The sequence below is a fragment of the Pinus tabuliformis genome, chromosome 5_2 (assembly GCF_031772625.1).
Source record: "Pinus tabuliformis cultivar Carrire ecotype Pingquan chromosome 5_2, CPIR1, whole genome shotgun sequence".
Taxonomy (NCBI): Eukaryota; Viridiplantae; Streptophyta; class Pinopsida; order Pinales; family Pinaceae; genus Pinus; species Pinus tabuliformis.
This window is the reverse complement of record NC_142306.1, coordinates 231520876-231592964: the sequence shown is the minus strand read 5'-3', so window position 1 is coordinate 231592964 and position 72089 is coordinate 231520876. Positions and strand designations below refer to the sequence as shown.

General features: G+C 34.6%; 2 pseudogenes; one reads left to right on the top strand and one right to left on the bottom strand.

Moving 5' to 3' along the window:
• Positions 1 to 13402: 13402 nt before the first annotated feature.
• On the top strand, positions 13403 to 37107 carry LOC149158384 (mannose-1-phosphate guanylyltransferase 1-like; annotated as a pseudogene).
• A 13425-nt stretch (positions 37108 to 50532) lies between these two features.
• On the bottom strand, positions 50533 to 51429 carry LOC149158383 (UDP-glycosyltransferase 72B1 pseudogene; annotated as a pseudogene).
• Between the last annotated feature and the right edge of the window lie 20660 nt (positions 51430 to 72089).

Here is a 72089-nt window from a genome sequence, read left to right as displayed (position 1 = left end):
CCTAATTGGGTGTATTGTTTCTCATGATGGAAAAGGAGCAGGGTTTTAGTGCAGCTTCCAGGGAGTTCAGTTCTAAGGTTATCATCTAGCATTCATAACCTTCAAATATAGGTTGTCCATAAGATTCCATAAGATCCTCTAAATATTGAGAATTTTTTTTTGCTCTTTGATGAGTTTTATCTGAGAAACCCTTAACAGGTTTTCCTCCATTACATTTGGGTATGGGCAGTTTTCACCGAATGTTGCCATATTTATTTTCTTTGTATCACTCAACGAAATAGTGAGTTTTACATGTTAATTCCATGATCCAAACTTAAACAGGAACGCAAAAAATTACAGAGATAACCATAAACACAGATATGCAGCAGAAATAATACTTCACTTCATTAATGTAAAATACTTAAATATGCTTACAATTAGTAATGGAAATAAACCAGCTAGGGCGATGGTAGCTTATCTCTGAGAAGAGATGTGGTGGCTACATGCCTCTAAATTGTCTTACAATGAGGCTAGAAGGCCTATTTATTGTTGAGAAACAATGGAAAACCCTTAACATTCCAAAACCTAACCCTAGAAGATGAAACGCCAAACTGTGGGCCCCGTTTGGGTAAATTGGTACATCAACTTCTCGGGGTCGTAACTTTGGCATACGATCTCCGTTTGATGCATACAATAGCTCGTTAGAAAGATATATCCGAGCACTACCACTTTGGGAGGAACCATCCATCCATGGACCCATGTTGCCCCATATTTCCCAAAAAACGTCGTTTAGGGCCTCAAAACGGCTCCGGAAGTTCAAGACCCGAAAAACTGCTAAAAATAGTAAGTTGTGCTACAATTAAGGAAACTGAAAATGTTGAGAGAAATAATGGTGGGGTACAGGTGGACTTGGCAGGTGGCCACCAAGATCCACCTGGATCATTCCTCGCCCCTTAGGAGGCAATGGTCCCCATTACGCTGAGTTCCTCCATGAGATGAGGAAACTTTTGCTGAACTTGGTCCCTGGTGAGCCACTTGCCCAGGTGAAGGAGTTGGCCTGCTTTGACAACTCGATACAGTTGGACATTCTGTTGGAGAGTGTGCTTAACCTGTGTGTCCATGATCCAATCAGTTGCAGCTTATTGCATGCAATTTGGATTTAATTCTGTGGGTGTGAGCTGTTTTGCAATGTCGAATGTGTCTAGCAATGGTGGAAAGTATGGCCGAAGGCGGTCCACATTGAACACTGGGTGTAGGCCAAGGAATGGGGGAATGTTGATCTCAAATGCATTGTCTCCCATAGCCTTAGTAATGGTGTAATGAACATATCCGTGTTGTCTCAGTTTCCGATAGGCTCTAGTAAGGCGTTCCTTTTTGCAAATGCAACCAGACTTTGTCGCCCACCTGAAACTTGTGTGGCACCCGATGTTGATCATGTCGCTACTTGTACTTGGCATTTGATTTCTCCAAAATGTCATGGACCTGCTGGTGAATATTTTGGATGTGCTCAATGAAGCTAGTTGCCTTATCTATTTCAGACTAGACATGCACCGAATCTGTGTGAGTAGTTGCAAGTGGCATGGCCACATCAATGGGCCATAGTGGCTAGAATCCCAAGCCCACTTGAAAAGGGCTGTGGCCAGTCGAGCTATGAAGAGATCGGTTGTAGCTGTGATGAACATAGGGGAGGCTCTCGTCCCATGTGCGTGGATGCTTTGAGTTGTACATGCGCAGAATGTGTACAATCATCCGATTGACAACCTTTGCCTGGCCATCAGTTTGAGGATGGAAGGCTGTGGACTTAGTGAGTTTGGTGTCCAGCATTGACCAGAGACTGGCCCAAATTGTACTGAGGAACCGACTGTCCCGGTCTGAGATGATAGACTGTGGGATCCCAAAGTGCACCCACACTCATTCAAATAAGAGTTTAGCAGTGGCTTCTGCTGTGATATTCTTCTTGCAAGCCACCATAATGGCCATCTTCAAGAACCTTTCGATGACCACAAAAACACAATCATTTCCATGCTTAGTGGAAGGAACGCCTGACATTTAATGCATGGAGAAGGATTCCCAAGGTCGACGACGGGTAAGTAGCGGGGTATAGAGGCCTTGATTCTTGATGGTTGGTTTGGCAATGGCACAGGCAGTACATGATCTGATGTATTTCCCGACATCCTGTCGAAGATTTGGCCAATAGAAATACTTTTGCAGTACTACCACTATTTTCTCGACCCCGAAATGCCTAGCAGCCCGACTGTAGTGTGCTTCCCAAATTATCTTGGCACGCTCGCTTGAAGGAACACAAAGGTGACCCAGGTGGCATAACAAGGCATCCTGGAGGTGAAAATCTGGAACATGCCGACCCCCGAAGAGTGTCTGGTATGTGTGGCCAAATTCTGGATCGCTTTTGTAGAGAAGTGGCCCATCCGAAGTCTCGTGCCCACAAGAGTTGAGCACGGTGGTTAACGCCATGATCGGTGGTCGACTGAGGCAATCTGCAATGTTATTGGTGCTACCCTTCTTATACTTGATATTCAAATGGAACTGTTGTAGATATGTAGACCACTTCTGATGGCGATCATTCTGCAATTTCACTTGGGTCTGTATGAACTGTAGGGGTCGGTTGTCTGTGTGGATGATCGTTTCCTTCCCCAAAATGTAATGCTTCCATTGTCGGCAGGCTTGCATAATGGAATACATCTCTTTATCATAAGTGGGGTACTTCCGGACTATGTCTAAAAGTGTTTCACTATGATATGCCACTGGATGCCCATGTTGAGTAAGGACAACCCCAATAGCATAGTCAGTGGCATCTGTGTCAACCTCAAATGGTTGTTGTAAATCTGGTAACGCGAGCACTGGTGCCATGCAAAGGCGATCTTTCAACTCTATGAATGACTTCTGTTGAGATTCAGACCAAAATAATTTCGCTTTCTCTCCTCCCTTGGTCACTTGACTCAAGGGCCAATTGATATGAGAAAACCCCAACACGAACCTGCGGTAGAAGTTGGCAAGACCTAGAAAGCTGCGGAGCTCTGTCAGAGTGGTTGGAGATGGCCAATCCCGAATGACTTGGATCTTGGCCAGATCCACATGCACCCCCTATTCATCAATAATGTATCCCAGATACTGAACCTGGGTCATGCCAAAAGTGCATTTCTCCAAATTGGCACATAGCTTGTGTTGCCACAGTGTTTGAAGAACCTGTTGGATGTGGTGGAGGTGCTCTTCCCAACTCTGGCTGAAGATCAGAATGTCATCCAAGTATACCACTACAAATGAGTTGGTGAATGGCTGCAAGATGTCATCCATTAGCCTCATGAAGGTTGCAGGAGCATTCGTCAATCCGAAAGGCATAACCAACCATTCGAAGAGGCCCTCCTTGGCTTTGAAGGCAATCTTCCACACATCAGAGGGTTTGATTGGTACCTGGTGATATCCTGACTTCAGATCGATCTTGCTGAAATATTTTGCCCCATTTAGTTGGTCCAAGAGGTCATCAATCTGTGCGATCAGGTACCTATTACAGACAGTGATCTTGTTCATCGCCCGATAGTCAATACAGAGTCTCCAAGTCCCATCCTTCTTCTGTACCAACACGATCGGGCTCGCACAATGTGATGAACTCGGACGGATGTGACCTTTCTGCAGCAGCTTCTAAATCTTCCTCTTGATTTCATCATTATCTAGAACAGAGCACCGATAAATTGGTCCATTTGGTAGCGTCACACCTGGGGTCAGATCGATGGAGTGCTTGACCTAACAGTGCAGAGGAACCCCTACGGGGGAGGTGAAGATGTCCTCGTACTCCCTCACGACCTTATCCATCTGTAGTTGTCGTGCGGAGGGGTCCTATCTGGAGGCCATGGCCACCATCTTCTTCTTTCCTTGAGGGCATATCATTAGGAAAACAAATTTCCCAGTCTTGGAAATGCGCTTACTGCATTTTTTTGCAGTAATCAAAGAGATGGCGGTAGGCGGTGCTACCTCTCGTATCCTGTACAACTTGTTCCCCAATGTAATAATAACAGCATGGGGCCTTCATTCATACACAGCATGTCGCTTCCACAAGTATGGTTTTCCTAATAATACATTACAAACTTCAAGGGGAGCAATGTCACACAATACCTCATCCGTGAAGGGCTTGATGTTGTACGGAAGGCGACACTGCTGGCTCACGGGAAGATCCTGTCCTTGGTGAAGCCACCCGATGGTGTATGGTTGTGGATGTGTTGTGGTCGGTAAGCCCAACCGCTTCATGACCTATGTCGAAATGAGGTTCTTTTGGCTCCCGATATCGACAATGAACTGTAGCGGGGAGCCCTTTACTCACATCTGGGAGTGGAAGAGACACTCCTCCTCCTCCGGATCTCCGGGTTCATTTTTCTGGATCTTGGCGGTAGCAACAGTGGCATTGGGATCCCCGTCAATGATCTGCTTCCCTTTGTCATTCCCCTGGTCGAGTTCTGACTCAGAGTCGGAACATGCATCTGATTCTGGAACCTTTAGCTCAACCACCAGTGACTGCTTGGCCCAACACTCACTGGTGTTGTGAGTGGAGCTCTTATGGAACTCACACCATTTTCCCGTGTCCTTTTTCATCTTCGTGGCGCTGTTCTTTGCCTGCAGCTTTGGCGGGTTGTCTTGGGCTGCCCTGCCTTGACTTTGTCCTTTGTTCTGTGTTTTAGGGGCACGTTTCCCTTGCTTCAGATTCGCAAATCCAACGTCTCACTTCTTTTGTTTAAACTTCTACTCGACCTTGACAGCATATCGGTATGCTACACCGAGCGAGGAGATGTTCAAGAATTGTATTTCTTCCTGGATGTACTTGTGCATGCAGCCGTGGTATTTGAGTATCAAATGCTGCTCCGTATCCTTGATACCCAACTTTGTGCAAAGGGTATGGAAAATATTGGTGAACTCTGGCACGCCTTAGTCCCTTCCCTGCCGCAGCGTGGTCCATTTTATGTATTCATCCTCATAGCTTCTGACAGGGTAGTACTGCTCCTTGATGGCATCCCGGAATGAATTCCAGGTGGGTGCAACTGAAAATAGTGAGCCGGTATTTTCATCCTTCTGCTCGTAGTAGGTTTCTCACCAGTCCTTGACGTGGGGGGCTACTTTGGGAAGAGTGAAAACAATCTTTTCCCGACTCGAAAATTCATGAACAGAAAAATAACCCTCCAGCAGACTTAACCATTTATCTATGGCATCTGCATCTATCTAACCCTCAAATATGGGGATTTCAAAATTAACTTGTACCTTAAAGGGCATGGCATTTCCAGAGTAGCTGCTGGAAGCCGATGCGTCACTTCTGGGTAGCCGCTAAAGGATTTGGGCAAAGTTGTCCATCATCGCGTTCCGTTGTCGCTCGAGGGCTTCTTCGAGGAAGATTTTGATAGGATCTCATGCCCCTTGTCTTTCTTCTCATCCGCCATAGGAGGCCGTCGAGATTTGTGAGGCCAGTCTCGCAAAGGTTCGACCAGTTCAAGCCCTAACTCCTTATATCCCGACCTCATTGGGGACATGCAAAGAAAAATAGAGAAAAAGCAGACCGCTCTGATACCACTAATCCAAACTTAAATAGGAATGCAACAAATTACAGAGATAACCATAAACACAGATATGCAGCATAAATAGTACTTCACTTCATTAATGGAAAATACTGAAATATGCCTACAAATAGTAATGGAAATAAACCAGCTAGGCGATGGTAGCTTATCTCTGAGAAGAGATGTGGTGGCTACATGCCTCTGAACTGTCTTACAATGAGGCTCGAAGGCCTATTTATTGTTGAGTAACAATGGAAAACCCTTAACATTCCAAAACCTAACCCTAGAAGATGAAACGCCAAACTGTGGGCCCCATTTGGGTAAATTGGTACATCAACTTCCCGGGGTCGTAACTTTGGCATACGATCTCTGTTTGATGCATACAATAGCTCATTAGAAAGATCTATCCAAGCACTACCACTTTGGGAGGCAACATCAATCCATGGGCCCATGTTGCCCAAGATTTCCCAAAAATTGTCGTTTAGGGCCTCAAAATGGCTCCGGAAGTTCAGGACCCGAAAAACTGATAAAAATAGTAAGTTGAGCTACAATTAAGGAAACTGAAAATGCTGAGAGAAACAATGGTGGGGGTCTAGGTGGACTTGGCAGGTGGCCACCAAGATCCACCTGGATCATTCCATGGCCTACATTGGACTGTAGTGGTTATTATTTGTTTTGTTAAGTTTTGTATAAAAGGTTTGCATTCCTTATGCTTGGTTGACCCTTCTCGACTTAATGCCATTACATCTTTGTATCGCGTGCTTGTTGTTAGTTTGAGTAAAAAATTGGGTTTTACCCTCGACATAGAGGCAGAAGTTTCGAAAGTTGTGACTGAATGATAAGTTCTCCTACCTTGGTTGACACTTCTTTCCGATTCTAGACTGTATAAAGAAAGGTTTTATTTTAGTTAAATATTGAGTTACGTTGACTTATTTTTAAGCTTGAGAGGTCCACAAAATTTTCTCATTCTTTACTTACTATGAGCACAGTATACCGACCTTTGGTGGTTTGTCTATGGATATGAATTAATTACCTTCATTTGAAATTTGTATCGTATTTAGAGTTTTTCTCTATTTGTGCTTTGGCTGTGTATTGGAAATATTGTTCTTAACCATTTTTTGTGTATACAATTAAGGCTTTTCCTAAAATCCATGTTTGATTCATTAACTTTTCTAGTGTGTGGAATGTAAACAATAGCTTCTGCTCTCAATATTTATGCTAGTTGTATTCAAGATATTCTTTTGTTAATAGGTCGGGCTGTCAACTTCAATGCTTTTCTACAGGCTCCAGGATTATGTACTCTACTTGGTGACAATCCCCGAAACACCAAGGCGGCAAATCTATGTCGTGGTTGGCCTGCGTTCAATTTTTCCTGCACTCGTATTTTCCTGGGGTTTTTGGTAAGGTTTTAATGGGAAATTAATTCTCCTCTGTGCCGAGGTGGTCTCGGTCTGTGTGACACGACTCTATGGCACAGTCTATTGTGGTTGAGTTGGTTATGCTTCCACCGGTTTTGGTTCTACTCTCCTGTGTTCTTACCTGGTTAGTTCTGCAAGGAAAGGATGGTGCTCTGCCACCCACTGTCTTTTGGGTCCTTCTTCGGCTCTGGTCCTCTGCCGTTTTGTTAATTGTGTGATGGTGTTTCATTGGACCTAGTGGTTTCTTCTTGCATGGTTTTTCGAGGAGGTTTTGGGCTCTGTGGTCACCCTAGGTACGCCTTGGCTTCTCTGTATTTGTTCACGGATATTTGATTTTACCAGGTTGACTGCATTGTTTTTAATTGTTTCAATTGTCGCATTGTTTTACCAGGCCCTCTGCCCGACTCTCTCGGCGATGGCTTGACGGCTTCTACTCAAGGTAATATCTCTACTTCAGTTTCAATTCTCTGTTTCCTTTTACTTTCGCTGACAACTTTGCTCCTGGTGAGCAGACAATGGTTTTGTGGCTCTGTGGCCTTGGTTTATTCTTTGTTGGGTCTCGACTTTCCTTGGCTCTGGTGCCATTGGCTATGCTCTATTGGTCTTAGTTTTGTGGCTCCGTTATGGAGCCTGGCCTCCTCTTCAAGTATCCACTGTGGGTATTCATCCTACCCTGGCTCTGTTCTTCATCATGGGTTTATGGTTATGCTGCCTCACTAATTCTCTGTTTTTCTGTGCAGGTACTTGGCCCTCATCACGGTGGTTGCAAGGGTTTGGTCTGTGGGGAAAATTCTAGGGTCTTCATCCTTCTGGTTCAGCTTTATGCAAACCGGGTAGGGGCCTTCCTATTTACGCTATGCGGTCATATATTTTGTTGGTAGCAGTTAGGCTATTCCTCTGTCCTTTCTCAGTCTTAGTTGGTCTGTCGATAGGTGGCCTCCTGTGCACCGTGTCCTCTGCTGTAACTTTTGTTTATGAATTTGGGAAAATGTTTATGTATCTCGTCTCTGGTGGTTAGTAATGCTTCGGTATCTGCTCAGTTTGGTTTGTTCTAGGTTGTGTGGAACCCTCCTTGGCTTGTGTCGATTGTATGAGGACTATTCTGGATGGTTTTTGAAGGCTCTGTGCCTCGGACCTCTGTGGGGTTACAGAATGCTATCTTTTTGTGCTACCGTGGACTTTGACAAATGTTTATACACTCACACACAAATATATATATATATATATATATATATATATATATATATATATATATATATATATATATATATATTGTAAATTTTCACTGTTAAGTCAATAACATGCTTTTGTGAAATACCTAGATGGTTCCTTCTTTTGTGTTTGGCTCCTTAATTTTGATGTGCAATTTGATTAACAATCATTCAATTATGTCATTAATTTCTATGCACAATACATAATTCTTGTCATTTATGGAAAACAATAATGGATACCTGTAAGCTTCAATTTAATTTTTAAAAATACATTTCAGAGCTACGCTCTCTAGTCTCTTTTCTTCTGGATGGTAGCAACCAACCCCACATTTATCTTTGGATTGCCTATTTAAGTTGTTATAGCCTCATTCTGTTGAGGAACTACCTATAGTTACATTCTAATTTCTGGCAGTTTGTTTCCTAACTTATTTAAAACTAATTTCTAATCCAACTACTGTTCAAATTAAAGGAAAACATTGGTTGTGACAGACTTCTTTTAAACATAAATTAAAATTAAACTAAAATTCAATTTAATTTTAACAGCTTCTCCAGCTGTCGCCTCCCTAATTGGATGGTCTTGCATCAGGCTTTCAGGGTGAATGAATCTCATGGCTCCTATCCATGAGCTATTCAATCGAATACCCGATGCTTTGAATCTATCCAACATCCAACCAAGAACTGTCCTCAATTGGACTATTCTTCCATTTAACCAAGTACTATAAGTACTCCTTCCTTCGTGTCCACCTAGCTACTTGAGTATCCAATATTTGTTCGATCTCTAGAGGCTTGGCTGGGGGCATCTGTCTGACCCATGTCTCTATCTCTCCTTCTCCCTGGGTGTCCCGTGTGTATTCTGTTGAACTTTCCTCCACATTAGCAATAATGTAAGGGTATAGGTCTGCCACATTGAAAATGGGCGAGATCCCGATACCTAGGGGCAGTTGTAGTTCATATGCATTGGCAAAGAACTTTCGCAGTATCTGACAAGGCCCTATTTTTTCAGTTTGAGCTTGTTATATTCCCCTTTAGGAAACCTCTCTTTCCATAGATGTGCCAATACCAAGTCTCCTACATTGAATTGCACTTCCCGTCATTTTAAGTCTACCTTCTGTTTATATCTTTGGTTGTTGTCTTGCAATTTGGTTTTCACCTGTTCATGAAGTTCGTTGATCACCTTTGCGAAATTTTCACCATCAACACTCCTTTGTTCTAACCGACCCAAATCCCTCAACTCATGCACACCATAAGTGTGCATTCCGTATAGGATCTGGAAAGGACTTATGCCCGTACTCTTGTTGGGTGAATCGTTATAAGTGAACTCTGCTTCTGCGAGTATGCAATCCCACTGTGATGAATTTTCACCAACCAGACTATGTAACAAATTCCCCAGAGTTCGGTTCACTACCTCAGTCTGCCCATCAGTCCGTGGATGATAAGTTGAGCTGAAATTTAATTTAATATCTAACTTCTTCAACGAAGTCCACCAAAAATGACCCATGAACTTCACATCGCTATCTGAAATAATAGACTTTGGCAAGCCATGTAGTCTGAAAATTTCTATGAAGAACAAGTGGGCTACATGCGTGGCATCACTGGTCCTTTTATAGGGAATAAAATGTGCCATCTTAGTAAAGCGATCCACTACTACCATGATTGAATCCTACCCCTTCTGTGTCCTTGGCAAGCCTAAGACAAAGTCCAAACTAACTAAGTCCCATGGTCTGTCCAGAATAGGTAGGCATATACAATCCCATATTTTGATTGTTTCCCTTTGCCAGTTGACACTTCTTACATCTAGCCACATATCTTTGTGCGTCTCTCTACATCTTCAAACAATAATAGAAGTGACTTACTTGGTCCAAAGTCTTGTCTATGCTAAAATGTCTAGCTAGACCCCCACTATGTTTCTCCTGAATTAAGTTTTCCCTCATTGAACATTCTGGGATACACAAATGTCCTCCCATGAACAACAATCCTTCCTGTATATTATAGTCTAGCCATGAACTGTTTTCCCTCAACAGTGGATTCTGGAAAGCTTCGTATGCTTCCTTAAAGTCTGCATCTGTTTCATATAGATCCTTGAGATGCTCAAAGCCTAACACCTACACTCTGCTTTCCTGTAAAATCAAACTCCTCTTGCTTAACACATCTGCCACTTTGTTGGCTTGTCCACTGATGTGTTTCAACACAAACGTAAAACTATGGAGGTATTCCACCCACTTCACATGTTTATGGTTCAGCTTATGTTGTTGCATGACATATTGCAAAGAGGAATTGTCTAAAAATAGAACAAATTCATTTCCCATTAAGTAATGTCTCTAATGTTTCAGTGCTTGTACCACTCCATAAAACTCCTTGTCGTTGGACGTATATTTTTGTCTACTATCATTCAAATTCTCGCTAAAATAGGCCATTGGTTTGTCCTCTTGGCCGAGTACTTCTCAAATTGCTGTCACATTGGCATCGCAATGAACTTGAAAAAGTTTGTTGAAATCTGGTAACCCCAAAATAGGTCTTTCGGTGATCTTGTTTTTTAGTAGTTGAAAACTCTTTTCAGTCGACTCCATCCAATGAAAAGGTTGATTTTCTTTTTTAATGGTATCCACCATGGGTGCACAAATCCCACTAAAATATTTTATAAATTTCCAATAAAAACTCGCCAACCCATGAAAACTTCGTACTTCAAACAAACTCTTGGGGGATGGCCAGCTAACTATGGCTGCAACCTTTTCCAAATCCATCTTTAATTCGTTTTCTGAAATCACGAATCCCAAATAAATTAACTCCTTCTTAAAAAATGTACACTTTTTCAAATTTAACAGTAACTTATTTTGCTGCAATTTTTCCAAGACACACCTGATGTGTCAGAAATGTTCTTCCCTTGTCTTACTGAAAATAAGGATATCATCTAAATACACAATCAAGAACTTTCCAATATATTCCTTCATCATCTCGTTCATCAAGTGCATGAATGTGCTGGGTGCGTTGCTCAATCCAAATGGCATGAGTAGCCATTCATGCAGGCCTTCATTGGTCTTGAAAGTAGTCTTCCACTCATCTCCTTCTCGAATCCGAATCTGATGATATCTGCTTTTTAAATCAATCTTAGAAAAATACATTGCTTCACTCAAACAATTCATCGTATCATCCATCCGTGGTAAGGGAAACCAGTACCTGATGGTAATCTTATTTATTGCTCGAGAATCAATACACATCCACCACTCTCCTCCTTTCTTGGGAGCTAATACAATTGGAACTACACAAGGACTTAAACTCTCTCAAATCAATCCTTTGTCCAACAACTCTTGTACTTGCTTCCTGATCTCCTCATTGTCCTTTGGACTCATTTGGTAAGAAACTTTGTTTGGTAAACTAGCTCCTGGAATGAAATCAATATGGTGAATGATACTCCTTCTTGGTGGTAATTTATCCTGTAAATCATCCACTACAATGTCGCTAAACTCCTGTAGCATATCCTGTATCTCCTCAGGCAAATCAATAATCTCTGTGTGGATTAACACTGCTCTTGGCCTTCGCACAATTGCAAACTTTATTTCATCATCTCCAATCTGCTGTAGGAACTATTTTCCTCCTAACAATAACTCTTTTGGTCCACTCTTTTTTGTTTTATCCTCCTCTTTCATGGGTACCAGCATATGCCTGATCCTCTCTTTCGCAAACTTATAACAATTTGTCTTCCCATCGTGGACTACTTTCCTATCATACTGCCATGGTCTACCCAGCAGTATATGGCACACATCCATCGGCACAATATCACAAGTTACCTTATCCTTATACCTAACAATATGAAACTCCACTTCGCACTGCTCATCAACCAACAGTTGATGTCCTTTTTGTAACCAAGACACCCAGCATGGGGTTGGGTGCTTCAATCTTTTTAAACACAGTTTCTCTACCATTTCAGTCGCTACCAGGTTGTCAATGCTTCCACTATAAATAATCAATTTACATCATTTCCCATGTGATTTACACAAAGTTCGGAACAGTGCTTTCCGCTGTGTCTGGTCAACTAATTCTTTAGTTGGTTTCAACAATACCTTGTTCAACACCAAGGCCTCTCCCATCTCAGGCATGTTCTCCACTTCTTGAGGTGGTGCCTCAGCTTCCTCCGATTGAGCAACATGTTCTCCTCTTTGTCCTTCTTGATCACTTTCATGACATTCAAAAGACTGGTGTCCCCACTTGTGACACTTGTAACACTGATAGGAATTTCCTCTACCTCTGCCATTACCTCTTCCTCGTTGGTAAGGCCTTCCTCCTCTAGTGTTACCTTCCTTATAAGTTGGTCCTGTATTTTTTGAACTGCTACCTTCTTCATTGTTGTTGGCAGTTTTGCCTCTACTAAAAGATTGTCCTCTTCCTTAGCCAGATCTACATCCTCTTCTAACATTCTGCTTCCTGGTGATCTTCTCTTCTGCTTTTAAAGCACTTTGATAGGCTTCCTCTATGGACTTGGGGGAGAGAATAATAATCTCATCCAATATCTCCATTCGTAATCCATTCACAAACCTCACTGTCTTTTTTGGGGTATCTTCGACATAACCCACTCGCAAATTCACTTTGTAGAATTCTTCTATATATTCCTTCACATTCATTGCCATTTGTTTCAGGTTCTATACTTATCTATATAGATCAATTTGATAGTCTTTTGGTAAAAACTTACTTTTCATCTTGGCAATCATCCTGTTCCATTTTTTAATGGGTGGCTTAATTCACCTTCTCCTTTCTGCTTGCAAACTGTCCCATAACAATGCTGCATGTCCCTTCAGTTTGGTGGCTGCAAACCTGACCTTCTTATCCTCACTGATTCCTTCACATTCGAAGTATTCATCCAACTCACTAATCCAGTCCAACAATACCTCTATAGATAAACTGCCATCATAATTTGAAAGCTTTGGCTTCAGTTTGGTACTTGCTAACAAAATAGACCTCAATAATTTTATCTCTGGCCCTTCCTCATCGGATCCATCCATCATAGCTGTAACTTCCTCTTCACTGTCATCACCACCTTCTAGATCCCTACGCCTCCCTGCTTCTACTGCTGCCAATCTGGCACTTAAGATCTTGATTTCTTCGTGCAATCCTTCATCGGCTACTCTCCAAATAGCTCTACCTTGACCTCTTCTTTCTACTTCCATATTTTTTCTGCCTTAAGGAAAGAGCTTGGCTCTGATACCAAAATTTGGTGACAATCCCCGAGACGCCGAGGTGGCAAGCCAACATGGAAGTTGGATTGCATTCAACTTTTCCCACGCTCATATTTGCTTGGGGTTTTAGGTAAGGTTTTAATGGGCAATTAATTCTCCTCCATTCCGAGGTGGTCTCGATCTGTGTGACACGGCTCTATGGTGTGGTCTGTTGTGGTTGGGTTGGTTACATTTCCACTGGTTTTGGTTCTGCTTCCCTGCATTCTTACCTAGTTTGTTCTGCAAGGAAAGGATGGTGCCCTGCCTCCCGTTGTCTTCTGGGTCCTTATTCAGCTCTAGTCCTCTGTTGTTTTGTTAACTGTGTGATGGTGTTTCGTTGGACCTGGTGGTTGCTTCTTGCATGGTTTTTCGAGGAGGTTTTGGGCTCTGTGGTCACCCTGGGTATGCCTTGGCTTCTCTATATTTGTTCACGGATATTTGATTTTACCAGGTTGACTGCACTGTTTTTAACTATTTTAGTGGTTGCATTGTTTTACCACGCCCTCTGTTCGACTCTCCCGGTGATGGCTTGATGGCTTCTGTCAACGTAATTCCTCTGCTCCAGTTTCAATTCTCTATCTCCTTTTACTTTTGCTGACAGCTTTGCTCCTGGTGAGCAGACAGTGGTCTTGTGGCTCTGTGGCCATGGTTATGCTCTGTTGGGTCTCGGTATTTGCTGGCCCTCTGTCTATTGGTTGTGCTCTGTTGTGTCTCAGCTTTCCTTAGATCTGGTGTCATTGGCTATGCTCTGTTGGTCTCAGTTTTGTGGCTCGGCTATGGAGCCCGGCCTCCTCCTCAGGTATTCGTTGTGGGTATTCATCCTACCCTCTCTCTATTCTTTATGATAGATTTACTGTTATGCTACCTCACTAATTCTATGTTTGTCTATGCAGGTACTCAACCCTCATCGCGGTGATTTCAAGGGTTTGGTGTTTGGGGAAAATGCTAAGGTCTTCGTCCTTCTGGTCCAGCTTTACGCAAACCGGGTAGGGTCCTTCCTGTTTACACTATGCTGTCATATATATTTTGTTGGTAGCAGTTAGGCTATGCTTCTGTCTGTTCTCGGTCTTAGTTGGTCTGTTGATAGGTGGTCTCCTGTGCATCGTGTCCTCTGCTATAACTTTTGTTTATGAACTTGGGAAAATTTTTATGTATTATGTCTCTGGCTGTTGGTAATGCTTCAGTCTCTGCTAAGTTTGGTTATTTCTGGGTTGTGTGGAACCCTCCTTGGCCTGTGTCGATTGTATGAGGACTGTTATGGATGGTTTTTGAAGGCTCTGTGCCTCGAACCTACGTGTGGTTACAGAATTTTATCTTTTTGTGCTACCGTGGACTTTGACAAATGTTTACACACACACACACACACACATATATATTGTAAATTTTCACTTTTAAATCAATAGCATTTTTTTGTGAAATACCTGGATGGGTAAGCTTCAATTTACTTTTTACAAATATGTTTCAAAGCTACGCTCTCTGGTCTCTTTTCCTCTGGATGGCAACAATCAACCCCACCTTTGTCTTTGGGTTGCCTATTTAAGTTGCTAGGAGCTTCATTCTGTTGAGGAACTACCTATAGTTACAATGTAGTTACATTCCAATTTCTAGTAGTTTGTTTCCTAACTTATTTAAAACCAATTTCTAATCTAACTACTGTTCAAATAAAAGGAAATCATTGGTTGTGATAGCCTTATTTTAAACATAAAATAAAATTAAACTAAGAGTGAATTTAATTTTAACCACTTGTCTAGTTGTGACCTCCCTAATTGGATGCTTCTGCATCACTACTCTTCTGCATATCTGAATTTTGAGATATATTTTATGCAATTTCCTTGAGGGTATCAACCGCTCCAAAATATTAAAGTAATATATATTTTTCTTTAAAATTTTCCTATAGTAACATAACATTAATATTGGCATACCTGAATATAGAATACTCTTACTCTTATAGTATGTCTCTTACAAGTTATGTACTTCAACCAACAAACCCTTTACATTTTCTGTCATAAAAGAACTTACTTGTGATTCTAATGACCTTGTTTAATCAAATCCGACAACATAATACGTTATTAACAAGTTCTACCAGTAAGTTTTGGTTACTTATCTGTGTTGTTCACAACTAGTCAAGAAGACAAACTCAAAATGGGACTATTCATCCCTTCCAATGGAACTGGAAATCACGTCCGCATTCCCCCCTAGTTGCCACTTCCACATAACTAGTCTCATGTACCTTTACAGATTATTCGCAGACCTCAAGGCCCTCTCAGCCCAGTATGGAGTATGGAGTATTCGATTCCCGATCTGATTTTCACTGTCTTCTAGCCAACTCTAAGACAACACTCCTGACAGTATTTACTTTCAATCTCTCTTTCATAAGGCGATTCTTCCTCCTCCTGGTGGCTAACCCCTTCTTTTCCCTCTTGAGATATTTTATCTCTAGGGTCAAGAATGAAAGGAGATAACTGCCCAAATGTATGGAAGTTATCAAATTTAGTTATTGAGCCCTCATGCATAGGCCATCTTCTCAACAAGTTTTTATTTATTTATTTTATTTATTAAACAAATAACAAGACTTTGTTATCAAGTTTAGCTTGCAGACTATTTTCCTCACGTTAACACTAAAAGTAAATAACAAAAATTACTTCAAAATCTGAGGGTGTTACATTGATCATTGTTTAAACTGCTATTTTAATTGACCTTTTTCGAATTTCTAGAAGGAAAGAAACGTTTTTCAAACAAAAATTTCATATATTAGATAATATAAATATAGCATTACAAGGTTGAACATAACATCCCAATACCAGCTTATCACCAAATGATCATCTTAACTTCTAAATCCAAAAAAACAAAAAAATAAGAAACCCTTGCAAAAAGGCAAACTTTTTTAATATTCTTGACAAGGAATTTCTCATATCATAACACCAACTTCCCAAATGAAAATATGGTAAGAAAGAAACTTGAAGTATAGAGAAAATAGTTTTTTGTTTTTGTTTTTTTACTTGACAAGGAATTCATCATATCAAAACACCAACTTCCCCAATTAAAATATGGAAATAAAGAAAATTGAAATATAGAGAAAAAAGACTTTTCTTTTTGTTTTTTTTAATAAACATAAATTTTTAAGAATTTTGTGAACATCAAAGACGTGCAAAAAAATCATAATAGGAAAAAATTATATATAATATGTTGAATATTTAAAAAATTTCTTTATTTTCCGCTTTGTTATTTTATTGCGTATAATATAAATTTAATAATTAATGTTTCATCATAATTTTTTATTATATAAATATTATTTAAATGTATTTTTTTTTTACCTCGTAAGTTATTTATTAAATATATTATTAGTTTAATGGTTTATTGTGATAGAACGTGTATATAGCAATTATCAAGTTTAAACAATTTATGAAATTTATTCGGAGTTGCGGAAAGACAAGTAGTTAAAATGACCGTGAAAATACTTTTTCCTTTGTTGTTTACTTTGGTTTTTCCATATTGTTTTTGGAAACTTTTAGAAATTTTACCTTCAAAATCAAAATATGTTTGAAAAAAAGAAGAGTTGCAAAATTAAGGTGTTGATACGTCATTGGGGAAAATACTGATGTCCAATATTGTAAATTTTATTTATTTGTCTTTTTTATTTATTTATTTATGTTATTATATAAATTTGAAATTTTACCAGGGATGTTTTGCTAGTGTTTTTATTTATTTTTTATAGTTTTTTTAATATAACTTTTTCATATTGTTTGGCGATTATAGAATATATCAGTAGTTTAATAGTTAATTGTGATAAGAATATAAAATTTTATTAATTCTTAATTTTAAATTTTATCAATTTTAAATTTAAGTGGTTAATTGTGATAAAATTTTAAATCTTAAATTTTAATGGTTATTAGACAAATTTCAAATTTCTACTAGAATATACTTTGATTCAAATTATCAAATTTTAAGTTACTCTGTTTTATTTATTTACTATAATATTGATATCTATAGCAACCAACTAATGACCAATATTTAATGTCAAAATAAATTTCGAAAAATATCAATAAAAAAAATTTAAAAAAATATATATCTTATTTTTAGGTTTCAATAAAATCAATAATATATAATTTTTGAATCAATTAAATATTATATTAATTATATATATATATATATATATATATATTTTAAACATTCAATTTATACATTGTAATTTGATATTCATTCATCTGTGTGAATATTTGTTATTACTATAAATATGATTATTTCAATAATTTTTTAAAATAGTTATTTAAAAAAAAAAACCAAAAATATTTATCTCATTCAAGTGCTTCAGATAAAAAATATTTATCTCATTCAGGTGCTTCAATTGCAGTGGCAATTAAAGTTATTATAGTGCCAATTGTATTCTAAAACATTTTGTTTGGTTAACATTTGAATTTTTGTGGAAGGCCACAAAAACATTGTTTTTTTATTAATGCAATAGAAACTATCCTGCTCTGGGAATAATAGAACTAGTATTCAAGGACTTGTAATTGAACTAACATTAAATCCGTTGCTATTTTTTGTATTAAAATGTTAAGAAATTTAATTATTCGTCATTATAGTCGTATGAAATAAAAAATAGTGAACACCTTTGAAAGCGTTGCATTGTATATGATGTAGTAATTTTTTTTATGTTTATTTTTAGCGAATATTGTTGTAGTGATTATATATGCGTTGAACTTCATCTGTCTGGTTGCCTCGCTATAGAACATGTTTGTTAAAATGTTTGCTTTTTTGTTAATATTTAGCAATTGAGATTGCCTTTTGAAATGTTTATGAGGCTGATGTTGGTTTTGTTGTAATTAGTCAATTGTATCATTGTTCTATTTTCATTTTTTTTTATTGGTTTAGAATTATTTTATTTTCTGGAAATGTTTGTTTGCTGCGCAATGTTTTGTTTTATCGATATTTTCAATCAAGAAGAAAAAGTTTAGTTTGGGATAAATTTGATATTGTTTGTTGTCAAATTTAATGAGTCAAGATTGTGGCCATTGTAATTTATAATTTTTTTGTTTTTCTTTGTAGTATAGAAGGTAATTTTTTTTTTATTCTCAAATAAAGTTGTTGCTTTTAATATGGATCTGGCTATTTGGAAATTTCTCCAGTTTGATATTATCACGTGTTTCGTGGGCTTGCTTTATATGCCTTGATGAAATTTAAGTTAGCTTGCAGAAAATGGTGTCGCTTTTGTACCATGGTTTCTCATTTTCTTCATTTTCAATGAATAATTCAATGTATAGTGGGATAGATGATTTTGTGCAACACACCTAGAATTTATTTGCATACAAAAAAAATTCATTGTCAACCCTTTTACAAAGACCTTTATAAATCTTGGAGCGGAAAGGGATGGTTCTTATCTTTTTTGGAAAAATGTAATCCAAAAAAATATGAATGGATTCAAATTTTGTCATTTGCAGTAGTGTTGACAAGGTTTGGAACAGGATGAAGCTTCCATATGGCAGTGTATCCCCACCAAAGGAGGCTATATTCTTTAAATCTTTTTTAGCTATATCTAGACAAAAATTATGAAGATTACCCTACATATGGTTCCACTATCCACTATTTGGATCTGAAAACAAACAATTGAGGTTATTTATTTGTTCCTATTGTTGACATATAATGTATGTAATTAGGGTTATAGATGAATCGACTTGTTTATATTGTTAGTAATGGTTCAACATATGTTGGGTCACTTGAAGAGACAAATACCTTTGAATTTGGTTGAGTCTCAAAAAAGCCAAGTTTGGAATGTTTTGAAGATGGTTGGGGAACAAATGGTCGTTGCTCGAATCTACCTCCATGGATATAAATAGTAAATGTCCAGGTTACCTTTTTTTTTGCACAACTGAAAAAAAAGTCGGAAGTGTAGTTAAAAGTATATAATTTGGTGATTGGATTGTGCAAAACAAAAATGGTTAATGTAGTGTCTGTGGTTGAAGCCTCAACGCTGAATCTACAAACGATTGAAGATTTTAATGATTTGAAAAAAAATAGAAATGTGTTTTTACTTATTCCAAATGTAGATTCTATTGTTGACATACCTCCACTACCCATGGATATATTGAATTAGCCTTTGAGGCATCAACATGTTTGTTTTTCGATATTACTAAAGCCCTTATACCTTTTTAATGTTTTTAAACCATTTAAAAAATTGTAATCCAGATTTTGAAGTTATATTAAGGACATAGCTGTGCTAAATTTGGATATGTTTGTTGGAGATTAGTTTTCTTTCTTGATATTTTGGAAAATTTACAATGCGGTTCGTATTTCTTTGTCTTTTTCAATATGTAGAAATGGAAAGTGTTTTCCACTTACTCGGAAGGAAGGTTTTGTTGCCAGAAATCCATAATTGGAAGAACTTCTTATTGTCTCTGATGAAAGGCTTGGAATTTTTTGGTTTTATACATCTCGATATACAATCTTTTTGTGTGAGCTCTTCGATTATCTACAAGGGGTTCATTGTTCCATGCGTTCGAGGTCTATGCTCGGAAAGCAGGGTTTGTCAATGTTTTTCAATGTTTCTATGGCCTAGTTGTACTATCCAGCTATACAACTATATGTTGTATGAAACAATGTTGTTGTTGTTTGTTTGGTTTAGAAACATAATTCTTGAAACATTCGCTGTGTGTGTCTATTCTCAAAATTAAAAGGCCTATTTGTCAGTATTTAAATTTAATTATTATCAAAGTTTAGTTCGTGTTTATAATTTTGGAACCTCGGGAGTTACATTTTTTTTTAAGATTTAAGAGTAGGTATTAGCCAACTAGGAAATTGGAAAACGAAATTTGAACTAAATTTAACTTCATCGTAGAAATCTTGAGCGAACGAAGAAGCAGGACTGGTGCGAAAAGACCTCGCTCCCCTGATACGTGTCAGCGAACAAACGAATACCAATTTCAGTTGTATCAGCATAATAAGGATGTCATTAGAGCGCGGAGAGCAGCTGCATACCAACGAAAAAATTGAGCTTCACAAATCGACAAGAAAGAGGTGATGTAAATCATAAGTATGAAAATAAGATTTCTTTAGTGCGAGGAAGAGTTTGCTTGGATGGTCGTTTTCCTGCATGTTTACAATGTCAAAGAATTTCTATTTTTGCAAGATTTACTAAGGGAACATTTTGTTTGGAAAGAGTGTTCATATGAATGACAATGGTCTTTTGTTTGGAAAGAGAGTGTTCATATGAATGACAATGGTCTTTTGTTTGAAAACAATGAAAGAAATGAAATTCTGGGAGATGACCAGAATGATGTGAATGGACAATTTTCAAAATCTGGTTTGTTTGTTGATGCTGACATGGTTCCTAAGATGGTTGAAAATTTTGGATATTTTGTTGGCGAAGAGGGTCGTGGCTTTCCTTGTAGCAACTATATAGTTGATATAGTTAGCCCTTTGAAATTTGTGCGTAATATTTTTGTTACAACAACGTAGGAAGTTCAAGATTTTTTCTTTTCCATTGTTATTTTTCTTGTTGATGTGAAGTTTTTACTGTTTTGTTTTTTTTTCATATTATTTTTTTGAATAATGTGGAAATGATTGACAAACAGATTCAGAACCAATGCAACCTTTATTCATTCCTGAAGGCTAGGCTTGAACACCAGCTTTCCAAACTTTTGGAAATGATGAAACCTATGGCCTCGCTAACCGTAATTCCGGAACCTTCTATCTTTTGCTGGAAGAACATTTCATTGTGATGCTTATTTGCTTTGTTGTTGGGTGTCTCTAAATTTCCCTGCTATTCCATACATTTTCTTACATTTTATATGTTTTGGAACATTGCATTTACATAGGAAGCCTTGATAGAAGTGAGAACCGTGGGTGTTGTGGAAATGGAGGAAGACATGCTATGATGGAAGATAGGAAATATGATTCGATTGAACAACTTGATATGTCTAATTTTTTTTTGTTGATAGTAATATGATTGCAAGGATGGTTGATAATTTGGGGCAGTCTGCTGGAAATGTTGGAACCAACATTTGCCAACATGGCTATGGAGAGAATATTGTTCATGCCAAATAATGTGAGGACACTTTTCCTGTTGGCACAGTACAGGTGGTTAATGCAAATTTATTTTAGAAAGGTTTTTTCCTTGTGAATGTTAAATTTATGTTGTTTTGCACATCTTTTATTTGATACTTTTTGGTAAACACTGCTCAAGTGAATAGTGGCCAAGAAACATGTTTGCAACCAACGCAACCAATATCAGTTCCTTGAGTTTCACTTGAACGATGCAACAATCAATCAAATGTACATTATATTTTTCTTCATTTTGTTGTTCAATTAAAAAATTTAACTTGTTTTGTAGACATTTCATTCTCATAAAGGTTATTTTTTTTCTGGGAAGAAGAATGCTAAGCTCTCACCAATGTAGAAGAATGCATTCCCATTCTTTTATGGAAAGAAATGATGTAACCAATGCTCCAATTCAATGATTTTTTTCACATCATCACAAGCCTAGGCCAGTGCATGGTAGAGAAAATGAAAGTGCTCCCTATCATTTTACAATAGACATGCTTGGGGTCCATAAAAACTTTTAGTCCAGGATTGATAGTTTATCTATTGTGCACATGTTCCAAGTGTGCAATGAATTTTATTTTGGTATACAATTTGTGAGATGGCATGAATGTCCCATTTGAAAAGATGTCGGAACGAGAAAGGTGCTCATCGCTTTTCCTGCTTTAACAACATGGATCCAGGTGAAAAGCTTGAGGTTCTAAGAGTTTTGACACAAGTTGAAGAGATGCTAATAGCGTGGGTAAACCCAATATTGAAATTTATTCGTTCTTGTGGTGGTCAATATAAATATAGAAGCCACACAATAATTTTTCCATAAGACATATCTTTGATTGTGAATAAGCTTCCATGACGTGTTGCGTAGCTACATTTTTTTATTGTGAGAAGATGAGGTGTTCAATCCAAATGCTATGAATGTTATGTAAAGAGACAACCTGTGATGGATGCATTTCTTTAAAAAATTTAAATGGAAAAGTAGTATAGGGATGTTGAAATTGAAATGGATTCACTTGTTTTTCTCCTAGAAAGACCTACCAATGTCTCTGACAGGTTACAATATGTTGATGGTGATGTTAATTAAATAGCTAGGATAGATGAAGAGATTGAAACAGATGGTTCTAATTCTTTGCACTGTCACCCGTCATCCTTTATTGCTCACCTTCCTAATGAATTTAGGGAAGTTGATCTAAGAAGATTTATTGAGAATGTAGATAGCATATCCTTTGAACCAATAGATTGATCATATATTGGTACATCTCCCACTAAAGAATATAACACTAAAGGATTACTAGACTTCGCATTTCCCACTTTATTCCCTATAGGTGATGTTGATTGCTGCATCCACGTATTTTCACTATTGAGGTGTTTGAATATGGTTTGCATCTATTGAGATATTATGATCAAATATTTGGAAGCCATCCTCAGTTTTTATATTTATTCTTGAATATGATTATGCACCATCATAGTTAGGGAACAACTTATTTCTTTTTGAAGAACAATATCCATGAATATGCACCTGTAATTGTTCGAGAGTTGCATCAACAACTTTATGATCTGCCAAACAATAAATTGGCTAAGAAATTAATGCTTTTTGGATCTTGTCTTAGGGGTGCAAGGGCTTATTGGACAAAGTGTCATTCTAAATTCACTAACATGATCACCTAGTGGGTTGCCCTATTTTGTTTCTTACATTGAGTGCAACTAACACAAAGTGGCCTAACTTGCATAGCCGAATGCCTTCAAACATTCATTGTCATCAACAAAGTGAGCATGCCAAAAGAATTGAAAATGTTATTCAGTACCTACATATAGTCTCTATGTACATATGCCAAAGATTCAATATCTTCTATGAGTTATTTTTGTAGAGATAACTTGGTGCTAAATAATTTTAGTGTAGGTTTGTTGTCGCTCCTTTTTAACTGATATTTTAATGTTTTGAAGAAAAATGTATGTTCTTATGGTTGGTTCATATATGTTAACTACATGTTTCAAATTTTGTCAGGTACGAGTGGAAACATAGAGGTTCGACTCACATCCATGGATTATTTTGGTTGCCTGAATCATCGGATATAGAAACACTAGATTGGTTCAACATCTCTATTCTTGGTGCAACAGAGTGATACTTCAAAAAGTATGTTATAGTCTGGAATCCGCGTGACATAGATTGTCAAAATGTCATGATCCTTCGAATTCTAAATGACGATCCATGTCTTTTAAATACTGAACAATTTTTTTCTTGCAATCTTGAAAAATATTATGAGCATTTAGTGAAATACGTCCAAAGGCATCTAAAATGCAACGTTGATTCCTATTTATGTAAAAAAGGGTTTGTTCTTTCATCTTGCTATGATTCTCCATGGTAGGTTCATGTTGAGTCAAAATTTTACATAGATGGAAAAGGGGAAAAAAGTATCAATTGACATGAAACAACGACTGTTTAAATGTTCAAAATGTCGATCTTTTAACGATGTGGCAATCAAATGTTCATTGCCAGTCAGTTGCCTCTTGACATGTAGTTTTGAAGCATATTGCAAATATGATTCAAAGGTAAAGCGAAGATCATAAAGCTATTACAAAATGTTGACCAGAGTTGTTGGTGTGAGTGAGTGTGAGGTTTCTCTATTATCTATGAATGGAAGGTTTCTTGCTGAAACTTTTGTTGAGCATGACATTGGAGATCAAGAAACCTGCCATGTATTGCTGAAGTTCCCTCTTTTTGTCTGTAGTCACAATTTTTCCCTGTTGAATGTTGGGAAGAAAGTGTACCAAAGGCTTTTGTTGTATTCTCATGAAGTTTTGTGTAGAAACAATTTCTTTCAGATTTATCAAACTTGACCCATATTTTTGGAACATTTAAGCTTGATAGAAACAAGAAGATCATGGAGTTTTGATGCCAAGTGTAGGGAGGAGCCATGGAGGCCATGAGATATCCTTGTTGTTATTCGTCTCTTTCCATGGTTTTGTGTTATTGTTATTCCTAATGAAGAGTCAGAAGAGTTTGAAACCATTTTTTGGAGTGATTTTCTTTTATACAAGCAGTTTCATGACATTTCTTTAGATATTGGGTTTTCAACTCAAGGTATCATTAAGAATTGGAGGACTTTGAGATATCACACGTGGCATGCTGATCAAGCCCTGTTTCCAAATGAAGGAAATGAAGAGGATGTTGAGCCCCTAATACATGAAGAAAATGTTGACTGAGATTTAGAAGAGTGGAAGGTTTTTTCACGGTTAGTTCCTCCAAGCTATGTAAAAATTTTAGACCTTGATAATTTTGGTAGAAGGGACTCTCATAATCATTATAACTAGAAGGAAAAAAATGGTCTCAAACTATTTTTTAGAACATGGGATCCATTTTGTAAAATGTGTGCAGTCTACAAGTGTTGTCAATGGTGGCTTAGTTGGGGACACATATTTGTCACCTTTGTCTCTATTAGAAAAACAACTAGCTACTTTCTAAATTATGTTTTGACAATTTATTATGGTGGAAATGACGGTGCTTTGAAAATGACTATTCAAGGTACCGCTACAACTGGTAACTATTCGTTCATTCACTGTATTTATCATTCTTTTTTTGCTTCAACAATGGATGACAAAATTCCTTTATTATCGCTCACTCCTATTGTTTCTTTTAACACACGTTGAAAAAAATAGATTTTTCTTTAAAAATTCATATAAAAGATATGAAACCACTTTCCAGACAGGCTCTTGTAGTATTTCAGGAAGAAGTAAGGGACATTTGATATGTATTTATTGATGATATGAGATTTATAGGTCCAAGGCTATTCATAGAGATGGATTCTCATTTGCAACAAGCCTTTCATGAAAACACGGATTCTCCTTATGGTGGTAGGTCCATCATTCTTGTGGGCGACCTTAGCTAACTGCCTCCTGTTAGGGATAAACCCTTGTATGTATGTAAAACAACTAGGAAAGTTTTGTGGGAAATCTTCAACATTGTTGTGACTTCAGAAAAAAAAATTATAAGCAGCAAGGAGATGATTCGAGACAAGCATGTTTTCACAATATTTTAACCAATATTAGAAATGCAAATCCTTTTCTTGTTGATTGGGATTTTCTTATGACACATATTGATAGTTGCTTGGATTAACAAGAAAAGAGTTTGTTTGATTCTTATGTTCACTTGTTTACGGCAAATAATCTCGTCAATTTGCACAATCAAAAAATGCTTAAATCATTAAATTTTCCTATTGCAATATCTGTTGCAGAATGCAATAGAAGAATGTAAATAGGTGACAATGATGATGATGCATTGGATTATGAAGTGTTGTTATGTCCTGGAGAGCACATAATGTTAACATGTAATTTATGGGCAGAGGCTGGCTTTGTTAATGGTGCACTTGGATATATTGAAGATATCTTCTTTTTGCCTCTTTCACAGCTTCCACAACTTCCATAATTATTTTTGAAAAGTATTATGGTATTTCATTTGATAGGGGTTGTTGCAAACATTGTGCACATTATGATTTTCATTAGGGGGAATCTTAGACTGATTCCTTTGAAAATGTCATAGGCGTTCACAATACAAAAATCATATGGGATGGATTTTCAACAAGCCAATGTAGATATTAGAGATAGAAAAAGCAGGGTCTAACATTTACAACTATATCAAGGGTGAAATCGATAGGTGGTTTGCAGATTTAACCGTTTTTTTATTTTCAACATTATTATAAAATGCAAGACAATGCATATGTTACACTTAGAAAGAAAGAGGAGGAATACAATTTAGTGTTGATGAATACTTTTATGTAATTGTTGTTGTTGCTTGCAATTATTTGTATGCACATTGATAAGTTGTTTTTTTTGCTTGTTGATCATTTGAATGGATTTGTTGATTGGAAAATTGAAAAATTAAATCATTGGAAGAAATTTCACGGGTCAATAATTTTTTTGTGGTGATGTTGATGATTGATCGGTTACATTCTAGCTATTTCCACTTTCTTTTGTCCTTGTTTTCAATCCTATTAGATTTATGTCTAATTAACTTTTCTTATGGATTTTTGTCATATATATATACTTACTTTCATTGTATATTTTTGTCATTGAAATGCAGATATGGAGAACAATGATGACATCTATTACATCTCAGTGATAAAAGCTATTGTAGAAACAATAAATTTTATTGCATATATTTGGAATAGGATTGATAGAAAACATGACTTCCATCTTGTTTTTGTTGATGAACATATTCATGTCCTTCATGAAATGAAATCAGATGTGGAATACTTGTATCATTTGCACCAGAGAGAATCTGGAAGGAAAACAAGAAGGGACTGGTTAGAAAGCGTGAAGTGTTGTGATCATTATGTTATTGATTTGAATTGATGCTACATTTGTCATTGCTTTGGGTGTGTTTTAGAAGAGGCTAGCGTTTAATGTGTTCTAGTGGAGTGTTTAAAGTTGAATTTATTGATATAAAGAGAACCAATATATCTCTTAATCAAAATGTTTCATTGGATTTTTTATATTAATATCTTGAGTTTATTATTCCATTTAGTGGAAAATATCAATCACTTGTATTTATTAATGTAAATGATCATAATTGTAGAGTATAATATTATTCATAAAGTTTATAATATTATTCCCTTATGTTTAATTCATTGACAATAATTAATACAAAATTATGAAATAAACGTATCTATGATTTTAAATAAATGTATTAATAAATTGTTATTTTATTTTTATAAAAGTTTATTTCATAATTTATTAATTTTTTTATTATAATTAGTTAATTTTTGTTTTGAATTAATTATTATGTATTAAATGAATATTAATATATTTATTGTTATTATATTTATTTATTATTATAGTAGTTATTATTATTATTTTTAATTATATGAATAAATATATTATTATGATTAATATAATATTAATAATATAATAATAATTATTAATAAAATTAATATTTCTCTTAATATTTATAATATAAATAATTTAATTAATAATAAATGATAATATTATTAATAATTTTAATTCTTAATATTATTGTTAATAAATGTATGTGGTTGATATATGTTTATTTCTATTTATTAATTATATTTATTAATATAATTGTGTTAATTATTTTGTGTTTTGAATATTTGGTTAAAATTTGAATTTTAGCTTTTCACTAAATTATACATTTTTATTATTTAACTTTTTTAATATATAAATAAATTTAGTTAAAAGAAATGAAATTATGTAGCATTTAAATTTATAATTGTAAGGTATCCTCTTAATTTTAAAATAAATTCCAAGAAATAATATATAATAATATACTACATTTGCCTAATGTATATGAACGTTTACATGATCTCTCTGAAGATGAACTATATTAGTTGGTTCTAAGATCGACCACATCATATCAATATTATTAATTTGAAAGACTTATCTCTACATTATTGATCACAAAAATCTTAGATCTAACAATATCAATATATATATATATATATATATATATATATATAATGCCCTGAAATTACATGTCACTTTTTCTTTGTTTTTCCTTTTAAATCTCTTATGCCGACACATTTATTTATTTATTATAGAGGACGTTCACTGCACATAGTGTTGTATTAGGTGTAAACCATATACCTTTATGAGAAGGCCGATGGAATTGTTAACGTGTTGTAGTCAAATCTCCTCATCAATGGTGTCTCGCACTATAAATATATTAGTTTATTTTTTTCGAAAAATGATTATTATTTTGTTAATGCAATTATATTATGATTCCCTACAGGGTTTTGGATTGATAGTGAATGGGTGCACTATTAAGACACTCCTTGAGATTGATAAATAAGAAGAAATTTTATTAATCAAAAATCATTTTTAAAATATACATAATTTGTCAACATAATGCATAGCATTAATTATTTTATGTTTTGAGTATTTGGTTAAAATTTGAATTTTACATTTTTAATTAGATTATACATTTTTATTATTTAAATTTTTAATATATAAATAAATTTAATTCTTAAAATCGTAAAAAAACGTTAGATTTAAAATTGTTAATCAATGTGGTTGTTGTTTAATTATTTTATATTTTGAGTTTTCAGTAGAATTTGAAATTTGATATTATTTAATTATTTTATGTTTTGAGTGTTTAATTAGAATTAGAATTTTAACGTTTCGTTATATTATACATTTTTATTTTCTAAATTTTTATTATATAAATAAACTTAATTCTTAAAATTATATAATATATTATTCAAATTTATAATTCTAACCTATCCTCTTAAATTTTAAAAAACATTCATGCAATAATATATGATGTATGATGTTTGATTGTTGTATGGGTTAGCTCAAGTGGTAGTGGCCGTCGAAATAAATCACGAACCGGAAGTTTTGGGTTTAAATCTTGAGCTATCATTCCCCTCTAACAAAATATGTAATGTACATGAAAATAAGAGAATCCTACCAAACTTTAAAAAATATGATGTTTAACTAACATATATCTCTTGATATAGTATCATGTAAACGTATACATTGGTTTCTTCGTTATTTTTTGTAAACGTATACATTGGTTTCTTCGTTATTTTTAAATCTCTTGCAGACACATCAATTTATTTATTATAGGGGACTGTCACTGCACGCAGTGTTGTATTCGCTGTAACGCCCGTATACCTGTATGAGAAGGTCGATGGAATTGTGTCGGTATTCAAATCTCGTCATCAATGGCGGCTCACTCTTTATAAATATATTAGTCTATCTTTTTTTTACATTAAAGAAAATGATTCTTTACTATTTTCTTAACGCAATTATGTTAGGACTATTTTATATTTTGAAGTTTTTTTAATGTATTTTAAAAAAAACACACAGATTTTAATGTTTTTATGTGATATTTGCTGAAGATTTTGGCTTAAGTAATGAATCACCGAAGAAAGTGTATTTTTAGGTTAATTTTATTAAAATTTTAATAAATATTTATTAAAATTATAATTTTGAATAAGGAAATTTATATAATTATTATTTTTTTAATATTAAATTTATTTATATGATTAATTAAAAGAATATTTTAAATTTAAAAAAATTTAATTAAATAACAAAAACTTCTAAAACCAATCAAATATTATTTTTTTGTGTTGAGGTGCATTACACAATTAGTATGAGGGTGATGTATAAGTGTGTCATGTCTTCAAAAAATAATAAAAATAATTTTCACTAATGTTCATAAAAACAAAAACAAAAAAAAACAAAAATCAAATAACCATATAAATAAATAATTACAATGAAGGTGTTCCTCTGCTTGGTTTGGCTAAGGAGATTTAGGCAATGACATAAGCGTATTTTCATTTCTGTCATTCCTATTAAAATCTGGCACGTGGATAGCACTCGAGCACATTCAAACCCACCGCCACCACTTGATGAGGCTTCAACATTGGAGTTCTAGGACTCGTTTTAGGCATCTTCGCCTCTTGTTGATTAGCAGAGGAAAATGGTCAGAAAAGCTATGAGAAGTAACAAAATACCATGAAGGCCCTCATATTGGTCGATGGTTTTGGAACTATGCTACACCCTTTGACATTGGGTGTCCCTAAACCTCTAGTTCACTTTACGAATAAGCCAATGATTTTGCATCAGGTAAAGCTAAGAAAATTGTAAAAGTAGCAATGATGAAGGAGGTTGTCTGTTTCTTGTATGGAAAATTAAACAATTTATTGGATTTCAATTTTTGAGCAAATTGAAGCACTCAAAGCTATCATTGTTGTTGAAGTTATGTTGAGATTCTTGAAGGTGTTTGAAATGAAACTTGGGATTAAGATTACATGTTCTCGGGACACAGAGCCCATGGGCACTATTTGGCCTTTACCTTTTGCAAGCGACAAATTGATAAATGAATATAGGGAGCCATGGTCGATTTCCATACAAAACATGGAGGAGAAGCATACATCACAATGACCAAGCTACGACTTGTTGTCCCACATAAAACCCCTTCTCATTTGGAACCATTTTCCTTGGTTTGTTTTTTCAAAGGAATGTCTTTGCAAAATCCAAATTGCAAGGGAGTTTCTTTTCATAATTTCATTATGTAAATTTTCTCTTCAATTTTTTTTATAGTTGGTAAGGTAAATAGTAAATAATTAATATCTTGAGCTAGGTTGATGAACCCTCAAAGTATGATGTTGTTATTCTTCATAATTTCATTATGTAAATTTTCTCTTCAATTTTTTTTATAGTTGGTAAGGTAAATAGTAAATAATTAATATCTTGAGCGAGGTTGACGAACCCTCAAAGTATGATGTTGTTATTCTTGACGAGGATATTGGGAAGGTAGAGAATTTCGTTGAGAAGCACAACATATTTGTTGGTTGATCTAGGTAGATATTGGTGGCCACCCACCTATTCCACCTAGAACTCCAGTCACTTTCATCCATTTCCTTATTTATTGCGGCATTTACTATTTTTAGCAGTTTTTGTGTCCTAAAATTTCATAGAAGTTTTTACCCCCTAAATGGTGGTTTTTTGAGGTCCGGAGTAGGCCTGTAGACATGCCTAAGGCTACAATCTTGTTGCAAATTCTATAGTACCAAGAGAGATATTTCGAACAAGGTATTGTACTTGCCAAACAAAGATAATATGACCAAGTTACAACCCTAGAAAGTTGGTTGCACATCTAACCCCTATGAGGCCCACAAACTCTTGGCATTCCATCTCCCGGGGTTAGGTTTTTGGTTCTTTAGGGTTTTCCCCTGATGTGAGATAATAAATAGTCCCTTAGGCCTCATTGTAACACAGTTAAGAGGCATGTAGCTGCCACATCTCTTCTCAGAGATAAGCTACCATCGCCTTATCTAGGTTATTTCCATTTTTTTGTAAGCATATTTCAATATTTGATATTTATTAAATGAGGTGTTATATCTGTTGCATTTTTGTATTTATGGTTATATCTAAAAAAAATTACGTTCTTTTTAAGTATGGATTAATGGTATCACAACGATCTACTTTTTCTCTGTTTTTCTTTACATGTCCCTAATGAGGTCGGAATATAAGGAGTTAGGGCTCGAACTAGTCAAACCTTCGAAAGACTAGCCTCACAAATCCCAATGGCCTCCCATGGCGGAAGAGAAGAAGCGAAATATATTCTTTCAAAATCTTGCTCGAAGAAGACCTCGAGTGACAGAGGAACGCGATTGTGGAAAACTTTGCCCAGATCCTTCAACAGCTACACAAAGGCGATGCATCCTCTTCCAGCAGCCACTCTGGAAGCACCACACTGTTTAAGGTACAAGTTAACTTTGACATCCCCATATTTGAAGGCTAGATAGATGCAGATGTCGTAGATAAATGGTTAAATTTTCTAGAATGATATTTTTTTGTTCATGATCTTTCCAGCCAGGAAAAGATTACTTTTGCACTTCTCGAAGCCACCCCCTATGTCAAGGACTGGTTGGAAGCCTACTATGAGAAGAAGAACAAAATTTCTCCCTCACTATTTTCAGCTTTACCTACTTGGAATTTGTTCAGGGATGCCATCAAGGATAAGTACTACCCTGATGGGAGCTATGAGGATAAATACATAAAGTGGACCACACTATGGTGGGTAAGGGATGAAGACATACAAGAGTTTACCAATGTTTTTCATATCCTTCACACGAAGTTGGGTATGAAGGATTTTGAGCGACATTTGGTACTCAAGTACCATGGTTGTCTACACAGGTACATCTAGGACGAGATGGAGTTCCTAGACATCTCCTCGCTTAGCACGACGTAACAATACACTATCAAGATTGAGAAGAATTTTAAACAAAAGAAGTGATACTTTGGATTTGTGAAACTGAAGCGAGGGAAATGCACCCCCAAACAATAAACCAAAGGGAAAAAACAAGGTGGAGCGACCCAAGACAACCCACCAAAGCTGCAAGCAAAGAAAAACACCACAAAGATAAAGAAAGACACAGGAAAGTGGTGTGAGTTCCATAAGGGCTCCACTTATAACACAAGTGAATGTCAAGATAAGAAGTCATTGGTGGCCAAGCTGAAGGCTTCCGAATTAGATGCATGTTCTGACTCTAAGTCAGAAACCAACAAAGGGAATGACAAACGGAAGAAAATCATTAAAACGGAGCCCAATGCCACCATGGCCACCACCAAGATCCATAAAAGTGAGCTTGAATATCCAAAGGAGGGGGAATGCCTCTTCCACTCATAGATGTTGGTGAAGGGTTCTCCCCTATAGTTCATTGACGACAGCGGGAGCCAAAATAAACTCATTTTAGTAGAGGTTGCGAAATGGTTGGGCCTACTGACTAGAACACATCCGCAGCCATACACCATTGGGTGGCTCCACCAAGGACGAGATCTCCACATCATCCAATAGTGTCACCTTCTATACAACATCAAGCCCTATATGGATGAGGTATTGTGTGATGTTTCTCCCCTTCAAGTTTGTGATTTATTGTTAGGACAACCATACTTGTGGACGCAAAATGTTGTCTATGAGTCTAGACCCCGGTCTATGATTATTACTTTGGGGAATAAGTTGTACAGGATACCATAGGTAGCCTCGCTTATCGCCATCACTTCGATCTCTACAAAGCAATACATTAAGATCACTTCACTGACCAAGAAATTTGGTTTCCTTATGATTTTCCCTTAGGGAAAGAAGAAGATTGTATCCACGACTTCCAGACCGGGCTCCTTTGCATAGCAGCAACAAATGGACAAGGTCATGAAAGAATATACAAACATTTTCGCCTCACCTATAGGGGTACCTCTTCACTATCAAGTCAAGAACTCCATCAATCAGACCTCGAGTGCGTTGCTACGAAATGGACCAATTTATCGACACTCTGTTTTGGAGAACAATGAGATCAAGAGGAAGATTGAGGATTTGATACAGATTGGGCACATCTGACCAAGATCATCACCCTGTGGGAGCCCGATGTATTGGTACAAAAGAAGGAAAGGACATGGAGACTTTGTATTGACTATCGGGTGTTGAACAAGATCATTGTCCAAAATAGGTACCTAATCCCATGGATTGATGGCCCTATAGACCAGCTCAAGGGGGTCAAATATTTCAGAAAGATTGACTTGAAGTCTAGTTATCACTAGGTGCCTATCGAACCCTTTGATGTGTGGAAGACTGCTTTCAAATCGAAGATGCCCTTTTCAAATGTTTGGTCATTCCCTCACAACATTCATGATATTGATGGAAGGAATATTGCAACCCTTCACCAATGCATTTGTGGTGGTGTATTTAGATGAAATTGTAATATTTAGTCAGAGTTGGGAAGAGCGCCTCCACCATATTCGGCAGGTCCTCCAAACCCTACGACAACACAAGTTGTGTTTGAATTTGGAGAAATGCACTTTTTGCATGACCTAGGTTAAATATCTAAGGTACATCATTGATGAGTAGGGTGTGCATGTGGACCCAACCAAGATACAAGCCATTCACGATTGACAAACCCCAACCACTCTAACAAAGATTCACAACTTTCTTGGTCTTTCCAATTTTTACCAAAGGTTCATGTTGGGGTTGTCTCATATCACTTGGCCTTTAAATCAAGTCACCAAGGTCAAAGTGAAAGAAAAGTTCTTTTGGTCTGAAACCCAACATATGTTGTTTTTCAAGTTGAAGCATCCCTCTTCTTGACACCAATTCTCACAGTGTTAGACCTAAAACAACCATTTGAGATTGAGATAGATGCCTCTCACTATGCCATTGGTGCATTTCTTACTGAGCAGGGGCATTCGGTGGCTTACCACGGAGAGACACATTCAGGCACAGTCTGAAAGTATCCCACCTATGAAAAAGAAATGTATTCCATTGTGCAGGCCTACCTCCAATGGAAGCATTACATTTTAAGGAAGGAAATATTCATCCACGTAGACCACTGACCCCTGTAGTTCATACAAACACAAAGGAAGTTTTAAAAGGATCGCCATCAGAAATGGTCCACATACTTACAACATTTCCTTTTGGACATTAAGTACAAGAAGGGAAACACCAATAATGTTGGAGACTGCATCAACCAACCACCAGCCATGGCATTGATCACTATGCTCGACTCTCATGGGTACAAGACATTACGATGGCGACATCTTTACAAGAGCAATCTAGAATTCGATAACACATACCACACACTCCTAGAAGGTAAGATAGTTCCAAATTTTCACCTTTCGGATACCCTGTTATGCCACCTAGGACACATCTATGTTCGTTCAAGTGAGGGTACCAATATTATTTCGAAGGCACATTTCAGTCGACTTGCTGGACATTTTGTAGTAGAGAAAATAGTAGCAGTATAATAAAAATATTTCTATTGGTTGAACCTTCGTTAGGATGTTAGGAAGTACATTAGATCATGCACTACCTACATCATTTCCAAACCAACCATCAAGAAGTAAGGTCTATATAATCGTCTACCTACTCCTCCTCAACCTTGGGAATCCATCTCCATGGATTACATTTCGGGCCTTCCTTCTACTAAGGATGATAATGACTTTGCTTTCATGGTCATTAATACATTCTCTAAAATGGCCATTATGGATACCTAGAAGTAGAGTATCAAAGCATAGGCCACTATTAAGCTCTTCTTTGGGTGAGTGTGGGTACACTTTCGGAAGCCATAGTCCATTTTCTTAGATCGGGACAACAAATTCTTGAGTGCATATTGGTCAAGTCTCTGGTCAATGCTGGATACCAAACTTATTAAGTCCACAACTTTCCACCCCTAAATTGATGGCCAAATAGAGCTCGTCAATAGGATAATCGTCCATATTCTACGCATGGACAACTTGAAGAATCTACACGCATGGGATGAAATCCTCCCCTATGTCTAGCACATATACAACAGAGCTCTCCATAGCTCAATGGACCACAACCCCTTTCAGGTAGGGCTGAGATTTCAACCATTATGTTCCATTGATGTCGTCATACCATTTACAACTACTCAGGTAGAATCGACTCAAGTCCAGTCTGAAGCCGACAGGGCTAACAACTTCTTTGACTGCATTAAACACATCCAACAACAGGTCCAAGATATATTGGACAGAGCCAATGCTAAGTATAAGTAGTGCCATGATTAGCATCAGGTTCCGCACATGTTCCAGGTGGGCAAAAAAGATTGGCTACACTTATAGAAGGAGTGCTTCGCTGAAACCCACTGCAAGCTTCGCTCACTCCAATATGGGTCATACACCATCACCAAGATTTTAGGGGAAATTCCTTCAAACTCAACATTCCACTATTCATTGGTTTGCATCCAATTTTTTATGTAGACCACCTTCGACCATGCTTTCCACCATTGCTGGACACATCCAACATTGGGGAACAACTCACACCAATAGAGCTAAACCCAAACTACATGGAATAGGCCACAACTGATAATATCATGGACATGTAAATCAAGAACACTCATAAACAGAGAATATAGCTATATCAAGTTGTCAAAGAAATCCAACTCCTTCACCATGATAAGTGGTTCACTAGGGACTAGGGTTAAGAGAAAATTCCTCACCCCATGGACACTCTACACGTAATGGGGATGATTGCTTCATAAGGAGGAAGGAGTGATCCACGTGGATATTGGTGGCCACACCCCTATTCCATCTAGACCTCAAGTTGAATTCATTTCTTTCCTTATTTATTACAGCATTTACTATTTTTAGCAGTATTTTGGGTCATGAACTTCTGGAGCAGTTTTGACCCCATAAACAACATTTTTTTGAGGTCCGTAGTAGGACCATAGCCAAAGGCTACGGTCTATTACAAATCATGTAGTAATAGGAGATATCTTTCCAACAGGGTATCATACGCACCAAACAAAGATAATATGACCAAGTTATGACCCCAAGAAGTTGGCTACCCAACTAACCCCAATGTGGACTAGAAACTCTTTGTGTTCCATATCCTAGGGTTAGGGTTTTGGTTATTTATGGTTTTCCCTTCATGCTCAATAATAAATATTCCCTTCATCCTCATTGTAACATGGTTCAAAGGCATGTAGCCGCCACATCTCTTCTTAGAGATAAACTACCATCGCATGAGCTAGTTTATTTCCATTATGTTTGTAATCATATTTCAGTATTTGATATTAATAAAATAAAATGTTATTTCTACTGCATCTTGGTTTTTATGGTTATATCTGTAATTTGTAGAATTTCTGTTTAAGTACGGATCATTGGTAACAAGATTAGTGTGTGAATCTACCTTCTGAACCCTAGTTTTTTGGGATGAATTGAGCTGAGACCCACGTCCATTGAAAATAAGTGTTCCCAAAAATTGTATAGAAGAAATAAATCTATGCTATGGTTTTACCTAGTTTCTGGATGGATATTGGGCAACCCAGAGATTATACTTTGGGCATAAGGATCTACTTATATCCTCTTAGAATAAACAACTCGGATAAATTAGTAATTGGGGTTAACAATGTTGGAAATGTGATTGTTGACAACAATGGATGGATTTGTGAGGGTTGCTTGATTACGCTAGATGTGGCCATTGGCCCCGTTTGTGTGATTGAGGAAGGAGTGAGGCTATCACTGTGGACCATTATGTGTGGAGCATGCATTAAGAAACATCTTATATGTCTAGAAATATCAACGGTTGGCACTTTATTGTTGGTCAATGGGCTCACACTGAAAACATGACCATATTGGTGGAGGATGTTCATACTTCTGATGAGGTATAAAACAATGGAAGTGTGGTCCTTATAAAGAAATAAAAACCAACATTCTCAAGCTAGAAAATTTCATGTGATTGGAAATATGGGGAAAGCCTGGTAGCTAATTGCTTAGTGTAATATTAATGATACTTGTCCATGTCATAAATTTTAGTGGTGCGTAGAAGGGATAATGATGTATGTTGTATTCTTATTTTTGGGGTTGGGAGTGTAGATTGTTTTCTGCTTCTCTTTTAGGAGGTTAGGGGATGAATGGAAAGTTTAGGCTGAGTGAAAAGCTTGAGTTTTTTCCTAGCCTTGCACTCAGTGGTTTCCTACAAACACTAATTTAGTCATGATGTCATTGGAAAGTTGTGATTCATTGTTTCTTATTTTAAATTGTTTATACGGTTATGTTCTTGAAATTTGGTTTTATAATAGTCAATAGGTAAATAATATTTTTGATCAATTATTCTAGATCAAGTAGTCATGTGGCACATGTTGGTTAAAACAAATGTAAGAAAGAATCTTTCACATGGGTAAAGAGATTTGTAGGTAATTTTGCAGCGTCAAAGCCTAACAATTAATGCCAAGAATTAGGCTTAAGGATGCAAGGCAGTAAGAAAACCTATGATTAGAGAGTGCATAAAATATTGATTGAGAAAATTAAAGATGATGGGAGCCCATCAAACATTGAGGATATTGGATTTTTCAATGCCCTCAAAATTTTCCATTTCAAGTATTTTTGTGAAACATTTAACACTATTTTCTTGCCATTCAAGAGCAAATTCACAAACAATTAGTAATAGTGATATTTTTGAGGAATTAACTCATGGTAATGGAACTAGAAACATCCATATTCATCCAAATATGTTCATGATTATACAAGACTTTCATGTAAGAAGGAGCAGATTTTATCTTAATATTAGCAGGTGGGGTTCATCAATTTCTACATATACTTGTGTAGAGTGAATTGTACCATGAGATCCAAGCCTTCCAATACATAGGTATGTTCTCTTTCAATGCTTCTCTCCATCAACTTTCATATGTAGCAAGCGCCTAATTAACGAGTGAAACATTAAGCTTCCTTTCAACAGTTCATTTGACTTTTCAAATTCTCTATTATACTGAGTATGCATGGCACTAATAAGATCTACGAAGTCTAAATGAGTTGAAGAAAACTTGAACACTAGGGACCAGGGCCTTGGGATTGAATTTCTTATTTTGGTTTGACCAAGGAATTTTGATATCAATTGGGAAGATTTTCCCATATTTTTATTTACAATTGCATTTCCCCATAATTAATACATTTTTTTAAGCTTTATTGTTTTGTATACATAATGTACACATTCCTTAAAACCATTAATGTTTAGCAATATTTTGTGTATCTATAAAACAAAGAATTGATATTCACTCAATCTAGGCATATCATGATTACTGCTAGATCCTTCTTAATTTTATTTATGTTGGAAGGATGTGTATAAATACCTCCGTTTGATGAGTGAAATGGCGACTTGTATAAATAACTTTATTTAATAAGTGAAATGAAATAAGTTGGAGTTGAAGTAAAAGAGTTTAGAGATAATTTTTATTTTATTGACGTGGTTTATGATGAAATTTATAGTTTATTGAAAGTTTATTAGATTTAAATTTTCTAAATATTTTTTTGATAAGTGTGTATTTGAAATGTTTTAAGTTTTATGTTATTTTGGTGAGTTTGAAATTTGTTAAAATAATATTTATTAATTGTTTAAAGGTTTTTCAAAAATTTAAATTCATTTACGTATTTAAATTACATTTCAAATAATTAAAAACAACAATATCATTAAAAATTATATTATCAAATTTTAGTAGAAAAGGAAAAAAATTTAAGATTTCTCTCTAAATTTTATATTCTAAAATATAAATAACTTTAAATTTGAAAATGAAAAAATTAATATATAAAACATTTAATACTTTCTAAATAAACATTTATTGGTCATATCTATTAATACCTTCCAAAGTATAAAATTTATTTCCCTTTTTAAAATTATATATATAGTCTAATAAAATAATTTTTACTAGATCTTAGATTTTGTGATCAATAATGATAATGATATTGTCATACGAATTAATCATATTATTAAGATTTGGTCGAATTTTCAAACCATCTAATGTGGTTGACAAAGGTGAAAAAATCAATCTATCCAAATATTTGAGTACTGTTTTTTCAATTTTATAAAAAAATTTATAAAATACTAGAAAATTCGTAATTTTAAGTTAGTGAATTTACATAATTTAAATATTTATAATTTTCTAAAAAAATAAATTTATTTAAAAACTAAAAATAATATAATAATAGGACAAAAAGTAAAAGGGGAAAAAACTTCACCCATCAAACTATAAACTTTTATCTTTCTTTTTAGATTAAAAACCATTAACATCTTATTAATTCAAGAAAAAACATTGACTTGTTATTAATTCTTGGGAAGCTTGTATATTATAATTAGTTGATATCTTTTTCTTCTTTTTTGTTTAATTTATAAATAAATGTATCTTCTTAGTGGACTATGGACTTTTCTTTTCATAATAAAAAGCTATTCACTTTCTTTTTTAGGTAAAAAAGCCTATTAGCTTCTTATTAAATCATGTTCATGCCCAACAACAACTAGTATAACTAGCACAACCACATTAATATAAATGTGGTTGATATAAGCGATAGATGTATATTACAAAAAATTATATTAATAAATAATAATAATATTTAAATAATAATAAATTATTTTTAATAATAATAATATTTATTTATTAACAATAATTTATATTATTTAATAATACTCATTTATATTATTAAATTTATTTTTATTAAATAATAATATTTATTTAATAATTAATATTATTAAATAAAAATTATTTAAGAATAATAATAATTGAAATAATTATATAAAAAATAATTATTATTTATAATATTATTAATAATAAAAATATATATTAATAATAATATTCTTAATATTAATAATAGTATTATTCACATTAATAATATATAATGATACTATTATATTAACAATAATTAAATAAATTTTTTGTATTAATTATATATAAATAATAATAAATATATAAAATAATTCAAAAATAATTAGATTTATAATTTTCCGTTTGTTTAAAAATTAAAAATAATATAATAATGAGATTAAAAATAATATAACAATGGGATAAGATTAAAAGGAAAAAAAAAATCACCGATCAAACTCTACACTTTTCTCTTACTTTTTAGATTGAACGAAAAAAAATCACCCATCAAACTCTACACTTTTCTCTTTCTTTTTCGATTGAAAAAACCAATGACATCTTATTAATTTAAGAAAAAACATGGAGTTCTTTTTAATACTTATTAATTAGTTGGAATTTTTTTTTTATAATAAATAAATGTATTTTCTCACTCAAGTATGGATTTTTCTTTTCATAGTAAAAAATTATTCACTTCTTTTAGCGTAAATTATTTTGGCATCTTATTAGATCATGTTCATGCCCAACAACAACTATTATAACTAATTTTTATGAATAACTATTATAATTAATTCTTATGAATTTTTGTTTTATTACTCCGTAAAAGGGTCATACCTCACCTAATGAGAAGCATGGGTCATACCTCAGTAGCATTGGACATGTGTTGTCATTTAAAGAAGAATTGTTGTGTAGATAAACATTGGAAGAAAATTTTAGTTTTATTATTCTAAGTTTTGGAGTTTACAAACATAATTTTCAAAATTTTATATTGAAATTAGTAGATATGTGTTAAAATTAAAATTGTTATAAAATTGGAAGAATTTAGGTGTTCTAAAAGTTTAAAAACTCATTTTAAACAATAAAAAATCTGAATTTCACCCCAAAAAATTGGGTGCAAATTTGGAAGCCTACTAATATGGCATAGTCACCCTGGGCATGATCTTGGTGTTGGGCAAGAATGCGGCAACATGTTGTAGATTCAATTTTTTGTCTAGCTTTTTGAAGTTGTCTCTGAGTTGTATATGGCATAGTCACTGTGGGCATGATCTTGGTGTTGGGCAAGAATGCTGCAACATGTTGTAGATTCAATTTTTTGTCTAGCTCTTTGAAGTCATCTCTGAGTTGTATTTACCCTACTGATAAAAGTGACCTTGTCAAAACAGATCCATTTTGTCTTCACAACTTCTTTGATTTTCCCAAATATTTTATTCCTTTTGTGTACCTTTGCACCTTTAGAGGCAATTGCTATTTAAAAAGAGATTAACACAACAATAATTTGAATTCGTTTGATCTTAAAAATATATTAACACAATAATCAACTCAATTCATTCAATCTTCTTCACACTCGTGGATGCATGTTCTTTCTCAGTGGTTGGATTTGTGTGAGTTTTCACTAATTGGATTTGTTTTAGTGCTTAGTATCAGTTCATGAAGCAACTAAACCTTACATTTACATAAGTATATGTCTTTTGCAGAAGGGCCACATCCACCTAAGTGAAACATGGCTAAGAATCTATGCGAGAGCATAAGATGAAGGCAAGTATCTTATATTGGGGAAGGCTTAGACTTCATTGAAACAAAATTGGTTGCCATTAATTTATCCTCACACAAATCCATTAGTGTCGAATTCGATAAGATCTCTCGCCTGTCCCTCTCAACTATTTTCCTAATACTTCACAACACACAACAATTCATGGATTCTATTGGTGTACATGAACCTACTTAGCCTTAATTAACTTCAGTTCAACTCTAGTTCTTGCATGTGATGTGCACTTTCCTTTAGTGAGTTAACTCGAGTGCTTACATTTGATGTGCACTTAGCTTTAGTTACTTAACTCGAGTGCTTACATGTGGAGTGAACTTGGCCTTAGTTAGTTAACTATAGTGCTTGCATGTGGTGCATGTGAACATTAACAACTTAAAGAAGACTTAGCTTTAGTTAGCTTTAATCATCCTTAGTTATTGCATGTGCAACTAATCTTGACTTAGTTTCTTTATGTACTGATTCTCAAACCAATATTGAGTAATCGAATTCATTCTCAATTCTAATTATCTTTTCAATTATTACATGTTTGTGTCATTATTCTTCAGCTACATTCGCATATGTGCTCTAATAGTTATACAAGGTATCAGAGATACAAGTATTTTGAGAAGGTGCATGAACAACATTTTGTAGGTTTGAAGACGAAGAATTGGAAATTGTTTGGAGATTTGGTTTGGGAGAACTATTATAGTTGTTACTACAACTACAAGGTGAAAGAATGGAGTTCCCATCTTCAGATATTCTTACTCCATATAACTACTTCCAATAGAAGCCAAATATTTTGATTTAATTTAGAGGCAAAGTCTTGTATCAGATAGTTGTGAATATGGAAGTTGAACCTAATTTCAATATTGAAAAATCTAAATAGTTCAACAGGATGGATAAGGTTTTTGGTGTTCTACTCTTGACCATATCTCCAACATTACGTTCCCATGTGGACACATTCACCACTCTAAATGAAGTTTGAAGAACCTTGGAGAACTTGTTTGGAAAGGAGAATGAGATCTGGGCTCATATTCTCGAAAATGAGCTAAATTCCTTATATCCAAAGCACTTTGAGGACATTCAATATTTCTTTATTAAATTCAAGTCGTTGCTTCTATAATTACGAGATTGTGGGATCGATAAATTCAAACAGGAAAATTAATTTATCCTTTATATTTTATCTAAATTAGGTCTTGAATATGCTATTTTTGCTTCTTCATTTCATACAGTTAGACTTGCAACTAGATATAAATGAAAATTTCCTAAAATTGATGTATTTATTGAGTCTCTCCTTCATGAGAAGCATAAGTTCATCAAGATGGGTTAATTAAAGTCTTGAACTGCACATGCGATTTTCATGCATAAAAAATGAAAGTCCAGCTTGAAACCAAATAAACAATCTAAAGGCAAAGGAAAGGCAAGAGATCCGGATCCAATAAAGGGAGGAAATCCAAAACCTCCCGATGAATCTTTCAACTCCAAGCGTAAGAAAGGAAAGAAAGGAAACTCCAAGTGTCCTTATTCTAATAGACACTACCATCTTGAATTCTCTTGCATGCCAAAGACTATATATCTGATGGCAAAGACTCTTCAGCAAAATAATCTTGGTCATCACATTCCAGAAAGTGCCAAGAAGAATACGGAGGAAAAACCATCAGAAACAAGGGGTAATGTTCGTGATTTGATTGCCCTTCATTCTGCACCACAACAATGGATCATCGATTCAAGAGCTTCGCATCATATGGCTTCTTCAAAGGAATCCTTTTCTTCTCTACATGCATACTCGAGACCTCCTATTCTCATGGGGGACAATTCTGTAGTTGAAATAACTGGACAAGGAAGAGTGCAATTTGAATATGGATGTTTTGAGAATGTATTATATATTCTAAGGATTTTTGTGAATCTTCTTTCAGTGTATTAGATGACACACACTAGCACCAGAAGGAAAGTGGAATTTCCCCAAATTCCATGAGCATTTATCATATGAAAACCAAATTGAAGATTGCATATGACAAGGTAAATAATCAATCTCATCTGTATCCATTTTTTTGTTGTGTTCTTCAGTTAGATTCTATTTTTTTACTTACGCATGAAAATGAAGAAAGTAGGATTTGCCATGAGAGATTTGGGCACTTGAATTTCATATATATACAACAACTTAGAAAGCAATGGATGGTTAAAGGAAATATGACTATTGAAGTTTCAAATGGTGTTTGTAATGGATGTTCTCTTGCAAAGCATCCACAAGAGAAGTTCGAGAATAGGCATGCATAGATAGCCTCTTAACCTTTGGATCTTGTACACACTGATCTCATGGGTCCATTTCTAGTACCTTCCATGAGAAAGGAAAGATATGCATTTTCATTTATTGATGATTACACGAGATTTACTTAGGTTTATTTCCTGAAACTCAAGTCTGAAGTCTTTCAACATCTAAATATTTTCAAAATGCATGTGGAAAATTAGTCTAGAAAACACATCAAGATCCTCCACACAGATAATGGGAGGGAATATGTCAACAAAGATATCCAAAATATTTGTAATGAAGCTAACATACAGTTGCAGCATACAGTTCCTTACACTCCTTAGTAAAATGTGGTGGCCAAAAGGAAGAATAGATATTTGAAAGAAATTGCCAATTGTGTGTTGCATACAACATCTCTTCCATCAAAATTGTAGGCTAAAGCTATCAGTTGTGCCTCATACATCCAAAATAGATCTCCTCATAAATATGTTACTATAAAAGCAACTTTTGAGGCTTAGAATGGCATGCAACCTGAAGTCATTCATTTCCACATTTTTTGATCTTGAGCATGGGTCTGCATTCCTATAGAGAAGAGAAAGGCTTTGCAAGCATAGAGAAAGGAATGCATGTTTGTTGGATATTTTGCTGAATTCAAAGGGTCAAAATTGCTTAATATCAACACTGAATATCTCTTTATCGAAAGGAGCATAAAGTTTGAAGTAGATGTTTTGCATGCACCACTAGATGAACCTATTACAAAGTTTCCCTCACCATTAATTGATGAGTATACAAATGATACTTCAGATCAGAATTATGATCTAGATGAGCCTTTTCCTATGACACCTGGTGGACCACTAGTTATTGAACATTGAGATAATACTTCCTCATGTAGTTCGAAAGATTCATGGCCACCTTCAACACAAAAATGGCCCAACATGAGTGATATCCTATATTATCCTACCACTATACCTTAGTTTAAGGAAGATCCACAAGCACTCTTAATGAATGCTTATATGATGCATGCATATGATCCAAAGACTTATGTGGAAGCATCAAGGAATCCTGAATGGGAAACAACTATGGATCAAGAATACAAATACAACTCTCTCATTCAGAACCAAACTTGGGATCTTGTTCTGCTACCTTTCAATTGTGAACTTGTCAGGCGCAAGAGGGTTTACTGAACCAAGAAAGTAGCAGATGGCCAAGTTAGTCAATACAAGGCATGGTTGCTGGAAAAACGTTTTCAATAGGTACATGGCTTTGACTATGGTGATATTTTTTCTCAAGTGGAAAAAATGGATTCCATTCATCTAGCTCTCTCAATTGCAGTAACAACAAGATGGGAGGTGCATCATATGGATGTGAAGAATGCCTTTTGTTGATGGTGATCTTGAGGAGGCAATCTACATGGAGCAACCACATGGATATATTCAAATTCATCTTTGGTTTGTAAGATAGAAAAGTCTCTCCATGGCCTCAAGTAGGCAACTCGGTCGTGGTATGAAAATATGGATTGCTATTTGTTATCTCAAAATTTTGTATGTTGCAAATATGATTCCAATGGTTAATTGTTGAAGAAAATTGGCTATTGTTTATCATAGTACTCTACATAGATGATCTTTTGATAATAGGTAGTTCAACTTCATCCATTGTTGAGATTAAAACTTCATTGCATAATCGATTTACTATGATATATATGGGCTTGATTAATTTCTTCCTTTGAGTAGAGATCAATCAGAGTGGTTCTAGGAATACCATTTCTGAACCAAAGTATGCTAGAGTTCTTTTGGCACGATTTCACATGAGTGACTTCAAGCCAACATCCACACCTTTGTTATTAGGGATAAAGGTTGAGAATGGAAAAGACAAACCATTGGTTGATTACACATTGTACCATCAACTTGTTGGAAGTCTTATTTATCTCACTCACTCTTATCCTGATATCTCATATGTCTTAGGAGAAATTTCCAGATACATACAGAAGCCACATTAGTTACCCTAGAAATATGCAAAGTGCATCCATCGATATGTCCCTGGGACAATCACTTATGGGATTCATTATGAAAAAAAAATCTTTGGATCTCATTGGGTTCACAAATTTAGACTGGGTTGGTGACAACCTTGATCGAAAGTACACCTTTGGTTATGTACTTAGTTTGGGATCTAGCCCAATTTGTTGGTTAATTAAGAAGCAAGCTACCATTCCTTTATCATCAGTAGAGGACGAGTACAAAGGAGAAGTTAATGCCATTATTCAAGCCATTTGGCTACACCATTTTCCTTTTTAGCTTGGTATTAGTGTCCATCATCTGACTATCATATGGTGTGATAATCAAAGTATGCTAAATTTTTGTAGAGATCCAATGTAGTGACAATACACCAAACATATCTAGATTCACATGCACTTCATTAGAGAATTGATTCATGACGGGTTCATCAATATGCATTACCATCCCAATTCTAACCAGATTGTTGACATCTTCACTAAGGCATTCACTGAGAATAAGTTTCAATTTTTGCAAGATCGTCTCGGGGTGAAGGACACGACTGCCTAGTAGTTGTCTTTTATCTACCTTTTGCATTATATTTTGAGGGGTATTTTTCTTTTGACTGGTTTTCCCTCTTTCCTCTTTTTCATGCATTATACATGGTGTTATAGGCCATTTTGTGACATTTAGTCAATAGGCCTACTAACTATGTCAATCAACATCCATGAACACCTTATCATCATCCCTACACAAATCCCTAAGCATGAATCTCTCAAATCCCTGTGTTTCTGACCTTGACTAATTCATTATAGTGTTTTTAAACCACAACACATGATGGACCTTTAGGGACCTGCTTTGAGTGACAGGTTGCTCAGTTATGCACCTGCTCTTATTAGAGTAGGTTTACCCTTGTTGGGGGAGCCGATGATTCTAGAAATTCAAGAAAAATAGAAAGAATCATGAAGCTTCATCTTCCATAAGATTCTAGGAGTTATTACAACCATTTTTCTTCAAACTTTAAATCCTATCTCCCCTACCTTGCAGTTTTCACCCCTTATCCCTTGATCTCATCCTCCCATCAAGAGTGGATCTCAAGCCTAGATTTTTAAATGGATAAGAATTCTAAAACTACCTTCCTCTCCTATATATTTACTTCCATCCACAAGCTAGGAGTTGGATTTTTGAGACTAATCATACCCTTATGTTGTTTCTTTGATCATAAGGGAGTTATATTCTCATGCATTAGGGTGTCTTTGAGGTTTACATTGTGGCAAGGAAGGATAAGTCAACATGGGAAGATTTCTACAATATCAACTTGCGCTTTTGTTTGTAAACTCTCGCCCTTTCATATTAATATAAAGAGCATATAGTTTTCCTACATGTGTTATGCTATGTTTATATGCATGTCTTTCATTACAGTGTTGATCCATTGAATATAATGATTGTATAATGCTTCATAAATGTTGTAGATATTTGGCTTGTGTTTTTTTGTTTGTGCAAGTTCTGATTATAACGATCAGAGTTACGGTTAGAGATGACAAGCTAAGAGGAGAGAAGAGATTGCGACAAATCACAATTAAGCATCTTTCCATTCTCCAATTCCCCCTCATAGTCTCCTCTTTTATCTTCTATTACTTGAAATCAACCAACCACTCCACTTGTGTTCTTTGGCCATATTTATCCTCTTCCGAGCTATCATTTCTCATTAAAAAGATGTCCTTTCCTGGCTTGAATTTTTCTCAAAGGAAGAATTTTCCTTGTCCTCTTGTCCAACACCCTATTGGTGGCATAATACACCCCATTAGAATAACTCATTTAGCCCATGACTGATATTTAATACAACCAAATCCTTAAGAAATCTCCCTCCTCAAGCTTTGGAATCCATGTCCATTTCTCTCGTGAGCCTTTTGATTTTTTTTAGTTAAATAATTAGAAGGAATTATTTATAATGTTTACAAGAGGAATTAACCCATAGAGGATGTTACAATCCCCCCCTGCCCCCCCCTAGAGAAACACCATCATCAGCATTCTATGACTGAACAAAAAATAAAACATGATTTAAACCAAGCAAGATTTTTTGAGCTTTATATTATAGCTTAACTTACAATTTCAAGTCAAATATATAGTTGCTTGTCCAACAACTAAATAAGCACAACATAATATTAAAACATCCATTTTTTGTGGCTCTTTTTCAATTTTTTCTCGAGCTTTTGCTACACTCAATCCAACTTGCTACACACTATGATATCTTCATGTTGATGTTTTGATTGTCTTGTAGCCAACTCCATTCACCTGGATTAGGCAATTCCTATGATTTCCTATAACAAGACATATAATCTCCATGGGACTTATTATAAAGGAATTGCAATACATTTGAATCATACCTCACTTAAAATTTTTAGGCTTATGTAACCCCCATTTTGTGTGGTCTACCTTTATGTATTGAAAATGATAACATATGTGCCACATCCTTTAACCAAGGATATAGTTTATGGCTAATAATCCTGTTGACATAACCTTTGGAATTTCCCATCCATGATATACACATAAGCACAATATAAGAGTTATAATCACATGATATTACATCATAAATTAACCAAGTCTACTTCTTGCCCAATTGATTCCTCACACAACCAAGAATCACACTAGAAAACTTGTCATGTCATCCTTACTCGCATTAAATAAATACATGTTGTTATTCTTCCACAAGTATGACTCCTGAAAAAACTTGTCAGGCACAAAAGAATTCATATATGTATATAAAAATTAGCATTATCATGAACATATCGCATATGCAAATAAGGTCAAAGTCAAGGGAACTTCCTTTGTGTCATTTTCATAGATGCTACAATCCATAAGCATTAAAATAAAACGGTCCCCAAAAAATCAGCTCAATCCAAAAATCGGTTCAATCCCCTTGAGTTGAGTGATCATGATGTTCTCGATCATCGTACAAATGTGTGTGTGTATTCGTACACCATAGTCAATCCAAGACATCTTTTAAGGGCTTGTAACAACTTTAAAGTCCTACTTTTCTCAACATAATTATGGAAGGGAATGACTTCCAGTATACATGGATATATGAGCATACATTAAGGAGCTTGCGGGAAATTCCATTGTCCATTCTTTCGATTGCTGCCACATAGACTCATTTGTTAGTGTATTAGGGAAATGACATAAATAAATATACTAGCTACCATTTCACCATGTTAGGCCAAGCACAATCCCTACAACTGTTGACACATCCCCAAAATTCTCAACAGTCACATGTCTCAAGCCATGACATAATTAACGTATGCATTATCTTGACTTCAAAATTTAAAATTGCATACACATTCATATCAATAGGTTCGTCATCCTGCTCTCAGAGATTTTAGAAATAATTCCTTAATCAATACCATCAATAGTAATTATAGTCTGTCATTGTTATCAGTTATAAATACTAGCTTTCTTGCTAAGACTAACGATAGTCATTAAGTTCAACCTCTTTACCAAGGCATTTTATTATGGTATCTGCAATCTAAGAAGATCAATTAAAAGTGGTATATGTGTGTGTGTGATCCTTATAATTTATGATTATCACATTCATAAGTACATCACATATATGCATGCAATTTGCAATCAGTACATAACAATCCATTCATAGTGTTTCACCCAACACTCACTTGCACACGCATGTAATCGACACATAATCAACAATCATAGTGATGCCACTAGCACCGAGTAAGTAAACATAGAGACCCGTCACTCTTGTCTGATACCTCTAATCCACTGAAGGCTCTTTGCCTCATATCATGTAGACAATGGGATATTTATATCCCAACCAACTTTATATATATATATATATATATATATATATATATATATATATATAAAGATATAATTCAAGTAACACATGGATTTCCTCAAATCCCTCATATTATTCAAACATTCACATGCACATCTATTCCAAGTGTGTAAAAATACACCACTTGTCTAGTAGTGCTAGTACACTACCAATCATGTACAAAACATGTAAACAATTTTGCCCATAGCAAAGAATCAACAAGCATCCATGGTCATAGCAATAGGTTTTCTAGACTTTAAAAGCAATGATGTTAAAGTATATGCCATCCCAGGGAAGAAAAACTACAAAATTTAATTATAAGCATGTTTTTCACTAACCAGGTCATAGCAATAGGTTTTCTAGACTTTAAAAGCAATGATGTTAAAGTATATGCCATCCCGGGGAGAAAAACTACAAAATTTAATTATAAGCATGTTTTTCACTAACCAGACGAGGGAATAGAAAATTTCTATTCTAAGACAAATTGATCATGTGAGGGACTTGGAAAGTCTGAATGATGAGTACTATCCCAAAATCTATATACGTGAAACCAAACTTGAAACTATCATATGAAAATGGAAAACTAATAATAATATGAAATAGGAAAAAACAGCACATCACCGCTGATTTGCCATGGGTTCACAGCTCGCTCCGTTGGTGCCCTGTATTTGGGCTAAAGCTGTATTCCCTCACTTTATTTCCCTTTCTTTTGCCAATAAAATCTAATTCAAATAAAAATAAAACTATCGTAATCTGCAAGGCAAGGTGTTACATTTGACCTCATGATAACCATCGACATACAAAATTCCGGTCTGGAATTTGTTCGTCCCAAATGGAAATTATGTTCCGGACTTTGTTCGTCCCAAATGGAAATTATGTTTCGGGCGCTAAGGCTCCCGAGTTTGCTCCGATCGTTGTCCACTCAGACACTGCAGCAGCCATGGCTTTTTAGGAATTGCCCCTTTCTTCCAAAGCACTCACAGCCCCCTTCTTCAATTCTTTCACTCTCGCCATCACCCTCATCCCGCTTTCTCCTTCAACTCCATAACTGTTCTCTCTACTTCTCCTCTCCTTACGAAACCATTGCTTTCCATCTTTGCTGGGATTCCATTTTGCTCCGATTCTCCTGTCCTTACGAAGCCTGTTCATCCTCTGTTCTGCAAAAAGTGGCGAGCAGATCATCGGCACTACATGTGAGATGCTTTCCAGTGTGGAATTCCAGCCGCAGTGAGAAAGGAAACAGGCGGTGGATGGGTGAGAGAGAACAGGAATCTGAGGCGCCCATGAGCCAACAACAAGTCCTCGGTCGTGGGTTCGACTCTCTAATCCCTCGGGTAAGACCTGAGAAATCTGTGTTTCCTCGATAGACAAAAAGCTGCTCGACGAACTACGCAGCACCCAGAGGAAGCGACGTTGACTTGCTTCCAATCCCAAGGCGAGTTCGATCACCTGAGCCCTTGGGAGACCCGTTCCGCTGCCGAAGGAAACGAAGAGAACCGACGAAGGCGGTTGATTATCTAACCACTCGAGGCACTCGGCCCCTACATTTTCGACAGGTTTGTCATTGTGTTCAAGTGGCGACGATGATATGAGCGGCCCAACTGTATAAAAGTGGGGCATTCGATCAATATCCCTCAGATTACATGTCTTTCCTGCCACCAGAGCTCTGATAGCTTCAGGCTCCAGTTCCTCGAAGGTGCTGATCAAAATGCCCCTCGATTTCCACAGAGGCAAGGAATGGCGGTAAACCCAGTCAAAGACTTCGTCAGACCTGTCCTGAAGGGAAGCCGGCATATGTCTGCCAGGGATCGGCAGAGTGCCCGGTACCTCTATTGGAAAATCCATGTCCTTAAACGAAATTGGAATCTCCGAGACGAGCTTGGGAAGGGATAAGAGCACTGAAAGCACAGACGCACAGGAAGTGAAGAATAGGTATGGGTATACTGAGCTCGAACATAGTGGAGCAGAAAAGATCAGTGATGAAAGCAGAGAGGGGAGAGGCAGAGTGGAGGAGGGATCTAAGAGTATTTTCCACTGATCCTTTCGATTTTTCAAAAAGCTTAGATAAGTAAGTTTCGATTTTCATATGTTGTGCGCCTTCGATCTCCTCGTCCTCCTGCAGCCGGATGAAATTGATGTGGATACCCGAGGACGCCATGTTCTTGGAATAAGCATCCATTAGGCGAGGGGACAACATCCATTTGCAGGTGATGAGGGTAACGGAGAGTCCATGGGTGGCGGAGAGGTGCCGGGTGAGCTGTGCGACAGGGATGAGATGGTATTTTTTAAAATATATGTTTGAAGTTTTTTTTTGAAATATTAAATTTTGATAATTTCTTTCACATCAAATTTATGTACACATTCATAAATGCATTTTAGATAACAATTTTATTGAAAAAATATTGTTCATTTTAATTTAGTAATTTTTTTTATAATAAACTTAAATTTATGTATATATTATAAATGGTTTACAATTTTTATTTTTTTTTTATAAAAGAACATTATCAATTTTCAATGTAACAATATACATCAATCATTAATATTATATAACAACCCTTATTAATATTTTGTTAATTTTATCATTTTTTATAAAAGAATGTATATCAATTTTGCAATAACAATTATTAATAACTTTATTAGTTTTATTAAATTTTAGTGAAATAGTGTACATTAATCATTGATATCATTCCATAACAATCCATAATAATTTTATTGAACCAATCAATAAGTTTAATTAAAATATTAATAATTTCATTTTATCAATTAATAATTTTATTTTTAAATTTACATTATTTTGTTTGCACACGGTTTTCCCCATGTAATGTATCTATTTCCTAATCATTTTAGTTCTCAGATAGAAAAATAAAAATGATTCTGAATCGAGGCAATTACTCAAAGAGCATTTCATTAGTCAAATAAGTTTTCTATTTTCAGATCCTGTATCTTTTGCCAAGAATTAGCTAGGGGATTTATCTGCGGAATATCTGAATGCCAAATTCGTTCTCTCTGCGAACGGGTCGCTGCTTTTGATGAAAAAGGCAGAGAATCAAATTCTTGTTCTTTTGAAAACGATCTTTTAAAGAGTTTTAGACCTAATTCCTTCCGAACTACATGTATCGAACTTTTATGTTTACAGGCTAAAGTTTTAGCACATGATAATGAAAGTATGTACTTTATACGATATAAACCATCTCAATCAAAGGATCCACTGTAGTAATGAAAAAGATTTCTCCAAATTTGATCGAATTGATCGAGGATATCATCATCTGTTAGACTGGTCCATGACAATTTACTAATTGGCCGCCCTGATATGTCACAGAATTTTTCTGTAGCCAATAATCCAATTATTGGTATAATCGGAACTATTGGATCCATTTCATTAGTAATAAGATCGGCGATGAATAACTCATCTAGCATTTTGGTTCTGACCAAAATAGGGTTCATCTGAACCCTCAAAAAATAACCTGGAGAAGAAGAACAATTCTTGGATAATTGATGAGAACAGAACCTATATGGTTCGGACCAAAAATGAAAATAAAATTGTTGAAAAATTAGAAGATAATATCTACATTTTTTAACTAGGAGATGAGCACCCTTTATAGCTATAATAGGTCTCTTGCCATATCTAACATAGTGAATTTTAGGATCCTTCAATGACCAGATACTTTTCAGTGAATTTCGACAAGAAAAAATGATAATATGTTTTAACTTTCGATGAAAATGAATTCGCTAAGGGAAAGATCCATGCGACAACGATCATGAATCAGAGGATCATTTAAGACGGGAAAATAAAATGGATTCACATTCACAGACATAATAATTCAACAGGAATAGGAAGAATCTCATATTTACTCTTGGGACGACAATAATTGATCATTGTAAATTCTCTGGACTATTTCTATAGTCATAGAGAACAGATCGTAATGGGTGCAAGGAGGGAGCATCTCGGATCCAGCAACAAAAGGTTCGAACCAAAATTTCTAGATGAATAGAATAGGGTATTCATGCATCTAATATAGAAATTGAATAGCAGATCAGTAAAAGTGATGTCTTGGTCCGAGTGGAGGTAGGGGTAACAGTCCTTTTCTTTCTCTTTTCCACATGTCCATAGAAACATTTATAAAAAAGAAAGATAGATATCTATTTAATCTATTTTATTAGAGAGGTAATAATTTGTAAAATTAATCGCACTTCTTCCCTTCATAAGGGGTTCATTGATGAAAAGAGGCAGGAAAAAGTAAAGTTCGGACCCAATTCCTACAGTTACGGATATAAGCACAATCCAAATTCTTGGAGGGTTATACATTTGTGTATCTATGAGATCATTTACTATTTATTGAAGCTAAATCTTTCCCCTGGATAGACCATATAGCCAGAAAGACCATAAACCAGAATGGAAGAAAAGCAAATGAAACTCTTTCAAACGATCTCAAGGTATAATTGAAAATGAAGATTTCACTTTGTACATGTCAAATCATGAATTAGTAATTTATTTCAATCTCTGAAAGAGTAAAAAAAGTTTCTAACTTCCATGTTTAGGAGATTTACATAATCTCATGAATAGGATCGAATATTCCTCCATAATCTATCTCCTTTTTCCTCAAGGAAGCCTTCCCAAGAGGACTTAGATCTATCTATGATATATGCTTTTTTATTTTTATTTTTTCTCTTTTGTTTTGATAAACATATTGTCCAATCTGAACGGGAATCAATTTCTAATTTATCAGAATATATAAATCCACTATATAGATAGGTAGATCTAGATCCTATTTATGAGTTAACGAAAATGTGCAAAAGCTCTATTGGCTTCTGCCATTCTATGAGTCTCTTCCTTTTTGCGTATAACATTGCCATTCCCTCTAGCAGCATCCATTAATTCGTGACTCAATTTGAAATTCATATTTTGATCCGGACGTTTTCGAGATGCCCCTAATAACCAACGAATGACAAGTAATTTTCCTTGGTTTGATCTTATCTGAGTGGGAACTTGATAAGTCGATCGACCCACACGTCTTGCTTTTACTGTTACATTGGGAGTTACTCTACGTATTGCTTGGCATAGAACAGATAGTGGATTTTTATCCGTCTTTTGTTGAATCTTTTTGATGGCTTGATAAAGAATTCGATAAGCTAATGATTTTTTTTCCGTTTTTAAGAATACGGTTAACCACCATGTTAACTAATCGATTATGATAAATATGATCAGATTTTGCTGTTTTTTTTTTTTTTTTTTTGCAGTACATTGCCGTGACATGAGTGTGAAAAAGGTTCAAGAATCTATTTCATAAAGGCTGAAAATCATTCATTTTTGCTTTTTTACTCCATATTGTAGAGTGGATCTCTAAAGGTATGAAAGATCTCCCTCCAAACTGTACATACGACTTTCATCAAATACGAATTTCCACATTATTATATCTGCATAGATGAGATATATTCTTTATGCATATAATTCTATTTTCTCACTCTAAATTGAGTATCCGTTCCCTTTCTTTCTTTTGCTGTGATTGGAAATCCTGTATTTTACATATCTATATGAGCAAGTCCTTAGGTTTACAAAATAGTGTATAAAAAAGTGTTTCAAATCATTGCTATTTGACTTGAAATCCCATTGATTTCGAGTCAGATATTCAATAATGAAAATGATTTCCCAATAATAGAATCTCTCATTCTCCAAAGCATCCTATAATCTTTAACCAATTTTGTGCTTCGATGTAATTTCCCAGAGCAAGTGCTATAGCTTGTTCCAATACTCAGCAGCTTGATCGAACCAAGCCTCCACAGTTTCAGGATCTCCCTATTGAATGGCCTATTCTCCTCGGCCAAGATAGGTAAACTTGGAAAAAATTTCTTCCCTCAAAACCGTACTTGAGAGTTTCCTACCTCATATGGCTCAATCCACTGTTCTTTAGTCCTCTACCAAAATTTCCAAAGAATTGGAGATGATTCATTGGGAGTTCATATTAACCAAAGGACCAAAAAAAGTCAATGACATGAGTTTCTGATTTAACTTCCAATCAATTCAATGATTAGGTTCTATCTTTTCTCCTACCCTCAAAAAGATGAATTATATCTCTTTCTATACTTCAGATTGATTGTCCAAATCAAAGTCTTTTTGCAAGGTAACTATCTCAGTTCTGTATAGAATTTTTGGAGAGTTCTCTCTGGCTGGAGTACTTCACATCTTTAGGATCTGATGCTACACCGTTGCTCAATAGCTTAGTAGATCAACTCTATTACATAAGTTGATTCCTGATTCTTGTCAATGAGCAGATTTGATCGTATAAGCCCGAACCTTCTTTCAGTAATTGATCTTTATGGTGCTTCCATCATCAATTGAATTTATTATCCATGGAATATTTAGGCTCTATCTATCCATTTTCGGGCTCCTATGAGAGATTCTTTTTTTCGCTACAGCTGATAAAAACCGTTACTTGGGACGGTGCATATGTAGAAAGCCTTTTCTTTTGTCCTTACTCATAGTAGTTATTAACTAAGTTATTCTATGGTACAGATAGTTGCACGTAATGAAAGATCAAGGCCGTATTATTAAGAGCTTGTGGTAAGGATGGGTTCCGTTCTAATGCTTGGAAATAATATTCCAAAGCCTTCATATGTTCCCCATTACTTGTATGCACAAGACCTATATTATATAGTATATAACTTCGATCATAAGGATCAGTTTCCAGTAGCATAGCTTCATAATAATTTTGTAAAGCTTCCGCATATTCCCCTTCCGATTGAGCTGACATTCGTTATGGTCGTTCATTCCATTGAAAAAATACTATCTATTTGAGAGATCCTATAAATATTATGTTCCTCTTTAGATGAATTAGAGAGGGTACTCCTTCCATCTATGTCTTTGTTTACTATTTTGTTTTTTAAACATTCGGTTACAAGCCAATCTTGAATACGAGGAAAAATTTCCTTGTTCTTATTGGTAAACATTTCGGATACTAAATCATCTTGATAAGATCGAGTTTGAATAAGACCCACGTTTGAACTAAAACCCCTTTTAAAGCACTGATCAAAGTTGTTTTCTTCTGAATCAGATCTTTTAAAAAAAGGTTGGCTAATTTTTTTTTCCAAAATTTACTATTTGTTCTTTAGTTAAAGATTTTGTAGAAATCTCTTTGATCGAAGAAAGATATCTCTTGTCACGAACGAATGGATTCAGTCGAGTTAGTAAATTGAAGGATCTGTATAAGGATTTTTGGAATATTGATTGTATTTAGGGTTTTAAATTGGAAGTATATCTGGATACGGGTAGAATTTCATGGGATATAGTGAAGGCTGAATATACATCCGAATCTTTTTTGTCGGATTGATCCATATATATCAATCGAGAATAATTGAATAGACTTTTCTACAGATGGGAAACTTCCAATGCGATTAGATGAAAATGAGGGAGAGTTTACAGTCCCTGAATTTGGTAAGATACAATTTGAAGGATTTTTTCGTTTTATCGATCAGGGCTTGATCGAAGAACTTCATAATTTTCCAAAAATTGAGGATATGGATAAAGAAATTGAATTCAGGCTTTTTGGTAATGAATATGAATTAGCAGAACCTTTCATCAAAGAGAGAGATGTTGTATATCAGTCCCTTACATATTACTCTGAATTATATGTACCAACAAGATCGATTCAGAGGAATAGTAGGAAGATACTGAAACAAACTGTATTTCTTGGAAATATTCCTTTAATGAATTCCCATGGAACATTTGTAGTAAATGGGATTTACAGAGTCGTGGTTAATGAAACATTAATAAGTCCTGGTATTTATTACCGTTCGGAATTAGACCATAATAGAATTAATTATATATATACTGGCACTCTGATTTCAGATTGGGGAAGAAGATCGAAATTAGGGATCGATGTGGGAGAAAGGATATGGGCTCGTGTAAGAAGAAAACAAAAAATATCTATTCCAGTTCTATTATCAGCTATGGGTTTAAATCTCGAAGAGATTCTGGACAATACTCGCTATCTCGAAAGACTTTTATTTTTATTGAACAAGAAGGAGAGGTGGGAGTAGGAGGAATATCTATGGTCGAGGGAAAAAGCCATTCTGGAGTTTTATGAAAAACTCTACTATATAAGTGGTGATTTGGTATTTTCTGAGTCTCTATGTAAAGAATTGCAAGAAAATTTGTGTGGAGGGACAATCAAGTCTAACATAATTTTATATTAATTACACCAGTAGGTGTCGTCTATATTGGAATGGAGATTCATAAATTTTCATTTTTTTTTAAATAATAATTATGGATCAATTTTTTTAAATAATAATTATGGAGAGTGTAAATTTGGTGGCATGAGAATATTCTTCTTCTTATACACAATTCAATGGATGAAATCAAAATATTTCCAATAACTTTTCAATTTCAAGATCTATTATGCATATTAGTATCCAATTATCTAATAATACAAGTGTCAGAATTCCAAAATATGATTAAAATTTTCACAAAATATTTTATTCTTCCCATTCGTTTGTTTCATTACTCTATCTATCTCTTCCATTGCTCAATTCACTGTTTCATTTCTCCTCCCTTGTTTTCCTGATGAAGGAACATCCACATGGTATCATTTTTTTAAAGGTCCAAATGGGGTTCTATAAATTTTAGAGAGTTTTATTTTCTCGTTTTATGTAGATGAATTTGTAATAGGGCCAAGTGTCTTTATTAGGGAGGAATCTAGACTATCATATTTTTAAGGATATTTTGAGTAGTTGGCCAGGTATGCTTTTGTAAATATTGTAAATATTGACTAAGTGTTAACTTAGTTGTTGGGTAGTTTTAAATAGATATAGAGTTTCTCTGCCCTAGCAAAATATTTTTCCACAAATAAGAACTGCATATGTGTAGATGTACCTGAGTAAGGCAAGGACAGAGGAGCTTGAGTAGCAATCCATGTACTATTATTTATTATGCGAGACACATTTTACAACCTAGTATGATTATGCTCATGTGTAAATAATAAAAATAATTTTCTCTAATGTCCGCCAAAATATTAGCTTGAATCTTAGACTATATATAACTTGAATCTTTAGATTAAATATAACTTTTTAATCTCATTAATGAACTAGGATTAATTATTAAAATATAACTATGTATTATTATATATAATTTGAATGGATAATAAATTATCTCATGCATTTAATAGTACTTTTATCATATATGTGAATGGATCATAAATTTACCTTTAACAAAAAAAAATCACCGCATTAAAATTCCAAATTAGGTAAAATTTTAAACATCTTTACTCTTATCATTTCTTAAATCAAAGGAAACACACAGAATTGAAAATATTGCTCCAAAATCTTTTAATATTTTTTTAATCAAATATTTTTAAAATGAATCTTTAAAAGGAAAAGCCATATCCTATGGATATATTAAAATCTTTAGAGGCATAAATATTTCCACATAAAAGTTGTAATATTTGAAAGTATTAATTTCATGCATTTTTATTATGATGTTTGTTCTCATGCCATGTGAAAAACATCATTAAATCTAATATTGATATTAAAATATTAAATTTAATAAATTCGGATTAATGAAATATTATATTTAATATAATAGTCAATTTGTTATATTATAGTATATATTAATATATCATGATATATTTTAACTCTCTCTTTATATGGAGCGAAGAACAATGACGTAGAGTGATAAAGGTGGAGAGATAAAGGGAGTGACAAGGGAGAGGTGGAGATAAAATGAAGGAGAGGGGAGAGGAGGAACGAAGAGGGAGAGAAAGAGAGGAGTGAGAGAGGGAGAGAAGGGGAAGAGAGAGAGGGAGGAAGACACAAAGATGGAGGGGGAAGAGAGAGGAGGAGAGAGAGGGAGAGATATAGTGACAAGGTTGGAGGGTGGAGAGAGAGATAGAGAGATGGGGGTACGTAGGAGAGAAAGGGAGAAAGGGGAAGGACCAAAGAGAGGACTTTAGAGAGAGGAGGAGAGAGGGAGGGGGAGAGAGAGGGAGGTGGGAGAGAATGGGATAGAGGGGAAGGACCAAAGAAAGGACTTGGGAGAGAGGAGGAGAGAGGGAGAGACATAGAGATCGAGTTGGAGGGGGAGAGAGGGAGTGAAGAAGAAAGACACTTAGAGAGAAAAGTGGAGAGAGAGAGGGAGTGACAAGGGAGAGAGGGAGAGAGAGTGTGTATGTTTTGGAGTGAGATAGAGAGACAAACAAGGAAAGATGGAAGGAAGGGAGGAGAGAAGGAGATAGAAGATAGAGGGAGGGAGATAGTGACAAAGTTGGAGGGAAAAGAGTAAGAGAAGGGGGGGTATAGAGGGAGGTGGGAGAGAAAGGGAGAGAGGAAGTAAGAGAAAGAGTACATGAGAGAGAGAAGGAGAGGGAGGGAGAGAGATGGAGTTGGAGCAGTAGAGAGGGAAGTAAGAAGAAAGACATAGAGAGAGAGAGGTGGAGAGAGAGACGGAGTAATAAGGGAGATAGAGAGTGAGAGGAGAGTAGGAAGGAAGAGAGATAGAATGGGGAGAGAGGGAGAGAAGCGGAAGAGAGAGGGAGAGGGAGAGGAAGAGGGAGGGAGAGATAAATAAATATGGAGAAAGAGTGTGTATGATTTGGGCTAATATAGAGAGTTAAAGGAGAGATAGAGGGAGATAGATATATAAATGGGAGGTGAAGAGAGAGATAGACATAGGCAAGGAGGGAGGGAGCGATATGTAAATATGGAGAGAGAGAGAGCGCGTGTTTTTTTAATGGGGGTTTATATAGAAATACCAAGAAGGAGAGATGGAGGGAGATATAGATATAGATGGAGGGGGAGAGAGGGAAGAAGATTTCTTGCACTAGATGAATTTATTTCAATGTAGATGATGATTTCTAATCGTATGTGATTGCTTGAACTAAATGCATTGATTTAACTGTAGATGTTGATTTCTAGTTATATTTGATTGTTTGCACTAGATGCATTGAATTTTGTGTAGATGTTATTTTCTAAATATATTTGATTGCTTTCATTAAATGCATTTAATTCAGTGTAGATGTTCATTTCTAATCTTATTTGATTGCTTGTATTAGATGCATTGATTTCACTGTAGATGTTGTTTTCTAATCCAATTTGATTTCTTGCATTACATGGACTAGATGTTGGTAATCTTGAGGTTGTAAATTGTTTTCAAGATTAGATGGATGGGGGAGAGAGGGGAGAATATTTATTAGACTAGATGCATTGATTTTAGCGTAAATCATGATTTATAATCCTATGTGATTGCTTCCATTAAATGCATTGATTTAAAAGTAGATGTTGATTTCTAATTAAATTTGATTTCTTTCACTAGATGCATGATTTCAATGCAGATGTTGATTTATGATCACATTTGATTGTTTGCACTAGATGCATTGATTTTAGTGTAGATGTGGATTTATAATCCTATTTCATTGCTTGTACTAGATGCATTGATTTTAATGTAGATGTTTATTTTAATATCATTTGATTTCTTGCATTAGATGCACTGATTTTAGTATAGATTTTTTTTTTCTAATTTTATTTGATTGCTTGCATTATATGTTTTTAATCTTGAGGTTGTATATTATTAAAAAAACATGTAATAATTTTTTTTAATAGATAATTATTTCTAATGATATTTGATTGCTTTCAATAGATCCATTGATTTCAATGTAGATGTTGATTTTTAATCTTATTTGATTACTTGCATTAGATGCATTGATTTCAGTGTAGATGTTGTTTTCTAATCCTATTTGATTGCTTGCATTACATGGATTATATGTTGTTAATCTTGAGATGGTATATTATTAAAATTATTTTTTAAGATTAGATGGAGGGGGGATAGAGGGAAGAATATTTCTTGCACCATATACATTGATTTTAGTGTAGATGTTGATTTCTAATCCTATGTTATTGCTTTCACTAGGTGCATTGATTTCAATCTCGATGTTGATTTCTAGTTAGATTTGATTGCTTGCACTAGACACATTGATTTCAATATAGAGGTCGATTTCTAATCCTATTTAATTGCTTGCGCATTGATTTTAGTGTAGATGTGGACTTCTAATCCTATTTTCTTTTTTGCACTAGATGCATTGATTTTACATTAGATGTTGTTTTCTTATCTCATTTGATTGCTTACATTAGATGTTATTAATATTGAGGTTGTAGATTATTAAAAAAAATATTTTCAAGATATATTTAGGAATACCTAGAGGGACATATATTTAATAATACTTAGAGGGACACTATTAAGAATTAATTAGTTATCAAAAGTTGTGATACCTATAATTAAAATTAAATAGATGTGCATAATCAATCCTCCTGCAAAGTGTAAATTAATCCTCAAAAAGATCATCTCCCTCAATCACCAATTAATTACTAATAGACACTTACATATATTCAAAATATATTCAAAATCACTAATAGATAATTACATACAACAATTTATTCAAAATATTTATAAGAGGAAACTATATATTTATAAATATTCAAAACAAGTAAAAATATTCTTGGAAGGAGATGTGATAATTGTTTGGAGAAACAAATAATGGAAAGATTTTATAAATATGGCCACTCATTAAAAAAATAAAAAACACATTATTTCTTGACTTTGCAAAATAGACTCTAGATAAAAAAAATCAACAAAATATTCTTGAAGGAAATAAATTATTTCAAACATTAGCAAAGAAACAAATTATTTCAAGAGTAATCTTGATGCAGTAAATTGTTAAAACTACTAAGATATATTTAGTAACAACTAAAATGAAATGAAATAGATTCTTCCTTCCATCACCAACTAATTACATACACATATAAAAATATAACACAACAATTGTAACATTCACAAACATTACCATCAAATCCAAACACATAAACGCGCAAACCACTCAAAGCATCCAACACATACACTAAATTAAAGAGGAATGATATGGTCATGCGAGACAAAGAAAAAATAATGTGAATTTTTAATTTTATCTCAAACACATATATAATAATGATAATCTAAAAATGTTACATTATTTCCCTTAACTAGAACCAGCTTAGATCCATCTAACATTGAATCTATCATGTGCTGAGAGGGATATCCCTAGAGGTGCAAACCATTCCTCAAGTTCTACACTCCAAAAATAAGGTTTGCACCTCAAGGGATTTGATCCCTCTCTGGGCAAGATAAATCTGGTGTTAGATGGATCTAAGCTGGTAAATATTCCCTTTGAATTTAATAAAGTTCGAATAATTGTTTTGTGTTTAAGCTGGTAAATCTCCTCCCCGGAATGTATCTTGTTGTTCAAGTGTTGGTTCCTAGCTAGCGTAATGGAGATAGGGCAAATTAGTTTGTGCTGGAATGAGAGAGTTTGGAACAGTGTTGTTAGTGGACAAACATATTTGCATCCCGAGGTTGGAATTTTTGCATAGTTGGAGATCGTTGATCACTGCAGGATCAATAATCTTAATTTATCGTTGGTGAGTGGACTGAGAGGATGGTGTTGGGTTCACCCGTAGTGAATTTTACTGTACCACAAATTTTTTTTTTGCAATAGCCTTATGGAGACACAAATCATTCTTGGTAAGTGGAAAAGGATCACATATACTCTATTATAACAAGCATTGATTAGTTATCGAAGTGTCACCATATGTTTTATTTCCTTGAATTCTTAAATTTTGGGCAAGGGTAGTAGAGAGATATATAGTTTGATAGATTCATGGTGTATCGAGAACTAGCTCTCTTTTTATTTTAAATTATATCCATCAACCTTTGGGCATAGAGTGAAGATGGTAGCACAAGAGGAAAAGGCCTACACCCAATCAACTGTTTGCGGGCCAGGTTTAATGTAAGACCCAAGAAATATATATGCATAGATATGGGTCTGGAATTCTATTAATATAAATGAGGCAAGAGGATTTCATCTGGAAGAAAAGAGACTTCCTCATGCCAATGGAAAGAAGGCTTCGATTTAATGAATAGGAAAAGGTGTTCCACCCCAAAGAAGGGAGACTCCTGGGAAAGAAAGCAGACCAACCAAGGGGCTTTTTGTCATTTCCCTTCTTTTCCATTGTTGTGTGAGGTGACATTGGATTGAAAATTATGTGTTTAGACAGTGTCAAGACTGTGTCCGTGATCACTACGAGAAAACCAGAAATAAAGGCATTACATTGTTACAACAGGTAAATATACAACACATTAGAGCAATTCACATTTATTATGTACTAAATTCAGTGTACAAGCCGAAATAAACTCCACAATGAAAGAACACAATGAAAGAGCACAATGAAAGAAAAACATATTAATGATAAAATTACTTATTATACATGTACAATCTATGTACAAGACATTTATGTCTCGGTAACTTATTAATCGTAAAAATAAAATGTAAAACTAATTAAATATTATACAATATACAATACAAATCCCAAAGGATTAGTTAACATTCCCCCTTAATTCGAAGGGACATATGACATACCGAGTAACATTCTAAACTTTTCAAACTTTTCATGTCCCAATGGCTTTGTAAATATGTCTGTGATCTACTCTTAAGTAGGACAATGTGTCAGATGAATAAGTTTGGCCTCTACACAATGTCAAATCAAGTGATATTTGGTGTTAATATGCTTGCTTCGATCATGAAACTTGGGATTCTTTGCCAATTGAAATGCAGAAGAGTCATCGACGAGTAGTGGAGTTGAAGCCTTTTGTTTCTCCTACAAGTCTTCAAGTATTTTGTGAAGCCAAATGATTTCTTTTGTAGCTTGAGTTGCTGCAACATATTCATCTTCAATGGTAGAATCAATAGGAAGAGATTTCTTGCATGATCTCCGACTGATGGTTGCTGATCCAAGACTATCAAATAAGCCGAAGTAGAGGCTCCATTCTCATTATCTCCATCAAAATTAGAATCCGAATAACCAGTGAGATGGAAATATGCAACTTTGGAATATTTGATGTCATATGTTCGAGTGACTTTCAAATACTTGAGCACTCGCTTTATTGCATTGCAATGACCTTCACATGGCTTATGCATGAACTTGGAATGTATCTCTACAATAAAAGCTATGTCAGGTTGAGTAGTAGTTAGAAAATTCAAACTTCCAACAAGTTGTGTGTACTTTGTCGAATCTTCAAACATACTTTCTTTAGTGGAAGTAAGCTTCAAATTCTGCTCCATAGGAGTAGTGACAGGATTACAGTCCTGCATCCAAAATCTGTCCAATAGTTGTCCAATATACTTTTTCTGAGAAACAAAAATACATTTGGGTTCCTGATCAACTTCAATCCCTAAATTATAATGTAATAAACCCAAATTTTTCATGTCAAAAAATTTCAATAATTCTCTTTTAACGGACACTATATAGTCATCATTGTTTCCTGTGATCATCAAGTCATCTACATACACAACGAAATATACAAATGAATTTCCAATTTTCTTAACAAAAAGAGTTTCATCATCCAAATCAAATAACTTATCATTCAACTTGATAAGGTGTTTAGTTAACTTTTCATACCATGCACGATATGCTTGTTTCACTCCATACAAAGCCTTCACCAGTTTTCGTATCTTTTGCTCTTTGTGTTTAACAAAAAAACCTTTAGGCTAAAACATATAAACATCCTCCTTCAAATCGTCATTCAAAAAACTTGTTTTAACATCCATATCGTTTATCTTCCAGCTATTCTGAGCTACAATAGAAAACATAGTTCTAGTTGTGCCCCATTTTGTTGTAGGAGCAAATGTCTCTTTGTAGTCAATTCCTTCCTTATGAGCGTAGCCTTTTTCTACAAGTATTGTCGTGTATTTACCAGGTGAACCATATGATTTTTATTTGATATTATACACCCATTTGCAACTAATGGGTTTGACACCTGCATGAGGATCCACTAACCTCCAATTTCCATTCTTAATAAGTGCATCATATTCCTTTTGCATTTCATCCTTCCATTCATCACAATTAGCAGCTTCTTCAAAACAATTAGGTTCACTAATTGTACAATGATTGAATTCATAATCATGAGAAACATTACCTAAATCACCTTTAGAAGAAATTCCTATTTCGAAATCATCATACTTGCTTGGAAATTTTAGAGCACGTGTAGATCTTCATAAAGGTTGCTGAAGTGGTTGTGATGGTTTCTCATCTTGAAAAACAGGCTCAAGAACAGGCTCTTTGAGAGCAATTTCTGGTCATGCATAAACATTACTATCATCCAAATTTTCTTCAGCAATAACATTCTCATGAGTCAAATATGGAAGAACCATAGACTGAACCAGAATGGGAACCCCCCTTCAGTGTGTGGAACAACATTATTAGATTCAAAATAAAACTTCTTAGATGTAAATTTCTCCAAATGAGCCAGTTTCTTATCAACAGTGGAATTAGTTTTATCTAATTCAAGGAAAATAACATCTCTGGAAAGAATGAACTTCTTGTTCTCCTCATCATACAATATATAAGCTTTGGAAGTAGCAGAATATCTCAATAAAATACATTTGCGACTCCTAGCACCCATTAGTTACGCTGATGTTTAGGAATATGCATAGCATAGAGAACCAAAGAGTCTAAAATGTTGAACAAAAGGAAGACGATTATACCACATTTCATAAGGAGATTTATTATTGATGATAGAAGAAGAACAAAAATTGCGAATATAAGCTGTACAAAGCACTTCTTCTCCCCAAAACATCAACTTAACTTTCTTAAAGTACATCATAGATCTAACCATATTAAGAAAAGTTCTATTCATACGTTCTACGATGCCATTCTGTTGTGGATTATAGGGTATGGTAGTCTGATGTTTGATTCCATTGTCCTTCAAATATTGTTCAAAAACATGAGAAGTGAACTCGCCACCATTATAAGTTCTGAGAATGCCTATATTCTATTAAGTTTCATTTTTAATCATCAAATGAAATTTTTTAAAAACATCAAACACTTGTGACTTATTCTTCAAAAAATACGCGTAACACATTCTTGAGTAATCATCAATAAATGTCAGCATATATTTATTTCCATTTGCAGTTGCAACAGGCATAGGTCCACATAATTTTGAATGTATGAGACCTAATTTTCATGAAAATCTGATAGAAGAACTATACAAATCTCCTTTACAACTCTTTCCTATAATACAAGCATCACGAGGTATAATATTTCTTGGAATTGTCGGAAGACCTTTAATAGCATGCTTTTTTCATAGTTTTCATCTTGCCAAAATTGATGTGACCAAATTGAGCATGCCACAACAATATGGGAGGCAGGATATCACTTTACTACGCCAAAAGAACAAAATTTTCTTGAGAATTAGTAGATGAAGTACCATTTAATTTTAAAAGCATACCTTCTTCCAAATTGGTCATCAAAATTGCATGATTAAATGCTCTTCTTATCTCAATGATGTCATCAAATATATGAAAATAATGCCCTTGCTACCGAACATCGATAAGAGACATCAAATTTCACAAAAACTATGGAATATAAAGTACATCCTGTAGAACATAATCTACAAAATTCAGTATCTTCAAACGAATAGACCCAATGACAGATGGTTTAATTTGAGGCTTGTCAACAAAGTAAATAACACCATCAATATCATCACTAAATGTTTCAAAAAAATCTTTCCTAAATTTCATATGACAAGTGGCTCCTGAATCCAAAATCCAACTATCTCGCCATGAAGAAAATGCAGTGTTGAAAACATCATTCATATTAAAATTACATTGAACAACAATGTAATGTGTAGACTTTGATGATTTTACCTTGTCTAGTGGTGGTTGATCTTTCTTTTCATTTAATTGTTCTCTCCTTTCACTAACTTTCTCCCAAGGGATTTTACAGTTAGTAGAAGTATGAACAATTTTACCACATCTAAAACATTTGATAGCTAGTCTATGGCTTTTATTTTAGAGGCACTCTTCAAAGGATCATTATCCTTAATCTCCAAATTAAACAACTTTAACAATAAGTGAATAATGTCAAGTTCTTAGTGTGAATCATACAATTCTTTCAACTTCTTTAGTGCTTCGAATGCAGTACCACAAGAAACGATATATCTACTTACCTCTTATGTCACCAATGCAGTGATTAATGCATATGCCTTCTTGTATTTTGTCTCCCAAATTGCATGCTGCTTCTCATTATTAGGCAGCTCTGGTGCAATTTATTTTCCATCACTATACTTGCCTTGAAAAACTTCCCACAAATCGTTAAAAACAAGGGCACTTTTAAGCTTTCCAAACCACTCTTGATAATTTTCCTTTCCATTAAGAACAACTCCAATTGTGGAAACCATTGATGTCATAACTGTTATGTAGCCAAATATTCTTCAAATCCTTTCAAATTCAAAATATATGCAATACTTATGAAAAGATATAAATTCATTTCTCCTCTTCTTTTAACAAAGTTGGCTTTGTGGTTTAGTGGTAAGTTTCAAAAATAGCCTAGCAAAGAGCTAGGTTCAAATCATATTAGCCTCCATAAATAAATTTTATTATACCAATGGCCTCATAAAAAAATATGTATTTCAAATCACGAGAAAATTGACCACTCTTCAATTAAAAATTTAATTCAAACCACCAAAAATATACATCCTCGCCAGAAAATTGACCACTCTTCAATTAATTTTTTAAAATATATATCCTCGCCAGAAAATTGACCACTCTTCAATTAAAATTTTTACTCAAGACACCAAAATGTATATACACTTCATTTTAAGTATCCTTCAAAAATTTATTTGCTGCAATAAATATAAATACTATCCTTTAGAAATTTTACTGTCATTAAACTCTTGTTTACTGCGGTAAATGCAAATACTATCCTTTAGAAATTTTACTATGATTAAACTCTTGTTTACTACCATAAATGCAAATACTATCTTTCAAAAATTTCATTGTAAGTAAACTCTCATTTGATGTAGTAAATGCAAATAAAGCCTCCCAAAATTAAAATAACAAGCGTCCCTTAGATGCATGGAACTTATAATTTTAGCAAACAATCTAGCAATTATTGGTACTGGACTCAGTATTGGAAATTTGTATTCTAACTTCCAAGGATATGTTAAAAACAAATTATACCACTAAATTTATCCAATCGTCTTTCATTATGATTGAAAGATATGAAACTTACAGAGAGTCAATAGTTTGGGCATCCCACTGCATTTCTCCATTGTATTAACCTTCTATTGCACTCTGTCTTTGCAGTCTTCACGCTCTGCATCTCCTTTATGCCATAGAATTCAAATACATGGAGTTTAGGAACAACTCAACCAGGGCTTTGAGACCACTATGCAAGCCCAAATAAACTCTACAATGAAAGACCACAATGAAATAACATCATATTAATGATAAAATTACTTATATATACAAGTGCAATCTATGTACGAGACAATTATGTCTCGGTAACTTATTAACTATAAAAATAGAATGCAAAACTAATTACATATTATACAATATGCAATAACAATGCCGAAGAATTAGTTAACATTCAGTTTGTAGTTCTAGTTTAGGTATTTAGACTCTATTGATGCCTTTGGATTTGACAGGGTTCACTCACTTAGACTTCTGCAGTGTGTATTGCAATGGAGGAAGAGTCTAGTTTTCCATCGGATGGAAGCCTACAGATAGGGACAATGCTATTGTGAAAGAGAGTGTTCATACATTACAATGCAATTTAGCATTTTATAATGGATTTTAGATTTAGGTTTAAAGCTTTCTTTTTCTTTATCATATCTATCAGATTTATCCAAATTGAAAGTGCCTCAAATATAGTTCTGTGCAATCGGATCAATGGATCAATTTAGGAAAAGGTCTAAGTTCTCTTTAAATGATGTGATATCCATGTATCCAATTCATTCTGGATAATGTTATTAGATTGATTAATTAGAGTGCAATATTGTAATTGTGCAAAGAGAATGAGTCACTTTCTAGCATTGGAGCGTCTCGTTCATTAGGGATATACATTAATGGGGAAGAAGGAACCATGTGCTCTCTAGTTAGGTGATAACTCAGGAATGGAAAAAGGAAATGCAAAATAATTCAGTAAAAGAAGGTGATAACTTACAAATGGAGAAAAGAAATAAAAAAAATTGAGTAAAAAAAAATGATAGATAATTCTTATTTTTTATTTTACTAATATCTTAGTTGTTTCTATCAAAAATATTTGTATTCAATTTTGCTAAAATGTCAGAAGGAATATTACATATCCATAAGGTATGTCGGGTTATTAATTTTTGGCAAACTTATCCTATAATGCCTACTCCATATGTTTTATTCAACATATATTATTTCAACAACTTTATTCCATCAAGAGCAACATCATAATTAATTTCAATGTCATTTTTACATTATTCACATCTTTCCTAGAATTGAAATAGGGTTAAGAAAAAAGGAAGTACTAATTGTATATAGTGAACCACTAATATTGGAAGAAAAAAGAAAAAAAGATAGAAATGAAAGAAATATCTAGAATGTTTTATTAGAAGAGGATTTTTTTTATAATTTTAGACAATTTTCCCATACCAGTTCTTGGAAGAATGATGTATGAGGGATATTTAGAGAGATGAAAAGAAGGAATTTGAAGGGTTACAGGTAGAGTCACTTATTCGTACTCAACAAGGTTTAACACTTAATAGCCAATTAAAACAATGGGATTATTGATTCCTTCTAATAAGTAGAATTATTTCTAAACAATTATATTAATCTACATAATAATTACCATCATAGGGTTCTAATACAACAACTTGAAATTGATTAAATTATTTAATATATAAATTATATAAATCTTGAAATTTAATTTAATACTTATTTTAAATTTATTTGAAATATGTATTGATCAATAATTGAAACTAATTAATTTTTTTTATCTATAAATTTTACAAATGTATAAACAAATTTACACACACACACACACACACACACACACACACACACACATATATATATATATATATATATCTAAACTTTTGAAATACAATTTTATCAATAGCTAAGGAATTTATTAATAAGTGAGATGGATCAATGAAAGTAAACTGAAAATTTTCAAATGCAAATTTTTTAATTTGAGAGATGGATCTTACAATAAGTTATTGCAAAAAATTGTGTAAACCATTTCATTTCTAGAACACACAACAAAAGGAAAGCGGATTAATTGGTGAATTGATTGCAAAAAAAAAAATTAAATCAATTGTTCTAAATTTCCAACCCTATCGAGTTCTTCCATTTTTCATACACAATAGACTCTGGTGATTGTAGCCAGGGTAATAGTAAACAACTCTATTTTGTATTAACATATGTTGATTGTAAACCAAAACATAGTAATGATTGTGGCTTGATCTAATTGGAATAGTGAATGATAATTTTTATTTCTATATAAACAAACCTTATACTTAGTTTTCTAGATAAACAAACTCTACCACCCAAAATACATAAACAAAAAAATGTATAAAGAATTATCTTTGAGAGGGATCTACAACAGATGAAAGCATGATGAAACCTTTTCAGATGGTATTCCTTTTGATCATTTACATTTATTTATATATTTTTAAAAGTTTTGTTCACATCCTTCTTCAATAAAAAGGAAGAATATCAAAGTCTTAATAAATAGAAATAGTTTAGTACATAAATTGAAATAGTTTAAAACATATTTTCTAACAACCTTTGGTTAAAAGTTCATGTAATAAAGGATAATAAAACAAAAATAAGACCTAGGTCATGGGACACATATTCCAAGATGAATTTTGGGAAAAGCATCTTAGTGGGCATCACTTGTTGTTCATTATGGATAAGGGAAATTGGCAAAGGCATTGGCAAAGGTATTGGAAAATGCTTTGGAAAGGCGAAGTGACAACTATTGACATTTAGCTATGAAAAAAATGAAAATAGGAGAAAAAGGAGATGAAAGGTCACAAGTTTGCATGAGGAGGAAATTGTAGGAAAATAGTGGGAAAATGAAGAAATTAGAGACATCAATAATAAAAAAGCATAAGAGGACCAATACACAACTTTTATTAGTTTACCTTTTTTTGGTTAGCATTCTATCAATTCAGTTTTGGAATTGGTTTCAAAGAGTAGAAGAGAACCAAGAGGAGAAGGCAAGGAAGCAAGAAAAGGAAGGACAAGGAAAGCAAAGGAAGGACAAGTAGATACAAAGGAAGCAATGGAAATAAAAGGAAAGAAAATATCAAGCAAGGAAGAGTTGGATCAAGTGGCTTCAACAAGAATACTTGCAGGTAATAGGTTCCATGTATGATTTCCTAGCTAGTTTTGGCATGCATTGTATATGCATGTGTGTATTTGGTTCATTTTTTGTCATTGACATGAGTTTTTCCTGGTTTGATAGTGGTTTTAGCCTTGCCTTGCCATTTCTAGATAGCCATGGTGTGATGGAATTCATTCATGGTTGAGCTTTGGATTACCAAAAGGTTTTGGATATAGGTGAGGTGGTCTTAGGAAAATCCCAAGGGTTGGGGGTGGAGATGGTTTTCTTTGGGAAGCTCTGGGAAGCCCTTGACAGGTGGGTGGAGACAAAAAAATTACTCAAGGGATGGTGAA